Source organism: Epinephelus lanceolatus, chromosome 17, assembly GCF_041903045.1.
Source record: "Epinephelus lanceolatus isolate andai-2023 chromosome 17, ASM4190304v1, whole genome shotgun sequence".
NCBI lineage: Eukaryota > Metazoa > Chordata > Actinopteri > Perciformes > Serranidae > Epinephelus > Epinephelus lanceolatus.
The window spans coordinates 37,974,036-38,046,124 of NC_135750.1; the positions used below are offsets into that span (position 1 = coordinate 37,974,036).

Below are 72,089 nucleotides of genomic sequence, written 5' to 3' on the forward strand. Positions count from 1 at the left end.
CAAATAGCCCTTAAAACGAAGTTTTTCCCGGCCCACACTAGCAACCAAGGGGTACATGGAATTTTCCCACAATTAAGTGCAAACACCGGCAAAATGGCGCAGCCAAAGCGAGCTATAAATGTATATACGAATGTTTACACATGTTTAGGTAAGCTCGATAGCTAACATTAGCGTTGATTAGCTCGGTTAACGTTAAATAGAACAAAACGTCTATTTATAGCCAATCCATACATACCAAAAACTGGTCCATCAGCACTTGTATGCGTCAAAGATATCGTCTCCTCCTTTGATTTCTGCGACTTGTGGACAGCCGCAGAAGTAACACTAAAACCCAAGCAATGGACATTACAACGTTTGCAGACAGCATTTTGAATGTTTGTGATAAACACTTGTCGCCTCTGCTGACGTAGCAGCCAGCTAGCGACAACGTTTGATGACATAGCGGTAATCGAGCGCTGTCCCATTTCTTAGGGGAATATCTTCACCCCTAGCCCTTGGCACTCCGTTCTGAGGGGCAAGGGCTAGACAAAGGGGAAGGGATAGATGAAGGGGTAGGGGTAAAAATGAGAATTGGGATTGAGGCTTAATGTTAACAGTAAGCATGAGTAGAAAAAGGCACTACAGAACATTCTTGTAATCCTTCGTGCAGAGTTTGAGGAGCTTTGAGGTCCTGCATTGTCACTGACTTTATGTTTTCAGTTTAGACACTTAAGTGTGTCTTTTATGATTTATCATTGTAAATAAAAGCAAGAATCAAGTTGTGCCATACACACCCAACTGATACACATGATGCCCAAATGTTTAAAGGGGTGCTCCATTCTTTTTTGACATTTTCATATAATTTCTATGGCATTCCAGTCGTGTTCCTTGTGTACTAAAATTTGAAAAATTCAAATTATGTATGTATGTTTTAGCATCAAAATGCTATTTTCTCAAGCCCTTCGAAAAACTTTTTCCCTGTGACCAAATATAGGTCGTTACTACATATAAACTCGGTAAATTTGGTTCAGAGAGTCACACAATAACACAAACTTACTAAACAATCAATCAGGGTTATCTCCGATTCTGTTTGTGATATTCATGGACAGAATCTCAAGGCGCAGCTATGGGGAGGAAGGGGTCCGGTTTGGAGACCTCAGAATTGCATCTCTGCTTTTTGCAGATGATGTGGCTCTATTAGCTCTATCACACCGTGACCTCCAGCATACACTGGGGTGGTTTGCAGCCAAATGTGAAGTCGGTATGAGAGTCAGCACCTCCAAGTCTGAGGCCATGGTTCTTTGCTGGAAAACACTGGATTGCTCCCTCTGGGTTGGGAGAGAGTTACTGCCCCAAGTAAAGGAGCTTGAGTATCTTGTTCTTGGTCTTGTTCATGACTGAGTGTAAAATGGAAAGCGTGCAATGGATTGGTGGTTTGGCGTGGCATCTGCAGTGATGAGGGCACTATGCCAGACTGTCATGGTGAAGAGGGGGCTGAGCCGGGAAGGCAAAGTTTTCGATTCACTGGTCCATCTACGTCCCAACCCTCGTGATGTGACTGAAAGAATGAGATCGCACATTCAAGCAGCCAAATTGAGTTTCCCTCACAGGGTGGCTGGGCTCAGCCTTAGAGATAGGGTGAGGAGCTCAGACATCCAGAGGGAGCTCGAAGTAGAGCCACTGCTCCTTTGCGTCAAAAGGGGAGGTTCTGCGGGCACATCCAACTGGTGGGAGGCCCCAGGGTAGATCCAGAACATGCTGGTGGGATTACATTTCTCATTTGGCCTGGGAAAGCCTTGGGATCCCCCACGAAGAGCTGGAAAGCATTCCTGCATGAGGGACATTTGGAGTACTCAGCCTACTGCCCCTGCAACCCAGTCCTGGATAAGCAGATGAAAATGGATGGATGGATGGATGGATGGATGGATGACTAAAAAATAATGTCCGTGGTAGACCAGCAACAGTGATTAAAATTGCTGTTTCTGTCAATGGAGTCTGGTGGCTTTGAAGAGGGCGATGTAACAGCCTCAGTTCCCAATCGGAAAGGTAAAGTAAAACGGTAAAATTATGTTAATAAAGCGTACACTTAAACTGATATAGTTTTTTTATGTGGTCCTTTTTTTTTAGATTTTTTTTTTTGTGTGTATTTTGCCTTTAATGGACAGGACAGGTAAGCATGGAGGAGGGAGAGAGAGAGAGGGGGATGGCATGCAGCAAAGGGCAACAGGCTGGATTCGAACCCGGGCCGCTGTGGCAACAGCCTTGTACATGGGCCGCCTGCTCTACCACTAAGCCACCAACGTCCCATGTGGTCCTTTTTTTAGGTGGTTAAAATACAGTCTACTGCTGCCTCTGGTTAATTTGTTTGTGTTGCTGTGTGACTTTTGGAATCAAACAAAGTGGTGTCCACAGCAGTAAGTTGCCTAGCTTTTGTGCCTTTAACCTCCTGTCTGCTTCTCCAAACTGGCAGCGTGGCGACCATCATGTAAATGTAGGTAATGCTAAGGATTGATAAATGTGTTTCTATAATACAAATGCAGTGTTATATTAAATGTCAATGTATCTGGTTAAATAAAGGTTTAATAATAGTAAAACAGACCCATCTTCCACCTCTACGCTCAAATCTTTCAAGCTAACACTTTCCTCACTCTCCAACAGTCAGTGAACAGCGTGTCTGAGGACTGAGGGAGGGGAGGCCATCAGCGCTGTGACCTACGTCACCGCTTTTTGCTAACAGCTGAGTGGGAGCTTTCATTTGAAAAACACAAAGAAGTATGCAGATGGACCTGCCCTTTAAATAAACATACATAAATGAGAGCCTTGTATCATCAAATATTAGAAAAAGGAAGATAACACTGAAATAAATCATAACACAGACGTGTCCTGCAGTCTGCTCACAAAGTGGATGCCTGGACCCCCACAGGGCCCAGGTCCTCCTCTCTGCTCTGCTGGACTGGACTGGGCTGACTGGGCTGGGTGAGGCTGTCCATGGCCGACAGAATGGAGGAGAAAAAGTGTTCAGTGTGGGTCTCCAGAACTCCAGATTGCCTCTCAATCAGCAGCAGGGTGTCTCTTAAAACTGCAAACGCACAGAGAGAATGCCGGAAGATTTAGTGAGGAAATAATGAGATGAAGTGTGTGTTGATAATGTTGCATGATAGAGACTGACGTGGGGACATGGTCCTGATGCAGCTGAGGAGAAGCCGTCCGGTGTGCAGAACACAGGAGGTCAGGGGCTGATGGCTGCTCACTTCCCTCTGAAAACTCTGTAAACAAGAGTGTCACATTACACTGTCAGCAGAACACAGCGGGCAAGAAGGGAGTAATAACTGAGTTTTCCACCTTATTGAAGGAATACTTCATCCACAAAATGATCATTTGTAAATCAATTAGTCATGCCGTGTTATCTTCTATTTGAAAACGTTGTTTTTCGTGCATACCTCTGCTGAATGAAGAATCGAAAAACAGGAAATTCTTGATTAATTGAAGTCATAGGGGACCACATTTAACAACAGCAAAACTATATCAAAACATTTGTTTACAAACTCTCACAAAACTCATGCAGTATGATCTAGGTCTCATTGACTTTAACAGTATAATGCAAATGTCATTTATCAGTCCCTCTAGGATGTTGCAATAATGCAATCATAACAATTAACGCAAATTCAGCTAATCCCTGTGAAAGTTATTAACAGGTTTAATGGCAGAGTCTACCGGTGTCAGTTATGGTGTGAGAATAACGGTGTCGAATGTTAAGTGCTGCTGCGGGGCTTCAGCCCAAACAGCAGAATGTGACGAGTAGGGATGAAATTGTGTTGTGCTGTGTTAGCTCATGCTAAGCGGGCAGAGAGAGAAGAGGGAAAGCAGCTCATGGGGACAGTCCTTCAGCACTGTGTTAAAAAGTGTTTATTGTCAGTGATAAGCTGTTGATGGATTTGCTGAGGAAACACTTTTCTTTTCCACTGTGACGAAGATGAAACTTGACCTAAAACACAGTGGGAAACCTGTGCAGGAGGGGTGGGGACAAAATTCGATACAGCACAGTCGATATTTTGCATGGTGATATTGTATTGATATATGGGCACCAAGTATCAATCTTTTATTATATACATCATTAATTTTAATCCAACTTTTGGTACTAGAATAATAAAATCAGCTGCTTTTTTGGTCCATTAGATGATGCTGATGTTTTATTTCCTGCTGAGGTCAGCAGAGGTCTCAGTCAGCAGCATGTGGCAGAAAGTTAATCAAAACAGAATGTGCCATCGGCGTTTAAATCAAATGTGTGGACATATTTTGGATTTTTTTTCACACAAAAGAAAAGAAGGACTTGAATATTACACATGCAATTTGCAAGCAGTGTCATATGAGAATAAAATACTCTGGGAATACTACAAACGTGAGGGCTCACCTCACACTCCACCATCCAGAGATACTGTAGCGTTAGCCACTGATGGCCAAGCTAATGCTAAACCTGCTCCACCGACAAACCAACCAAAACTGGACACAATTAGCTCGACAAAACTAGCATCCAACTCTGAGAGCGAAGAAAATAGCAAAGACCATCACCTACTTAATGTGCAAAGATCTATGTCCATACAGCGTTGTTGAACACAAACGCTTTTGTTACGTGCTAAAAACACTAGAACCCAGGTTTGTGACTCTGTCCCAACGTTTTTTTACCAACACGGCCATACCCAAGCTCTACAGAGAAATTAAGCGTAAAGTTGAGGAATCTTTGAGTACAGCACTTAGGGTGGCATTAACTTGTGACGCCTGGACTTTAAGGTCAGTGGATTCATATGTGACTATAACGGCACATTATCTCACAGAGAACTGGCGACTGCTGTCTCACATTCTCCAAACTAGAGCAGTAAACGAAAGTCACACTGGAGAGGAACTCCTGCAAAATGCAGCACAAGAATGGGGGGCTCCACTTTATTTTGTTTCAGTGTGGGCTGTATCTGATTAACTAGATCATTGCATAAGTTAGTATTTATTTCTAGTTTAGTATTTAGTTGGTTTGTTTATTGTAGAATTCCAGTTGGAAAATGTATGCGTGTTTACTTATTTTCATTTTAATATCTAATAAACCACACAGTTCCTACTTTGTTCAGTGTTTCTCCACAGGGCTGCAAAGAGCAAGAACTTTATGGAGGCACACAGAACCAAAGACAACTAGTGAAAGTGAAACTGACAGATACTAGACAGATACTTCACTGTCAGGTTCACCACAGATGACAGTCGGCCTGGAGCCTATTTTATGAGTTGAAGAGTGGCCAGCGTTTCTCTCAGCAGAGCCACAGGTGGAGTCATGCTCATAAATGTGTTTCCACCTATGCAGACACCCAGTGTAGTACAAACAAATCCACTCTGGAGTATAAAATTGCTTTGAGGCTCAGTCCTCACCTGATACTCAGCCAGAGACGATCTCACACTGTCTATGTCCACAGTGGGCGGAGCCAGCAGCTCCATCTTCTCTGACACTGTATACAGCTGCTGAATGAGCTGCTCGAGGTGTGAACAGAAGACCTGAAACACACACAACATTCATGGCTTGCTTTTACCATGTGATGCTCAAGTCACAATGTGCATCTGAGATAAAAGCATGCAGATTTTACATTTCAGGTACAGTTGGACCACTATGAAGGCAGTGTTGTCTCATACTGTCATGTTTAAAAATATTACTGTCACACTCTTGTATGGAGGGTCAGATGTTGTCTCTACCTGGATGTGTTGCATCAGGGAGTCACTTTGCTCCTGTTCTTCTTGGCTGCTTGTCTGGCTACCAGGCAAGGTGAGGCCAGACAGCTGCTCCACCAAAACCTCCACCTCTCTGAGACTAGATGAACTCAGTCCCCCTCCTACAGGCTCCACCAAGACACCAGAACTTCTTCTTACTCCCTCACAGGCCCTGTGAGCCGCTGCTGATGGACAGGACACAGACATTTTTCAGTGCTGTAAGGACCAAAAACTAAGTTCCATTCACCTCCATTGTGTTGGGGAGGAGGCAGAAATCTCAGAGACAAATTTCTCCAAACCTGGACAAACTACAATTACCACATCAAGGCTGTATTTCTACACCAGCCAGTCAAGCTGCAGTTTAAATCCATGTCTGTCCAGACTCATATGTAGCCAAGACAGTAGACAAAATGGATGCTTCACACACATCTTCCCCGCTGGCAGCACAGAAGATCTATACAATCAGCCAATGGCAGACACCCAAGATTAGTGTCACCAATTCAGCATCTGACCAAACCACCACCACCGTTATGCTGAATGATTCAATGTAAATACTGTAGCACCAAAATAAAGGAGAGACACTCTTGGTAAAGATGGTAAAAAGGCCGTTATCCTTTTCTCATATTCTGAGCCAAAAACCTTAACTTCAGTGGAACAATGCTGATCCTCTATCTTGTTGTCTTTGATGGTGACAGTAATGAGATGAGGTTTATCACGCTTACACTGGGACCTGTAAATTCTGGCTTGTAATTTAAGCTTTTCATCAACCTTCTCAACAATAAAATGATGAAATTATCCCTCTAATGTGTAGTTTAGGCCCTTTTGGTTACTTCTCAATGACATCTGATCGTTATATCTCCAAAAATCATCAATTCCCTCCTGCGAAATGCCGTGTACTGTGACACCTGCCATAACGCCTGGTCACTGAATGTTGATATTTTGTCCGAGTGAGTGGAGGGGGCGTGGCTTAGCCATAGGTCAATTGGCCAGTGAAGTAGTTTTGCACAACATCATGATGTCACTATGAAGCTGACCTTGAACTTTTGAATATAAAATGTCATCACTTCATCATTTTATCCTATTAAACATTTGTGTCAGTGACCTTTGACTACCAAAATCTAATGAGTTCATCCTTGAGTCTAGGTGGATGTTTGTGGCTAATTTGAGGACATTCCCTCAAGGCATTCTTGAGACATTGTGTTTCGGAGAATGGGACAGATGGACGTACAGACATGTGTATGTATGTACGGATAACCCAAAAAGTAATCCGGCTACCTCTGGCTGCTGGCGTGGAGGTATAATAAAATCAAAACTATCTGCATGGGGAGATATTACTCAAGAGCAAGAGAGAAAATATGTTCTCTTCTAATGTGTTGAACTGACTATGGACAGGAGGTGGTTGTTTTATTTGTGGACATGTGTGTGCATGAAACTGTAAGTTGGTGCACTGTGAACATATAAACAGTACATAACTACTGCACCAACTGGTGTTGTAAATATTCAGTGCTTGTTGTTTATATGTTGGTTAGTATTTGCTCAGAGTTACCCTGCATCTGTGTTTGGCCAATAGAGGGAGGCATGAGCTAACAGCACATTTATTTATCCATCCTACAATATGTTGATGTGGAGAGGAAAGATCCTTACTGTTAATAATAATCCTTATTCCATAAAGTTGTTTATTATTTTTCCAGATTAAAGTGCACAGGTTCTGCTGGCACCGTCATTTCTGCTGTCCACCTATTAGAAGGTTGATCCCTGGCCCCTGCAGTCTGCATGCTGAAGTGCCCTTGGGCAAGATAATGAACCCCAAATTGCTCCTGATAACTGTGTCATTGCTGTGTGAGTGTGTGTGAATGGTTAATGCTCCCGATGAGTAGGTGGCACCTTGTATGGTAGCCTCGGCCTTCAGTGTATAAATGTGAATGGGTGAAACGTGCTTGTTTTGTTCAGCGCTTTGAGTGGTCACTAAGACTAGAAATGCTTCTAACGTACCCATCTGAGCAGCACTCCTCTCCTCTCTATCCATCTCATCTTTTCCTTCATCTGAGTGTTGACTGCTGCCCTCCAGCTCTTTGACCTTTGCCTCGTCCTCCTCGTCTCCAGCCTCCTGTTTCTCAAGTAGGGTGACAGAGGAGAGAATGGAGGTGATGCCTGGCTCCAGTGACTCCCAGCTGGCTGTGACAGGCCGGCTCAGCTGGGCCGTCACCTCTCTCACCTGCATACAAGGACCAAATTCTGTCTTTAGCTGAGGGAATGCAGAAACTACCGAACATTAAAGCTGAAAAACACTGACCCACTGTGTGTGTGTCTGTTCCTGCATTGTCAGGTCTAACTCCACGATGTGCACTTTTGTTTTAAGAGCTAATGATGTGTCCATATGATCCAGATTTACAGCCAATTCAGTGCTTGATAGGTTTTAGAGTTGTCATTATCATTTAGCCGACAGAATCAAGGAGGCATTTTTGTGGCTGTCCACTGTATTCTGAGCAGGATATGAATCTGCATACATCTCATAAGGAGGAATTCAAAGAGAAACATTCTTCAACTTCCTGTCCATCCAGTAAGACACACACATACACACACACACACACACACACACACACACTTGCGTGCTTGAAGAAAGAAGTCTCATTCTGAAATCTTGCTGCCTTTCCACACTGTCAAAAATCATCTAAATATTCAGCTATTATAGTGAAAATCTTTTAGATGACACTAAGCTACACTTTCTGTCCTCCAAACCAACAAACTATTCCTGGCACTCCTTTCTCCAGCTCTCACTTATGTTTCCATTATTGTTTTTATTTTTCTGCAACAAATCCCCTCAGATTTCAGAAGGAGACTTCACCTTGAGAGTAGACTCACAAGTCAGTCTTTAGACACTTTGCTTAACTAAAGACTGATGTCTTTCTCCCTGATTTTGTGTTTAGATGGGCAGATACAATTTCAGAGTTTAAAAAAACTCCCTACGTTGCAGAACCAATAGTAAATCCGTAGGGCGGTCCTTCGATGGCTCGCTGAACTCTTGTGCTCGTAAACATAGTCCGACTGCGTTAAAAGTTTTAAACAAAGTTGCTGTAAGTCCTTCATTTCCACAATCTCGTGGACTGAGCACACATTTGATAAAACAGAGTTAAATCTCTCGGCATCCATTTTCAAGCTCTCTGTGTGTTTGTTTCCTTGCGGACAAGAAAAGGGGGAGCACACATTTCCGGGAGGGAGTGTCCTTTTAAAAAATGCAAGAGGCGTTGCTTTGTTGCCAGCCGTTTTCTCCGGTGTGTTAAACACACTTTAGAAAGGAGTGTCCCCAGACTATCAGAAGGCGACCAATGAAAGGAAAGGAAAAACCTTTGTGGGTTGTTTAGCTTGGGGTATTTCAACGAGTCTCTTGTCATCTCGTCTTACTCACACACGAGACAGCAACAGCAACTGAGTTCTCTTTATGTCTCCATGGTGAGGAGAGGAGTTGAGCTGCCACAGGGGCAGAGAAAAAGAGCTCTCTATGGGAGTTGGCATGTACAAGCAAAGAGCGAGTGGGGGAAAATGCATTTAATTCTGTGGGGCGGCAAGGCTGGAAACAGGACAGTGGCGTTAAGTTCTGCAGGGTGGCGTGTCCAGGAGCGCCCGATACACATCTAGCGGCCGCTGGTGTGGGGTTGTACACTGAAAATAATAGGGGGATATACTTTGATATACTTTCACATGTATTTTAAAAGTCTGGTTTTAGTTGGACCAACACAATAAATCGGTTTTCTCTAATGTCATGTCTCATACTCAGTGAGAGTGGCTCATAAGTGATAATTAAGAGGGATTAAATCTGTATAAGTCTATACAATGTTTTTAAGCAAAATCCTGCATAGTTTATCTTTAATCCAAAATATGTTATATATATTTACTGTTGAAATCCTTTTTTAGCAACACATGTATTTGCACACACACACACACACACACACAGATCAAAGTGTATTATACAGATGCACAGTATATATATGTGCAGTGTGTTTCTTTGAGGACACTGGGCACTGTGATGAAACAGGTGTGTTTTCAGTCCATAGTAAAGTAAATGCAATCTAGAAAGAGATTCCACAGTACTGACCTGTCTGGAAAGCAGCTGCAGCTCCTCCAGCTGCTCTGGAAGAGGCCAAAACTCCTCGTCCACCTCCCCACCTACATGCCTTGACTGTGGAAAACCACTGGTGGAGCGGGTAAAAGCAATGGAGGTAGAGGAGGACAGTGCACGGTGCTCATGATGGCAACCTTCAAACTCGTAACGATTCAATCCACCTCTATTCTTAGTGCAGTCCAAACTGTCCAAGGACGAACCTACAGGATCTGTTAGGGAGAGCAAGGTACCAGAGGGCTCACCATCTGAGGATCTGGTGAACCCCTGCAAGTCTGGTGATCTTTGACCCATACTAAGAGACAAATCCAACCCTGACAGACTGGTGGAGCTACAAAGGTGGTCCAGTTCAATCCCTGAGTCCTGCAGGTTGGGGTCTGTTTGGAGGACAGGGTCTTCCTGGTGCTTGGAGCCGTCCCCCTCACAGACCAACTGTCCTGGTCTCAGAGGGTAAGTGTAGTCCAGCAGGGCCTGGTACTCCCTGTTTGGGTCCCAGTCTGCAGAGTGCCTGTCTGGTGATGGAGGCAAACCTTTAGGAATGGCACAGGCCCAGTAGTTTGCCTGACAGGGAGACACTGGATATCCTTTTGAGTGTCCTTCAGTAGAGCCTAGCTTGGTCTCTCCCCCACCTCTACCCTCCTTCCCTCCCAGCCTGTGCTGAGTCTTGCCTGACCTGGAGTACTCTGAACGAGGGCTGTAGGTTGGATACAGGACAGTGGAGGTCAGCTGCGGCCTAAGAGGTGGGTTTGGTCTCTGGACCTCAAGAATGGAACTCAAGAGGCACCGCTGAGCTGATCTGCTGCCAGGGAGAGGTGATCCAAACGTGGGCTCTTCATGGCTCCGCTTGGCCCGGAGCTCAGAGACAGTCAAGGGTGAGCCCAGGTCTCTTCTTAAGGCTGAGAGAGGTGACATGTCACTGTGAGAGAGACTGAAGCCTTCTGGGGTCAGCACCTCTCTTGCTCTGGTCAAGAAATTCACGTCAGTGTGTTGCAGATTTTCTTCTCTTCTGCTAACACCCAAATGTCTCTCCTGCAAGACAGGAAACTGACAGAATTAAAAAAGGTGAACCAGTCAAGTTGCACTTACAGTTTACATCCATGTCTGTGAAAACATGGATGCTTTACACATTTTTCTCTTAACCTTTTGGATATAAAATGTCATCACTTCATCACTTTATTCTATCAGACATTTGTGTAAAATTTTGTCATAATTAACGTATGAATTTTTGAGTTATGGCCAAAAACATGTTTTGTGAGGTCACAGTGACCTTAAAATTTGACCACCAAAATCTAATCAGTTCATGCTTGAGTCCAAGTGGACATTTGTGCCAAATTTGAGGAAATTCCCTCAAGGTCTTCTTGATATATCACATTTACAAGAATGGGACAGATAAAAGGTTGCACGGACCTTGATCTTTCACCACTAAAAAATATTCAGTTCATCATTGATGTTTGTGTCAAATTTAAGGAAATTGCTATAAGGCCTTCTTGTGATATCACATTCACAAGAATGACATGGACGCAAGGTCACAGTGATCCTGACCTTTGAACACCAAAATCTAATCAGTTCATTCTTGACTCCAAGAGGATGTCTGTGCCATATTGGAAAAAAAAATCCCCTCAGGATATTTGTGAGATACTGTGTTCACAAGAGGACAGATGGGGTCATAGAATCCTTGGCTTTTGACACACAAATCTAATCAGTTTATCGTTGAGTCTTATAAAATATTCATCTTTTTAAAAAAATGCAAACTTTTTTGCTCTCAATGTCAGTTTTTCCCTGTGGTATTGAAAATGGTATTGACTAGATATTTTTCAAGATTTGTATAAACGTTAGAAATTCAAGAATTGTAACAACAGAAGCAGACTACCCAGTACCCTATCACCCTATACAGATTTGGCCTGCAGGTCATAAGTTGAGTATAGCTGCAATAAATACTACATTTATTATATGTCACTCACCACATCACATTTACATAATAAAACACACATCTGAAGCAGTCTTTAGTCACCAGAATTCAAAACATGCAGTTTCATTTCCCCTAGAAAGAAAGGGATTCCACAGAATCAGTAGCAATAAACAAATACAATTCACTCTCTGCCCTCCTTACCTTTTCTGTGTGCTTCTGTGGATGTGTCCTCTTTAAGATAGATGTATGTTGTTCTGCAGAGAACAGAGGCCTTCTCATTACATACTGTCTGTCTGTCAGATACCTCGAGGTGGGAGCCATAGTAACACTTTTGTGTGGCCCTCCTCTGTCTCTTTCTTCCTCTGTCTTGCCTCTTTCACTGTCTTTTGTAGTCAGATTCGAGCATCTCCTGCTGTGTTTAAACTCTGGGAGATGCATCCTCCACCTCTGGCTGCATCCCTTAGCTTCCATCAGACACAGGAAATGTAGGAGGTGTCCTGTCAACTGAAATAATATAACACTTGAGTAACTTTCAGAAGAAAGGTTCCAGTATGTTGCTTTGTATCGTCAAAACATTTCATTCTTTTGGTTTCATTAATGCACCTTGAAGGAACCACAAGCTTGTGGCAGAGGTTTTTGTCCAGTGTCTTCTCAACAAACACCATGTTGCTGGGTTGAGGCACACAGGAGCACTGCAATGACACAGGCAGAGGTACAGTATATAAAGACAAGTTCACTGCATCCATTCATTTTATGGCCACTTGGGGGCAGAAAATACAAAATTGGACAAATTATAACCTTAAGGTTATTATGGCAAACAGTTGCCTCTTTACAGACTCAAGTAATCCACAGGTCTTAAATTGAGACCCACAACAGCAGTTCAAAAACTCAAGCATGATGTCAGTATGTGAGACCACGAGTGAGTGGAGAGATTCACAGGGTGCAAGTTTAGAAAGGGAGGAAGTTATATAAGGGCTGGGTGTGTTCTGTGCAAATCTCTCCTCTGAGACCATTCTGGCACCAGTAAGTTTACTTAAAGTTATTCTGCCAAATTGTTTTAGTTGACTTACTGTTTATATCCTACAATTGTCTACATGCTAAGCATCCTAATTTAATATGTATCTGACTTTTCTGACAGATTATTTCTTTTTGGAGCTGTGTAACATACTTGCCTGTGCAATCTATTCAAACCCAGTAAGTAAAGCAGATTGTTTAGATTTAGCGAAGAATGGTGTGTATCGTGGTATTCTTGAAATATCGCATTCTTGAAAACTGGATGGACGAAAAGACAGACGCAAAAAGGGATCTGTAAAACTGTTTATTAATGGTATGGGTTTTTATCTAGCCAATAGACCGTAATAAGATTTTTTAACCCCACAATATAAATATCAGTATCAGTTAGTCTATGCTACAAAGTTGCACAGAACTGCAGAGTTCTCTGTAAAATATAAAATATAAATATGTAAGTGTTGCTTTAAGCAGACAACATGCTTAATTACTAGTCTGGGATACCCAGGAGAAGTGGAGATTATAGCTTGAAATCAATAATCCAATCCTTGTAGACATTTATTACAGATAAACACACATATCTGGGTGGTGCATGCACACTTAGTTGCTTAGTGAGTGGAATGTCTCTACCTGTTGTTACGGGATCACTAAACAGCAGGCCTGACAAGCTTCCAGTTGGGTCCAGGCAGTGTAACGATATGCTCGCTCCTCACCTGACTGATCTCATTAAGACTGCATGCTCAGGCCTGCCTGTGCTCAACGGACAAACCAGGGACAGTAATGTGGGTCCACAGCAGCAGTGTAGTCAGAGCCATAGCCACATTATGTTGAGAACTCAGACATGATTAATATTTTGGAGAAAAGATGCTGGCTCAGCTGCATTTTGTGGAGATAAATATGAAAAAGAAAGATAACAATGACTGAGGGGTCTGCTGCACACTGACTGTCCAATAAAGTGCAAATATGGAACTCTTCCTGTGTGAAATTAAAGTCAATTAAGGGGACTGTTTGAAATTGATATTACTTTGATAATTGATACATTAGTTAACTAGAATAGAAACAGGAACATTTTACTAAAGAATGAATAAATCCATAAATAAATAGACTAAAAAACTAAGAATTTAACTGACATTAAATTAACTAATAACTAGAATTACCGCCCCATGGTTGTATGCCAATCAAGTATCTCTTACAGTTTACATGTCAGTGAAAAATGGATGCTTCACATGCATCCTCCCCGAGCAGCACAGAAGATCCAATCAGCACAGTTTCAAGGTGAACACTCAAAATTAGTGTCACCAATTCAATGACTGACCAAATGTCTCCCCTTCTGATCCTGAGATATGATGGTGAGTAATGGCCTGAAAAGTATTTTATGCATAATATTATGATGTCACAGTGAACCTTAACCTTTGACCTATGACCACCAATCTAACCAGTTCATCATTGAGTCCAAGGGGACTTCTGTGTCGAATTTGAAGAGATTTGAAGAGTTCTTGAGATATTGCGTTCATGAGAATGGGACAGACGAATGGACATCCTGAAAACATAATGCCTCCAGCTATGGCTATCGCTGGCGCAGAGGTACAGTTTAGGGCTGACCCAAAAAATTAGAAAATTCGAAGCTTCGTTCGATGGCACGGGATTCGATTGTGAAAAAATAAATAAATAAATCAAATATTCAGCCTTTTTTTTTCTCCTGTTTTTTTGGGGGACCTTGAACGCAACACTAACCCCATTGCCTAAAAAGTTTCACAGTAAATCAGAGAAGAGGGATATTATTATTGCCATGGGTTATTCGAAATGGACAAAGGTACTCTTTACTGGTGAGTTAAGGGAGAATAGCTATCATGTAATTAAAAAAGAAAACATCTCCGACAAGAAAATAGAAAGCCCAACATGCAATGAATGGAGACCTGTTATCCTGCTTGAACACAGACAGGTAAATTCTTTCAACAATGTGACTCAAAATAATGATAAAATAGATTTTATTGATGTAAAATAATATGCTGATGGTGACATTTTCCACCGGTCCGCTGCACTCTGAGTCTGGTGTCAGTGACACATGCTGCTCTGAGTCACACATCTGTCTGCTTGCACTGCAGTGTGCGCCGAGGGTTTTAATTTTTAGTGTTAAATCAAAAGTTAAACACTACTTATCAGCAACCAGAAGTGTTTTTTCATTTGTGAATATTTTTATCTGAATTCTAGGGTTGCAAGAAACTACCTTTTCGCCATAATTTTTAAGTTATTAACTCTGTCCTCTGTCATAGGATCACTGCCTGCCTGCCTGTCTGACCTTCTACCATACTTGTTTTACTCCCCTGCCATCAGCTTCCATCCCCTACAGTCACATTCATTATCCTAGCAATAAAACCCCATTTTTACCACTCTCTTTATGAGTCTGTGTTCTGTGTTTGGGTTCACCTTGTTGATTGTAACAATAATACATACTTCAAACCGTAGCTTTAGATGTTTCACATTCGAGCCACTTAAACTCCTGCTTCCATTCACTCCTAAAGTTTTGTTGCAATTTCGTTTTTCATAGTCCACCTGTTGTGTTTTTGGTTCTTCAGTAAGGAGGGCATTAGCAGTTTGAGTAAGATAAATAAAGCAAACTTCAGTAGGGATTTACATATCGGTAGATAGCTTGCAATGAGTACTGTTTGCTGTTTTTGTAGCATGTTGAACCAAAAGGCACAAATAACTCTGAGTGTTTCTGGTCCTGTAGTGTTGCACAGGCGAAGGCTTGATGTAAGGAATTTTTTTTAATTTAACCTATATCTATTCAGGTAACCTTACTGAGACACACAGTCTTATTTTCAAGAGAGACCTGATGAAACCTGGTGGCCACATAGGATATTTGGTGGCCACAAGTTAACTTTGTGGTCATGGTTATGTCGAACCCTGAGTATACTCAAGCTGTACCATGCAGTGGAAATTCATCAAAGAAACAGAGTTGCGAGAGATCAGGGAGGCAGTGGGAGGCTGTGATGCAGGCTTTGTGCCACACCTTGCAGTGTGGCCAGTCAGAACAGGAAGAAACACTTTGACACTTCTGCATGGACTCACTGCTGCCTTAGGATAATGTGTGCAGTGTTCTTTGTTCTCTTGGTGGTATCACTTCCCTTTTACTGTGCTTTCCATCTGTATTATGAGCTACCTGTGCAGTCCACATGGCAACAAGAGCAAAATACTTTTGAATTTCAATGCACAGTGAGTGATATCAGTGACCTGCCAACACCAAGCTTGTGTTCACCAACCCAACCAGACTAATGTTTTCTACCAAAACATATTAAAGGTCTCTTCTCTGTTGCAGCTTTATAGTTTGTTAAAACAAACAGTGCATGAGGATCTGATCGCACGAGCCTGTTTATAAAATGATACAACACTCTGTAATGAGGACAATTTGAAAATGTCAGTGATAACAGGATCACCACATATTTTTCTGTATTTTCCTGTCTTGTTATTGTCTTGATAACGGGGTTTTGGGTGAGCCCCTCACACTATCCTACATTGTGTTCGTGTGCCTGGTTTCCATGGTGATGGCCTAGAGAGGGTGGTGCTAGTCTCAAGAGGGAAGTGTCAATCAAAGGCTACAACAGAACAATAACCCCTGGTTTTTAAACTTGCTTCTCTGTTGATGTGTGTGATCTGCTGTGAATTATATGATAAACTGCAAAATACCTGCACTCAGTGGATGCTTTGATCATGTTGTTCAGCAGCAGACAGCCACGTGCAAAGCCTAAGTAATATGCAGTATTTGAAAAGAAGAAGTGATCTAAGCAACATCACTATTACAAATAATAAACTGGGTACATGAAACAGCACTGGGTTATATTCCACATACTGTTCAAGACAAGACAAACAGACTCCAGAGACAGCAGCACAACTAAAGATTTTCTACAATTTAGAGACAATTTATGTGTTTGAGAATTGTTTGGGATGGTTATTTATATACATTACAAGTTATTTGCCTTTTTAAACTTAGTCAACTAAACAAGTCTGGAGCTGCTCCATAGACAATGAATGGTGAAAGACGTTCTAGATGACACTGAGAGCCCAGTGGAATACTCTGAGTATATGGATGCAATTTTATTTTTTCAGAACTGAGAACACTATAATAGAATACACCTCATTTGGATACAAAAAAAGAAGATAAACCTTCTGTGGGTTCATGTAATTAGGCTCCCCTTAATTGTAGGGGTGGGGACCACCAGAGGCCCCATGATACAATATTATCACAATACTTAATTCTGATGACAATTTTATTGTGATTTTAAATCTTTGTCGCTATGCTGAGTATTGTGATAGCATATATTACGATTTATTACCTTTTTTCTGACTGCAAATTATGTCCCCAAAGGAAAACTTTGTCCACATAATTTTTATCCATATGACAAAGTTTTCAGTCTGTTCATCTCACTTCAGTCATTTTTATTGTAGCAAAATGTATCTGGTGGACTGAAAAAGGCAACTGATTTCATTATTCCAGTAGGCTACTAAAAGTTTAATTTGTATATGCAATATTATAAATGTATAATAAAAAAATGATACTTGGCACCACCAGTGTATCAATACAATATTGTCACACAAAATTTTGCAATACTATGCTGTATCGATTTTTTTTCTCCCACCCTTAATTCATTGTCTATGGAGCAGTTCCAGACTTTATACGTAATGACATCACAGGTTTGAAACTGTCTTCTCTGGTTTCTGGCTTATGTTCACAAATATTAATCGAACATTCCTAGACCATGGAAATAACATATTGCAATTCTTAATTTAAATGATTAATCAGAGTCAAAATTGCTGTGTATTCTGTAAATCCACATATCAGTTAACTGACAAATTGTTTTAACTCTAGACTTGTTGACAGACTCTAGGCGAGTGATTCTGAAACTTATCTCTGCCATGCCCTGCTTTGGGCGCCTTGCTAGCCTCAGAGTACTCTTGATTCAGATTCACAGGCTATTTTCACAGCAGACATTTTGACCTGTCACAACAACCTGTAACAACAGCATTGGTTATATAATTACTTAAACAAGTCAAACATTTCTGCTGTGAAAAGGTAAATTCAACTTAAGCGTTTGCTCCTTTTTCCCCTCAGTTCATATGCCTGTTCATACTTTGTATCTATTTTCCCGATAACTATGGTGTATTCCATTTGCACTGGGAAGTTGGAATTTCAGAGTTCCCAGTCGCAAATTTCAGCTGGATTGCCCCCTGATGTCAGATTTCCAACTTGGAAAGTCAAAGGAACCTCACCAACCCCAACTTCATGTTTTTACCATGAGCTGAATTATTTGCAGAGGTCTGCGATTGGAGTGGACAATATCGCGATTACAATATAATAAAAAAATGGTATCATTAGTCTTCTTGCTTGATTCAGTGTTTCCCCTACATTATATTAGGGGAGCACTGACCTGACCTGACATAGTTATTGTTATGGACAGTGTGTAAATGACCATCAACAGACTGAGCACAGTCAAACACGCTACTCACACAGCAGCGCAACAGGGCACTGTACTTACAGTGGAGCGAGCCTGTGTTGCGCCGGTTGGTCACCTGACCATACATGCTGCACACACCAGGATAGCTTGTGGGCATGATGTCAACAAACTCCACACACTACAGGAGAAGCAGTCATGTCCACAGACACACACATTATTTATTTACATTAAAACTCAGCCTTTTATGCGGTTATGTAATCGCACAGCCTGAAATCGCGATTGCACCTGCGATTAGATTAATCGTGCAGCACTAGTTTCACCTAAAAAAACAAAAAATATTGTTTTTATGGCACCACTCGTCACAAAGGGGCTTTCAACTACGGTGACCAACGTGAAAGTATGAAAATGAGGAAACGCAAATGGCCAGAACTGGAGTCAGTGTGTGGGTTGTCCGTTCTGGGCTACTGTAGAAACATGGCATTGCAACATCTATTAATGAAGACCCACTCCCTATGTAGATATGAACAGCTCATTCTAGGGTAACAAAAACATGACAATTCTTCTTTTTAAGGGGGCTATATATACTAAAGAATAAACAGAAAAATACACCCATAATTTTATTAAATTCAATTTTTGCCAATATATTCCCTTTAATTCTTCCCAGTGATGACAGTGTTGGCAGCCAGAATAGGCAAGGTCCAACATTAACGGTTGCCTGAATGCCCGGGGCAAGTAAAAATAGCCGGCAGGCCAACAGACTCTGCGCAGACATGCCCGATCGGGCAAGCAGCACCGACTCGGATTTTTTATTTTTTTTTCCCCTAATCGCAGGGCAGGAATTATACCACGGCCAAACGGCCAGTGCCGTAATCCCCCTCCTACCCATACGGCCAGTGTAGCATGTCCTGTTTTTTTTAACATTAACATGACAAACAGCAAGGCTACGGCTAACAAGTTAACGTACTGACACTCCTCAGACAGACACACATACCGGACAGCCTCTCAGTCCTTAGCCGCTAACGTTAGCTCATGTACAACACAGGTACCACACAGAAACTTTTACAAAGGGTCATAATGTGCTTCTAGTGACTGTCAAATCGCCAGCAAATGTTGTTTACACTGCCTGCTCTCATGGGACAAAGATCCTCTGAGAAGAAATACGGTTCACTCTGCTCTGCCGCCAGGAACAAACTGGGAGGCAAAGATCCTCTCTGAGGAAGAGGGCTCACTTTGCTGCAGGGTTCACCAAAACGTTTTTTTTTTTTGTTTTCTTTTAATAAATTGAACACACATTAAAGAACATACAAGATTCTGTAGAGAATTAAAACATATAATACAATACGATAAACATTGTCAAATTAAATGAAGGAAGAGGATTTTTTTAAAGGCAAATTAAATATTGGGGATTTATGTAAAAACATACATAGAGACATATAAATGTTAAAGATATGTAGGCTATGTTAGGTGAATACTCCTGTCAGTGACCCTGACCACTGGCATTGGCAAAAGAACTGGAGTTGGTCCCCGGACGCTGCACTGCGGCTGCCCACTGCTCCCAGTGTATACAGTAGGATGGGTCAAATGCAGAGGTCAAATGTATGTTATGTGCTGAGAAAGGACAATAAAGAATCTTCTTCTAATAATAATTTCTTAATAACTAGGAGATAACAAAAGAATAAAGAGATTTCAAAGACTTAAAAAATAAGGGACATGAATCAAAACAACAAGAAACGAGATATATCCCCAGTCATGCACACCCAGTTTTAATAGTACTGTTTTTAAACACATATATTGTTTTGTCTTCATTCAATGTAGTTAGCACATAGTGTTATTGCACCATTGGTTTTGGCCTTGGTGCCCCACAGTTTGGCCGTGATGCCCCAATAAATTTGTATTTATCAAAGGCTAAAGTGGGCTTGCCCTAAAAATATCTTAACTCCAGGCCTGTAATCGTGTATTTCCTCTCCTGTTTCTGTCCTCGGAGGGGCCAGCTGCAGTGTGCTGCTTTTTTATGTGCTGCTGCCTCCATTGGCTGAGCGTCTCTGCTGACGTAAGATATAAGTCATGAGCGAAAATATGCACCACACAGCCAGAAAAAAAACCCCTCTTAGGCAGGGCAAGTAAGAATTTAGATGGGGCAAGTAGATTTGAGAAGTACTTGCCCAGCAGGGACCCTGATAGGGTTTGTTTATTTGGCCTGATTCTGCTGTGTCTTTCATGCGGAGTCAGAATCAGCAACAGGATGGAGCTCAATTTATTTCTTCCGGGGTGCCAAATTTGGGCCAATGTTGGGCCATGTCATTTTTGATAATGGCCCACTGATGGCAGTGCCAGCAGCTGGAATAAGGCTAGTTTAGTGGCTCAATTCTGTGGCAACATTCACGCTGAGTCTCAGCCAACATGGGTAACTGGATGCTGCCCAAGTTATTTCTTCCAGCATCCTGATTTTGGGCCGATGCTGGGCCACGTCATTTTGGCTAACTGGGTACTAGACTTGCACTGATTAATCGGCAGCGCTCGGAATCGGGCCGGTTTTCACGTGATCGTCCATGACCTGCAGCCGGCCAGTCAGTCTAAAATATGACGATGTAAAACACCGGTCAAATTCCCGGCGCGCCACATGATTGACATCGTGTAACATCAGCAGCGCACACACACGCACATGTGCAACTCACGGCATGGGCGATGTGAGGAAGTGAAACATGGGCGGCTTCTCACCTTAATCATTCACGCACAGTTGCACACACATCAAAAGAGAGAAGGAGAAAGTTGTTAATTGTCCGTGTTAAATTTAACTGCGGAGCTCTCACTGCTGCACTGTGCCGCTTGAAACTGACGAGGCGCGTGTCCGCATGCCGAAGACGCGCGTGTCTGCGCTTACTGGCGTGTGCGTCCTGAAGACCTGTGTGAATTTTCCACAGGAGAATTATTATTCATAATAATCATTCAAGAAATTACCCACAAATGCTTTACACAAAGAACTATTATTTTATTTATCTATGTTTTTATTTATGCATGCCTTTTTTACTTATTTATTTTAATACTGTGCCTGAAGTTATATTTGAGCAAAAAGGAAAATGTTTCTTGACCTGTGTCACTGTTTTTGTTTGTTTGTTTGAGATGATTATTGAAAAGCTGGTTGTATCTTGGTTAAAATGTTCTAATAAAGGAAAGACAGAAAATACTGCAATATCTTGTGTACTGTAAAGTGGTTTGAAAAAAATGAAAACGGAATCGCCTAAAATCGGAATCGGCCGTCCAAACATTCTGCAAATTGGAAATTAGTATCGGCCCAAAAAATTGTAATCAGTGCAAGTCTACTGGGTACACACTTGACTTTTAAAAACATGCTGGTTTCACTACTGAAAAATGTCCCATTTTACCTGAAAACTTTAAAGCAACACTTAACTTTCTGGAAATTTTTGCACTTTTCTTTGTTTAGGTTAAAATGCTATTGATAAGCTGTTGGCACACTAAAATGTAAGTGAATTCCACCAGAAATACAAACTCATAATTAAACCATTCTCATATGGTTCTAAGAAAACTCCGACCAATCATTGCATTCGGACCGAATGCAATGATTGGTGAGTATTCGAATAGTGGTCTGATGTATGATAAGTAGACTTTGGTAACTGTTGAGGGTGATCTAACGTTACCTTGCCAACGCCTCCGTCTATCATAGAAGTAATGAGGACGTAATGGAGGAGGGGGAGTAGGTCTTTGGAGGGAGGCGGGAGTTGCAGGAGGAGGGAGATGGGACTTTGGAGGGAGGCGGGAGTTGTGGATGTTCAAAAGTGCTGTGTGAAATGCAAGAAAGTTAAGAGTTGCTTTAACTAGGCTACTCACTCTAAAAACTATGGGAAATTATTTCCAACAGGGTATTGTGAAAATATTGATTATAAGTCAAACTGTGAATAAAAGGTGACATTCTACAACCAACTTTGTTGTTGTTTTAGCTGAATGACAGTTCTAACCAAAAAAGAGAAAGTCAACATGCTACATGGCTCACCTGGCAGGTTAGGGAGTTTACTGAATCTTTGATCTGCCCATCACAGTTATCTCAGAACGATTAAAATGATTATTTCGTGTAAAGCACATTTGTAGTAACAATGCAATAACATGTTAGCTGACTGGCTGCTAATATTTCAAGAGCCCAAGATGTAAACCTTATTTGTCCCACATTATCTGTCTTGACCCTGAAGTGTGTCCAGTACAGGGTACAGTGGATGAAACCATGGCAACAAGCAGTGACACTAAACACAAGTGACCTACACAGAGCGGGGAGCCATTGTAGTCTACAAAGCTGACCGTGTAAGGTTGTCAGAGCTCATTTGATTCTATCAAACTGCTGACAGTTAAAATCTAAGTTACAACATTGCAGAGACTGAATCAAAGTTGAAATCAGAGCTGCAGAGAGATACAAGATGTGTAACTTAAGATTAAAGCTGCAGCGATATTGCTGCCTTTGAGATTTCACAAAGATGAAAAATGTGCGACACGTATACATGGATGTGTCCGTGCTTATCGACAGACGCACGTCGGGACCAACGGAACCCAGCTGTTAACTTCGACTTTCTCCCAGTTCATTAAGATCTCGTAAATTCGGCATCTTTAACAACCAAGCTATGCTTCCCTTTCTTAAATTGTCTCGTTTTAAGAATCTGACACTTTTATCTGGCGGAAGTCACACCACGAGACACCTATCTAATATTTAGCAACAAAGTTGAACAGCAGCAGTTACAATTCTGTCTCAGTGTCACAACAATACAAATGAGTGCTTATTCTTACCAAATGTGCCCCGTTAGTTCAGCTAGGAGTGTCCAGTCGTTGAAGCTTTGTTGCTGCTGCCGCCTTCCTGCTTCTTCGTGCTGCCTTCAGGTGCTTTTCTTCAACTCCGGTCTCCCCACAGTCCTGTACAGAGTCATTTAGCACGAGTCTATTCACCGGTGATAAGAACACGGCCCCTGTCTGCTGGGACTCAGTGTGCTCAAACACTTTGCTTATTTGTTTGTCGCTCGATCCTAATTAATAGTCTTCTGTTTAAGAAGGCTTAATTGGGCTATGTACAGCATGTATATAGCATTTGTGGGATATAAATAAATCTTAAGGACATAAAAAAAAATAATTCACATGAATCCCCGACAATTACAAAAAAAACCGCACGCCAGACGTATTACTTTAATTGATTTGCAGTGTGAAAAGTTATAGTTCCAATATTTCTTACGGCGTCTGAAGGCAACATCATATACCGGTAGTTTGACTGTAAATAGGAGGAGCAGGCTGATGTGGCTCTATTCTGCCCCTTAGTGGGAAAAATAAGAAGTGCAAGCATATCTTTAAATATTTAGTGGCGTTATAACCAGACATAATGGATCTTGCAGTAAGACCTTCCACTGCCACAGCTGCTACATTGCCTCGAGTTAATGATGATATAATTATAGAATACAGCAGTTGTGTAGTGGTAGTTGAGGGGGTGGGTGTAGCCTATTACTAGGTAGATGGGTTGGTTACAGAGGGGGAAGTGGGTATACTCTCCTATATATTCCAATGGATTTTTGGCTGATAGCTGGGTATACTGTAAATGGCCAGAAAAAGCAGGAAGGTATACCATGTATCAGTGGTGTAAGGAAGTTACGACAGGTCCCAGTGCACACTATTATGCATGTATGCTTGACACAATTATAGACTTGACATTGGACAACATCAACATACAAATAACCCAGCAATCATCACTGCATATCTGACAAAAATATTTAAGAACGTAAGAAATTAATCATTTAATCGAATAGTTTTTGTAGTTTATAGCTTATGTAGACATATAATATAATTCTAATTTAAATGTTTTTGTCACTTAGAAGATATGATGCATTAAGTCCATGTCAGCTACAATAGAGTGCTCCAGGGATGATGTTTTTTCGTAGGCTGACATGAATGTTAGCGTCGCCCTGTTCCCTCATCAAAAAGCCTATAGGATTTTTTTCCATTGGATTTTGGGTTATTGCAGAAAATAAACTCTGTAGCAAATAAATGTTTATGATACGTACACATTTTGTCCAGCAAGAAAATCTGTGCAAATGACAACTGCTCTCATTATTTTTGAAGGGCAAATGCAATCACCAGAACTAAAAAATGTTGACTTAGCATCACCACCACAAGGCTGTAAAGCCATGTTTGACAAGATGACCTTCTGTAGTCTTATTTAGCCACTTGTTAGCAACCGACACATAAAAGCTTCAAAATTTAAGAGCAGGGTACTGATGTATTCTATGTTGTATAACAAAACATGAAAGTCTCTTAAGCATGTGTTAGCCACACACCTTATTTCAGGCATGTAACCAAAGACCCATTCAAAAAAACTCATTGACTTTAAGATGAGGGAACCACAAGTGCTTAATCAATTAACGACTTAACTGATAAATGGACTTAACCCCCTAAAAGACAAAAATGACTGTCCCATTTTACCTGAACATCAGAGTCATCAGAATGTGGTTGGGGTTCTTGATGTGTTTGATTGTCTAAAGTTTTTTAAGTATTTTACTTGTCAACATATTTTCTTTATAGAAATATAGAGGAGATACATAACAATATCTAAAGGTATAACTCAAGGTAGTTTTCAGAGTGTTAGGTGGTTTTCTAGGTCTACCAAAAATCTACCAAAAAAAAGTGTCTGAATTACATGACTTTGTCCTATTGATAAAGAATTGGTTTCTTTTTCCTTGAAGCCACACAAACAGCAATCGCATATGATCCATCCAAACCAGTGTGCACCCACAGACACCAGTCTGTTTAAAAGCTGTGTTCAAACGAGGCAGCAATAGTGTTTCTAGTGTCACCTCAGTGTGATCGCATTATGATCAGATGTTAAACAAATTCAGTTATTAGTAGAAAAAACAGATCTTACTATATAATGACGAAAACGGTCTGTGTGTCTGTTCCACATTTTTCTCCTCACTGACTTGGTCAATCCATGTGAAATTTGGCACAGTGGTAGAGGGGTCATGGGAGGATGTGAATGAAGCAATATTACATCAATTGGCCAAAGGGGGGCGCTATTGCAAACTTTGAATGGGCATATCTCATGCCTCCTATGCTGTAGACACATGAAACTTTGCACAGAGATGCCTCTCCTCATGAGGAACAAATTTGCTTCAAGAACCCATAACTTCCAGTTATATAGATTTTCTGTCATTTAGAATTTTTGAAAAAGACTTAAAATCGATCTCTTCCTAGGAAGTTTGACTGATCTGCATGAAACTCAGTGAACATAATCTAGGGACCAATATCTAAAGTTCCCTCTTCGCAAAAGTTGGAAAACTTACTAAAACTGAGCTTCTATAAGGCAATGAATATTGTGGAGGGTGTGGCTCATCACATAAAGGTGTAGAACATCTCAAGGGTTTCACCGATCACCACGCAACTTTGTAGGCCTATGACCACACATAATCTGAGGGGACCCCTCCATTATTGACCCGATCAAACAAAATGGGGGTGCTAGAGAGCTAATTTCTTATCTAGGCCTAACCGCCATATCGATTTTTACTAAACTTGGTAGATATGTAGAACAGGACGCCTCAAGGTGACTGGAGAAATTTAACTCTGATTGGCAACTGGGTGGCGCTATAACAACAGAAAAATGCTTAAAAATGGCTAAAATGCAACTGATCGCAGTGGCTCCCCCTGTGGCCCAATGTTTATATTTTCTTTCTAATTTTTGGTATGACTAAGTCATGGTATGGTATGCTGTACTCAATGGGTATGGACTAGTTTAGGTTATTGTGGGAAACAAACCATATGACTGGTTCAACTTTTTGTTTTAATTGAGGCATTCATTTGGTAACCCTGTATAGTCAGACTAATTCAGGTACAGACATTCTTTAAGGTGTAATACATGCTCAAAACAAATTGACTGACACACAGCACTTGAACATAGAATCAGCTTCTCATTAATTTATCTTAACATTCATACTTGTGGACAGAACATAGTAATCTTACAGAAGCAGCACTCAGAACCATCCTCACCTGCAACCAAACACCATCACTGTGTCTCGCAGCTTTCCATATTTAAATCATTTTACATGACATTTGTTTTATGCATCACCCTTTAAACAAAATGCACAACATTTACAGGCAGGATACACATATGGTACACTTATTTAAGTTGTCCAGAACGTATGCTGAATGTTCTCCTTGTTCCCTGGAAGTATCTCTACAGTCACAGTCAGAAACACACTTTGTATCTTTACCTGATTCTCACCTTCTGATGAGAAGGTCAGACTTTTAAGTGTACAGCAACAAGCATCAACGATTTACAAAGTGCCACTGACTATAAATCTCTATATAACAGTTGTGATGTATCAGATGAATGAGCACTGAACTAGAAGTCGACACAGCGGCCTTTTCTCTCCCAGTCTCCGTAGCGGGTGGGCTCTGGACCCCGAGGACCCCCCTTCTCCTTGGTTACAGGGTTAACATCATCAGGGAACTCTGGAGGACAGAGAGGGAATGGTTCAGTTTGAGAGACGCTGCTTCAGTTGAGAAGATTTCCTCCCACAACTGCTTTACTTCAAAAACATACAGTATCCACAGTGTCAAATTTATTAGGTCCACCTAGCTTCAACTAACGCAGCCAGCACTTCCCTTTTTTTGACAACATTTTGTCACTCAAGGTCCACTTACTGGCCTTTTCCTGGGCTTACAACTGCATTCCACAGAAGGTTATTTAGCTGTTTTTGTCTGCTTTCTCTTTAAGTCAAGAATGAACTTTCACACTCATTAGATGCAGACTGAACTTCATGGTCACAGTTTGGAGGATTCAGTTTGGACTGTTGATGAATTATTGTATGTTATACTGAGTGATGTTTCTAATACTGTATACACTATAAATGGGGTGGACAAAATATAAGAAACATACAATTCGACAGAAATGCCATGCAGCCCTTTAAACAGTTTCACAAAAAACTGAACATTAGAAGCATCATAATGGATTTAATTCAGGACTGCTTTATTATACCTAGGTGTACCTAATAAACTGGCAACTGGATGTAATTACTGTAATAATGATCACTTTGTGTGAACTATATGTGTTTCTAATGAGACATTCTGATCAGATTCTTGATAAAGGTATGCAAACAAAAACATGTGACTGCATTTTTTTATAAAGTGCACTGATATGAAATTTTCAAGAACTGATCTGTCTGCTGTGGCCAGTGCTGGAAGACTAACTAACCAACAACATTATTAATAAACACAACATATGTTCTCTTAACTGCCTTTCATGATTGTACTGCTGCAATCAAGAAGAACTGTAGATTCTACTCAACATTAAAGGAATACTTAACCCCCAAAATGACCATTTGTTTATCAGTAACTCACCCCGGGTTATGTTGAATTCATGAAGAAAACTTTCTTGCATGCCCCCACAGTGAAACGAGAATACAAATACTGAGAAAATTCTTGACAAATTGAAGTCATAGGGGTCCATGTTTGACAATAGCAAAAGTATGTTAAAAATATCCATTTACAAACTCTCAAAAACTCATGCCGTATAACCTAGATCTCATTTATCCATTTATATGCTCAGTACTTCCCAGACAGCCCTGCCTGATGGGAAACTGAACTAAAAGTGAAATTTATCAATGCTCATTTTCATTTGCAGTATTATATGGTGGTATAGCTCTGTTATGGGGCTTCTCTGCCTTTCCTCGGCCAGCCAAAGGCAGAGAGAGCATACCTCTGTGCCCTTCCACACGCCTACCAGGAAAGCCTAAGGCAAGGAGAGCAGCAGCAAAGACCCCCCAGGAACAGAACAGAGCAGCATCGATGACAAACAGAAATGACATTGATAAGTCAGACACAACGTGAAAAAAGGAGGAGCTGGGGTGGAGGTGGGTTGCAAAGCAGCTTGCAGAGGAAGCAGCAACAGTAAGTAGGCCAAAGCAGTTTAGATAGGGCGCCCTGAATGAGATTTGCCAATTGGTTACATAGAAAGGAATCATGTGATCTATCTGCTGACTACCCTCCATCAATCAGCTGATTGGGCTGTTTGAGATCAGCTGATGTAGCTGGGATTTGAGCTGAGTTTGACAACATGTCTGAATTTTGGGTATTTTACTGAAGATATCTTAAACAATGGCCCTAACTGTGTACTGTCAAAACTTTTCCAATACATTTTGTGAAATCCAAACCAACCAGGCCTGGAAAACAGTTTCTCTAATTTCATAACTTTTCCAGGAATTTCATGACTGTGGGAACTCTGGCTGTTGTTAAACACAGACTCCTATGACTTCAGTTCATCAAGAAGTTTTTCCACATTTGATTTTTTCCTTCAGTCACTGCAGGCATGTCCTAACATAGGCTGAGGATTGATAAAGTATTCCTTTGTAATTTGATCTCTCAGTTTGAGTCCAAATCAAAGACAGACGGTCAGAATACTCACTTTGCAGAACATCTTGGCTCTTCTCGGAGCTGTCAAACCGACCCTGCGGAGTTTTGGCTTTCTTCAGCGGCTCTTTGTCCTTCACCGCTCCGCTGGCTGCCCGGGAACACCCTGAACAAGACACAATGGAAACCAGGATAATGTGGAGTCACTGGGCTGTCTGCAGCCAGTGTACAATGTAGGACACAGTCAGCCTCAAAAGACCTCCAGCTCTGATTTAACCCTTAGCTAACGATCAATGTCAGAGTTTAGCTCTACCATAGCCATTAGCCTACTCTGTATCATACTCTACGGTGTGTTAAACACTTCAGTATAAAAACAGCAGCTTTGTGAATGCAGTTTTAGCACACGAGAAAATCCTGGAGTTAGTTCCTTTCCTGAGGCTACATTTGCTAACAGCAGCACACACTGACCTGTATTTAAACTGTAGGACTGTAGCAGTCTGCTGGCCGAAGCACTAAACGTTAACCGCAGACTCAGAGACATGTCTGCAGCTGTTTGGAGAACAGAGAAAAGCAGAGTAACTCTGTGACTTTCTGCTGCTCGGACACTTATACAATTATGTTGTTGTTCTTGTTTTGTCGCGCTTCGTCTACGCAAATTGCATCATCATGTAGCGACGGAAAATGGCGATAAACCAGTGCAGTGTTTATCGGAGGCCAGTAGGGGGAGCAAGCACTGTACAGTAATCACAGCCACATCTGTTGCGCTGTTAATGTGTGTTAACAGCAGTGGTGGAGAAAGTATTCAGATCCTTTACTTAAAAAGTACAAGTAGCCTACTAATACCAAAAGGTAAAAAATATACTTGGTTACTAGTCCTGCATTGAAAATGTTACTTAACTAAGAGTATGTAAGTACAATCATAGAAATGTATTAAAGTTTTAAAATTAAAAGTAATCAGTGCAGACACTTGTAATTAATGTAATAAATCAAACCAATCAAAAGAAAAAGCAGCAAGATGTCATATTTGAGAAGCTGGAACCATGAAATGGTTTTTGCATTTAAAATGACTAAAACAATTACAGTTAATATTCTGATCAATTGACTAATCATTTCAGCTGTGCTGGTATATTTTCATATGATTTGTGTACAAAAATCTAAAATAATTTATAATGGACTAAAGTTATCAAATAATTGTAGTGGAGTAAAAGGTACAAAAAAGTGTAAGTAGAAAGTGGCATGAGATTAAAATACGCAAGTAAAGTAATAATATCTCAAATTTGTTCTTAAGTACAGCACTTGAGTAAATGTTCTTAGTTACATTCCAGCACTGGGCAGCACAATAACTGAAATTACAGTAATTGGGATCAATGGACCAAGTATAGTGAGATGTGTGTGGCCCACAAATTTATAATCCAATCATTGTAATTACTGTGAGACATTATCTAAATCTGATGCTGCATTTTTAATGTTCCTCAAATTTAGACATACAATTTTGTGGATTGTGATAATGTTTCTTATCTTAGTAAGATTTCTCTCGACTACTCACAACATTTTGTCTTACGAGAAGAGCAAAAATAAGATTGGTGAATCCCAGAAATCAATGTATACTAACGAAATGAGAACATATTGTGGATATGACTTCAAAAATAAGAGACCATTTGCTCACTTCCTGCATGAGACCAAGAGTGTCACAAACACCTTGGAGTGACTCTTTGTATCATCAGAAGCACCTGAAAGCGGTTGTATGTGTACAGTGAGCAACTTTGACAGCTGATCCTTGATGAAAAGCACAAGAAAAGGTTGAAAGCTCTGAAAAGAGCTTGTTAGTGGACGCTGAGAAAAATTTATATTAGGTCTACTTTTTCCAAGAGAGTAAACCTTCACACTGTCGCCAAATTGTTGGTGACCTTGAGTCATATGTGACTGTATGTGGATATACTGTATACTGTGGACATTCCATACAAACTGTATGTGTCAGTCTATCGTGTGATTCCGATACCATGTTCATGAATGTGCAGCCTTCTCTCCTCTGGTTTCAGGCTTTCTACGAGATGTGGAACCTGCTGCAGAGATGTGCTCCCCTTCAGACACAAGAGCATCAGTGAAGTCCAACTCTGATGTTGATAGTGGTTAGGTCTGGCTCGCAGTCAGAGCTCGGGTTTATCCCAGCGGTGTTGGATGGGTTTGAGGTCAGGGTCTTTGACAGCAAAGTGGGAAGTGCATTTGTTTAGGGAGCTGGCTTTGTGCGCAGGAACATAGTCACAATGAAAAAGGAAAAGGATAAACACAGTTGGAAGAATAATGTGCTGTAAAATATCACTGTATGATGGAGCATTACAATTTCTCATTACTCAGGGTGCCCAATAGCTCAGTGGTTATAGCGGGCATCCCATGTACAAAGGCATTGATTCCAGCCTGTGGCCCTTTGTTGCATGTCATCCCTCCGCTCTCCCTCCTCACACTGAAGTCTGTCCTGTCTAATAAAGCCAAAAACAAAATCTTGTAATAAGGATTTTTCTTTATTCGAAGTGAAGGGCCAAAAAGAAAGCTGGAAAACAAAACAAAAAAACAAACATTTGTGCTGTGCAGAGTGGTGTATTTTTCTCAACTGGCTTCATCTTTATCAGCTCTCTCCCCAGGGTAAAGTCGTGTGTGTGTGTGTGTGTGTGTGAGAGAGAGAGAGAGAGAGGAATGCCATCAGGTTTCAGTGGAGCTCAGCTCCATCAGCTCAGTGCAGATGTTTCTGAGTGGATGATGAAATTCTTCTTTACATTCCTCTTCAACCTTTTAGAGAGCAGTCCTGGAGAATGTCACATCACACACTATACACACACACACGCACACACGCACATACACTAACACACGCACATTGCTAAACAGCTGAATCAGCATACACTGCTGACTCTAACACACACCCAAAAATTCTTGGACAAAATTACATTTACATATTTTTTTCATCACAGAATGTTTATAGATATGCATCAAAATATACACATTTTGTGAGACGTCTATGTAAAAGAGGAACAAAGAAAACACGAGAGTGTGTTGTGTACAGTATTGAAAAAAGAATCTGAATAACCAATCTTTGTCACATTCTAAACTGAAAAATCTTCAGCAGATTTCCTTTGGGCATCCACCCTTCATGCACAATCCTCTGGAACTATATGTGAGAGCCTTCAGTGAAACGACCTGCTTCTTGACATTTTTCCCTCAAGGTTTTTCAACTTCAAAATGACACTTTTTCAGCCATCTGCACTCTGCAGAACAGTTTATGATAAATGGGACGAGATAACACTTGAAACCCCAAAGTGTGGTTTACATGATTCAAAGTGTGACCCATGATGGGGAAAGAATACTGGAGCTGTATTTGTACAAATTACCCCAAAAAACATCGTCAGTTTAGATAATAGAGATTCATCAGAGCGTGTCAAAAGTTTCCCCCCACAGTCCAAATATGTGCAGTTGGTAACTCTACCTGGCCCATAGGTATCAACTTGAGCGTGAATGTGACCTTGGATCAGCTCCAGCCCCCATACGACCCTCTAAAAGGTTAAGCAGCGATAGCTGATGAATGGATAGACATTCACTTTGGAGTTTTGTCCTGTAAAAATGATCTGCTGTTTCACCATTAAAGAGAAATTTCGGTTTATTTCAACCCATCTCCTATCGTCCTAAATTTGTTTCAAGTCACTAGTGACATAGAAATAATAGTTAGCATGTTAGCCGTTAGCCTAGATACAGCCGGGGCGCATAGTAGCGTCAGACCTGTTAAAACTTAATTGAACGGGCAACCTTCAAGTGCAAAGTTAGTCCACTAAACAAGCTTTTTCTCCACAAAGGCCGCCTCATATCGTTAGGATAAATGTCAGAGAACATATAGAAAACGACATGTAAACGTGTTGTCTTACCTTACTGGTGTGGTGCCATGTTTGTTGTTTACCATTTAGCTAAGGCTGCAACCGGTCCCATTCCTTGCAACAGAGGTATTGCTCTTCTGTGGGCATTGGGGTACAGCATTCACAGGTAACGTTACACCACTGATCTCCAGAGCTAAATCCTTCCAGCAGCCATTCCTCCTCTGTCATCCTCTAACGTTACCTTCTTGAAATTGAAGAACGGAGGAGGAGAGAGAGAGAGAGAGGCACAACAGGTAATGTTAGAGGACGACAGAGGAGGAATGGCTGCTGGAAGGATTTAGCTCTGGAGATTGGCGGTGTAACGTTACCTGTGAATGCTGTTCCCCAATGCCCACAGAAGAGGAATACCTCTGTTGCAAGGAATGGGACCGGTTGCAGCCTTAGCTAAATGGTAAACAACAAACATGGCACCACACCGGTAAGGTAAGACAACACGTTTACATGTCGTTTTCTATATGTTCTCTGACATTTATCCTAACGATATGAGGCGGTCTTTGTAGAGAAAAAGCTTGTTTAGTGGACTAACTTTGCACTTGAATGGATGCCCGATCAATTAAGTTTTAACAGGTCTGACGCTACGGCTGTGTCTAGGCTAACGGCTAACATGCTAACTATTATTTCTATGTCACTAGTGACTTGAAACAAATTTAAGATGATAGGAGACGCGTTGAAATAAACCGAAATTTCCCTTTAAGTCCGTCAATTCTCTTTTCTTTCCATTGTTCCCAGTATATGCTGGACAACCTGTTCTCATCTCAACTCATCAAATATTGCCACTTTGTCAGTGGACTTTCATATCTATATGATACACTAGGTATCCTTTTGTGTCTGTTGCTGATGTTCCGGGACTCTATGTCAATTTATGCTAGGTTCACACTGCACAAAATCAGCCTGATTATAGCCCAACGTAGTGTTGTATGCTGTCAGCTTGGATTGTGGACAACAATGAGTGTCGTACACGATAATCCATCCTGTTATCTTGTGTAGTGTGTCACAGTAGACGACAATTGACGCCATGTCTTGGACGCCTCACTAAGTCCTGACAGAAAGTCTAGCATGTTTGATTTTCTTTCTGCCATTCATGACTGCTCCCCTCACAGCCGTCACTTTGACCAATAGAAACACAGTGGTAGACAACTGTATGGCAACAACACAAAATGATGGCACCTCAGCAACCTGGTGAATACTGCCATTAGCTTCAGGCTAGGAAAGAATGTTATTTCTTCATAATGGAGGACGTATAGGAATACATTTAAAAATAGTGGCAGGGCTTTTACTCACCACAACTGCTGAGGGCACCAGCTTCATTTAAAACAGACTACATAAGAGATGGGCCTTTACTTATTATTCCCTCTGTAATTTTCTATTTTACTTCTAATCTGTTCCCATTTGCCTTGTTAGAGTTAATGCATCACGCCGTCATTTCAAACTCAACACTTCCTGTATCTGTTTCAAATTAAAAGCCCCTTATAACTTCGGTTGAGAGAATCCCTCCATTTTCGAAACATGCTTTTATTGTGAAGCATTTGCAGGTGTGAGCCCAGCATTATGTTTGTTACATACATTGTGTCTTTTCAAAATACACTTCCATCTTCACAGGGATGAGAACCAGCTGTGCTGGAATAATACCAAGCTCCAGGTTGGCTGCTTGCTCATCACAATTTACATATTTGAACTGTTATATGTTATATGTTACATATGTCAATAAAGTGTTATAAAAGATTTATTGCAGGTTTCAGGGCTCTGGTCTTATCAGTCAATATTGTGTTTTACTCTGTCTGAGGAAGGGCCTTGCGCCCGAAACATCACCCATCCTATGAAGTGATTAAATTTTATTTGCATTGGAGCTTTTTCGGTGTGTGGACTTCTTTTCCTCTATTTTACATGATTCTACAGTAGCCCAGAACAGACAAACCAAACACCGGCTCTAGATAGGGACAGTCGCGTTTTTGCATTTTGGTGTCGACCACCTCCAGTTTGCAGCACCTCTGTGACAAGAACATCATAAAAAACTGATCTTTTTAATGTGACACTGCTTTATTCAGTGGTTTACTGATTTAAATCACCTGGTCTTTGTGTTTTGGAGAAGAAGAGACCTCTGTTGATAATTTGGCTTTAAGGAAAAACCTCCTTAACGATGAACACTCATCTGCAATCCACACTGCTAGATGCCATTAACTCCCCCTAAATCTTACACTGAATCTTTATTGCTACATATTCCCATATTTCCATATGAAGTTGTCAGATATGAGTATATGCAGTAGGGCAGCCTTGGTTTTATTTTTATTGGTTGTTATCACATATGGCTGTTATTCTGTATATATGAATGCGTGGCTGCCATGTGTTGTAACTGAGGGTCTTCCAGACTGGATACATGTTGCCTATTGTCATTATTTTAACACATGTATAACGTCTCATGTTTATAATTATGTTTTGTGCCTGATAGTGATTTAGGACTGATCAAGACACTGCACAACATCAGTGATTCAAAAATAACTGTGGGAACAAGAAACTAGTTTCTGCCTTTAAATTTACTCAAAGTGACAAAATCTATATTGTCTATACGTGACATGAAAATGAACATGAATAAAAAATGTATTTACACTGAGCAAAATAAAAGTTACTGAAGATATTCATACTAAATAGATTTTGAATTTACTTGTATTCTCATCTCTGCAGAAAGAAAAATGAATTTCAGTGTCCAAAATATATTATAGTCATCAGTATGAATAAAATATTTAGGCTGTTTTAGAGCTTTTACACGCACGCGCGCACGCACACACACACACACACACACACACACCTGACCTGCTTCCACACTTCAGCACAGTGGTGAGAGAGAAATAAGAAAATACAGTAAAATGTTTATACAAAAATAAGAGTCCAGGGAAATATGAAATGTGGTCATACTGTGACCAATAAATGTGATTTTTTAAAATCTGAAGCTTTGGTGACCTTTAGGGCTATTTCTCTCAAAATCATAAAATGGTAAATGTTGCCTTAAATCATCACATGGAGTCTTTTTCATTTTGTCACATTATGAGTTCATAGAAAGGTGCTAAAACAAGTGCTCTGTTACTTTGCAGTTGTGTAAACAGTCCATAAATTGCCAGAGAAACACGTATACAGAAACAGACAGACAGTGATGGCAGAGATGTACACACAAATATGAAAATATGCTGTTTATGAAACATCAAATCCCTTATAGGTAAACTATAATACAACAACTCACTGATACCAGTCTGCTCTGGTCCTCTCATCGACATCTTGCACTTAAAGTAGCACAATGTTCATCGTGATGACTCCGAAGTATTTCCAAAATGTCCATCTGCTCTCTGCAGGGCTGAAACAGGCATTCAGTCCAGACCTCTGCAGGATCCGGATCAGACCCCCATTAGATGAGAGCCGTGCAGAGGGACCCCATCTATTGTAAGCTGCAGCACCACAGTCTGTCTGACAGAAGGTGGATGATAATAAGAGCAGAGAGATGACCTGATCTCCCCTGCTCGGACCACCTCAGCGGCCTACAGCCCGTGTCTCTGCCTTCCAGCAGTCAGTCGGTATCGGTGCAACACCGGCGCAGATCCCCAGCTGGAGGCCGTGTGTTGGCTCTACTCGCAGGCCGACACGCTGCTGATCTTGGCGGTGTTCTCGGTCCATGGCTGTAGGTTTTGCAGGGCGAACAGAGAGCTGTTCTGCAGGCATAACGGGTCCGGAGTCACCGGCTGGTTGATGGTTTTCTGGAAGGCCTCCTGTTGCAGCTGCATGAGGATCCGGTTGGCCTGCTGCCGCTCCGCCTCCCGCTCCTCCGCCGTCTGCCGCCTGCAACGGCAACAACAAAACACCGCGGTGACGTTCTTAATCCAACCAAAACGCATACAATAATCCTAATTTCATAACCTAATATAGCACTCTGTGTTTCTGTCCTCCATTGTTTTATCAACTAACAACAATAGTTGATTTAAAAGGTGGATTTCCTGGGTTGAACTATCGGACGACACGGCATCCAGTTATTATACCATTGAGGATTTATTCTACTACTACTACTAATTATTATTATGATGATACTAATGTCTTTACAGTAGGTAAATTATTACAAAATCTAATCATTATCCTAAAAAATAAGGTAAAGAAGCCGTGGCATTATAAAACATGCATTTCGAAATCATTGTTAAAATTGTAGTAGGCTATTAAAAATATTCAAATAGCCTAACTAGAAAGACCTATTAATTCAGGAGAATAGTATAGGCTATATATATATATATATATATATATATATATATATATATATATATGTATATGTATATATTTACACGAAATTAGCCGCTCAGATCCTTTTAAAAAAAGTAAAATAAGTTTGTTTGTCAATAACATTTTCTTTCCTCTTATGTAAACAAGGATTATTTTTGAATAACGCAGACGCAGAGACAATATTTCAAAGACTGTTTTTGAGTTTCTGCCTTGTCCACTTAAGCGTTAAAATGTTTTTCAAAATAACATTGTACTCTTTATATTACTGACGAAAATGTTATTCGATACTGCGAGACAGATTTATGATGAATCCGTTTATGGTTTTAAATGAATTTGTATGACACATCCAAGAAGGTTTTTCATTTTTCATCTAGGCTTTATAAAAATGTTGGCCGCCCTTTTACCTTATTTCTTTTTGATAAATAATTTGCCGAAAATGCCGTTAAAGTGAACGAATACGGGTTTTTTCCTTAAAAAAAAAACAAACAGCCACAATGTTTTATTTCTGCCTCACTTTATTCTGACTGAAGGCTGACACTGTAAAGGAAGCTTTCTATGTCTCCTGATGCAAATGGGGGCAGGGGTCGCTTCATATCAAGTCAGCAAATGAGACCGCAGTCAGTGTTTATCTCACTGTAAACCCAAAACCATCCATAACACAAAAAGTCTACACAAATGCCCCATATTGTCAGAATGACATAATGTTCTCTTGACACAAAACATCATCCATTGTGAGCTTGACATAATCGTTTATGGTAAGTTTACAATTTTAGAGTTTTGAGTTAATTTGACAACAGTTTATAAAGCCTATTCAGCCTAACTAAATCAAGCCCAATTACCAACAATATCACTGTGCACTTACAATATATTTAAATAGTTCGATTGAATAAAAAAAGGTTGTTAAAATGTGAACTAATGTTTTTATATTCATATATATGTATATATATATATATATATATATATATATATATATATATATATATATATATATATATACAATTCATTATAGAATTCAATACTCCAACAACAATAAATATTTTGTCCACCCAGTTTAAATTAGTATGGGTAAACTAAAAAGCAGAGCCCTCTCAGTATAACCCTAATACATTTAACAGAACCACAAACTGCAGCGAACACAGTGAGCAGAAAGTTGAATCAGCTGCTCTCTAAACAGTTTCAACACACACTGAACATTAGAACCACCATGAAGGAGGATTTATGCAGGACTGTTGCATTAGACCATATTAGTTTCAGCTGTACCTTATAACTGGCTCATTTTTTTTGTTAGGGATTGTTTTTTGTTTTTTTTTTTTGTTTTTTTTTTTACCCTCCCCGAAGCTACAAATAATTTTCCTTGAGCCTTCCTGAATGACTGGTGGAAAATGCATGACCCTCCCTGCGCCATAAAGTAGTTTTAGTAGTAGATTTCTAAAACTTGCGCTTTGAGGTTTGAATGTTAAAAGTTGAAGATAAAATCCTGGAGTTAAAAAAAAGCCTCTGTTTTTCCACTCTTGTCATGCATGCTGGTTAGTTTGTGCAGCAGGTTTATTTTTGGCCAAATTTTAAATGAGGCATTAATGAAGTGATTTTGTTGATATCACCATTTTAAGATCAGATTTTTTTTGTTAGTTTGTTTGCATTTGTTGCACATGATGTGTCCACGGATTGTCGGAAATTTGAAAATCCAAGGATAATTTCTGTTTTTATGGTTTCTGGTTGTAATAAATGATGTCATATTGGCTTTTTTTTAAAACAAAATTAGCAGTAAAATAAACCATTTAAGTTTTTATGCCCCTTTCCTAAGCCAAAATAAAAACACAAATCCCTCCTGAGTCCTTCAATTTTTGTTTTGACATCCCTCCCTTCTTTTTTTTTTTTGCACCTTGCCCCTCATGAATAATGAACAGTCCCTTATGACTTGGTGTAAACGTGCACTGAACTTTCAGGTAAGGCACAAAAGAACAAGATAGCCCAAGTAGTGGGAGTGAGGCTTATGATGGAAACAGCCATGTCTTTTAAGTATAAAATCTTTACATAATGACATAGCATGGACCAGAGGGACCAGCTGGAGCTCTTTAATAGCCACTGGAGGACACCAGGCAACCCCTTAGAAGCCAAACAGGCCTCCAAAAAGAATGCTGAGGATCTGGTGGGGTTGGTGGCTCTTAAGTATTCAAAAAAACAGTGCACTGGTAAAGGCTCTTGCCATATGAAGCATGACTCACCTCCATTTGGTGCGTCTGTTTTGGAACCAGGTTTTGACCTGAGCATCGGTCATCTTCAGGGCTTTGGCGAGGGCGGCCCGCTCAGCAGACGCCAGGTACTTCTGCCGGTGGAAGCGCTTTTCCAGCTCACAGATCTGCAGCCGTGTGAAGGACGTCCGAGGCTTCTTCTTCTTGGGAGGCGTCCTGTTCTGGTAGGGATGACCTACACGACGTGTTACAGTGAGGGGTGAGAGGGACACTGGACAGGACAGAAGGGCAAGATGAAAGGAAAGGAAAAGTCAGGACAGGAGGACAAGACGAGAAAGGAAAAGACAAGCGAAATCAGGACAGAAGAGACAGGCCAGGAAAGGATGGTAAGTTGGGAGAGTACAAGTCAGGACAGAACAGCACAGGACAAGACAGGACAGGACAGGATAGGAAAGGAAAGGGAAGGAAAGGAGAGGACAGTATAAGTCAGGAAAGGACAGGAGAGGACAGGACAGGGCAAGTCAGGACAGAAAAGGAGAGGATAGCAAAAGGGATAGTACAAGTCAGGTTAGGGGAGGACAGGAGGGCAGGACGACAGGACAGTACAAGACAGGACAGTACAGGACACAGCAGAGTAGCGCAGTAGAGGACAGGACAGAACAGGACAGAACAGGACAGAAACAGAGGCGTCTGTATTTGATGTTAAAGGGTTAAACATGGTGTTCATACTGTCTTTTGTTATTGTCTTTGTCTTGGCCTTTAATTTGAAAACGCATAGTTCACTGTTTTCAGTCTGTGTGTGTGTAGGTGTGTATGTGTGTGCTATTTATTTACACATTCGTTTCTTACACGATATAAGCAAAGAACCTTTTGGAGAACTTGATTTTTCGATGTATCCAATTATGAAATTATGTATGTAAAATGTATATCTTCATATTTGGATTTTTGTTAATTGAACTCATAACCAAAAACATTTTCTGGGCTTTTCTTTATAGACTATGTAATTATAACATATTTATATTTTTCTTACAGTAACATGGTTTAATTGGGTTTTAGATGCTCATTGTATCATATTGAACTCCCATCATTATTCATCAATTCTGAACATATACCAACTTCAGTAAAGCATAGGCTACAGCAAGGTATTTGCTGCTGCTCTGTTTCTGTGTATTGTAAAAAGCTGATACTTGTTTGTATTGAAAATGGTTAGCTATTTAAAGCTAAACTCCTGTATTTTTTTCCATTTCTACTTCGTTAGTGTTAGTTTTTTTTAAATATATTTTAAACGATATTTTTTTTAAAGGTGACTGGGCTGTCTTAGTTCTCATTTGATCAGGCATCTTGGCTGGCCACTAATAATTACTGACTGAATAATCGCCAGTAATTAATCACTGGTTCACTCGTTAAGCAGGCAAATTAAATTCTTTAGGCTTTATATATATTATATCACTTATATCTGCTGAAGTGAAATAACATAGGCTACAACGAACAGTTGATGGCTCAATTGTAGTATCTAATTTTTTGTGTCTTTTAAAAATACACTAGTGTATACTGTTTCCTTATGCCCAATCTATTCTGTTCTATTCTATTCTATTCTATTCTATTGTTATTTTATTCTATTCTATTATATAATAATCTATCCTATTCAATTTTATTATGTTATGTTCTATTCTTCTCTTTTCAATTCTATTACCTTATTGTATTGTATTGTATTGTATTGTATTGTGTTATAGGCCTACCTGTGAACCTGTCTTTGGTGTAGCGTCGGTTGCTCTCCATCCAGGGGAACGTCAGGGCGGTCAGGTTGTTGATGTTCCCGCTCACCGGCGGCACGGAGGAGTTCCCGCAGCTCAGAGGCCGGTGCGCGGGGACACGGATGACCCCGGCGGAACTCACGTTAGTCCCATTGGCATTCACGCCCATGTTCATGTGATAAGCCCCGCCGAGGGAAGCCATTCCACACGAGCTGCTGGTGCTGTTATATCCGCTGTTACCGTACGTATAGCCGCCACCGTTCATGCCGCTGCTCGCGACGCTGTTGTAGGCCCCGTGTCCGTAGTCCGGCTCGTGCATCCGCGCGCCCAGCATGCAGCTCTGCTCCACGTTACTGAGGATCTGATCGATGCCGAAGCTGATGGGCTCCACGTGCGTGTGCTGCTGCAGATGCGCACCCAGAATCCCTATGTGATCCATGGCCTCCGCGCGGGCCCCCAGCTCCGGCGCGAGGAACAGAGGTTGCTCCACGCGCCGCTCCCCTGGATTCTTTACGTCTGGGCTTCTTCTGCTCGAGCTCCAGTCGTTATCTAGTGCGTCTGGCTGTGTGTGCATGCAGGAGAGCGAGGCTGGACTGTTTGTCCCCCCCACCCATCCTCTTTGCCGCGCGAGGACATCAATCAAACTGCCAAATAGACAGCGAGAGATTAAGACCCAATTTTAGGCCTGGAAACTCGATTGGCTAAAGACCGTGGGAGCACTATGGAGGCTTTATGGCACACTTCATAAAACACCGATTAACAGCTGGACAAGATCAATAACACAACTATGCAAGATTTATCTGCTTCACACTCTTCATGTGGGCGAGCGCGCGCACGCACACCGGCGCGCTAATGTTCACAGGATTTTATTTTAGTCTAAAGCGGTATAGCACCAAAAGTAAACGTGCGTTTCCGTCCGTTCCGCTGATGCGTTTCACTTTTCTCCTGTCACTGCTTGTTCTTCTTAATAAATTTCGTGATTTCTAGTACTGACAGATAATTTGTTTATCACTGTGCTCTTCATTAGCCTATTGCAGCTTACAATTTGCTTAACCGATTCTATTGCGAATTACTTTTGTTGGGAAAAAGAATTACTAATCAGAGTATCTACGCATTAGACGTCATAGGGCTTATAGTCAAAGATACAACTACTCGGTGTCTTGTGATCGAACATTTATTTTTCTTCTATTTTGAGTCGTTTTTTCCTGCATCTGCATATCATTCATGATTTCCTCTAATATGTTGTACAGTTATTATAGCTGTGTTAGTTACATTATAGTGTTTTGTGGCTCTGATAAGACAGGGAGCTTTGGAGTTATGCACAACGAGGAGCCCGTTTCCGTCTATATGGAAAGCTTCTAAACGTCACACAGAGGTGGCGTTATTGAGATTATTCACCTGAAGCAAACACAGACCATTGATTCAATAAAACCTTCACAACACTCGTCTGTTTATCCTTAAAAAGCAAAAATAAAAACATGCAACCATGTCTGTTTTGACCCATTCTGCAGATTTTTTGGGATCCTTAATAAACTAACCTAATGGGCTCAAATTCTACAGTAGTATAAATCACTAAAAAAATGATTGATATTTAATGCAGGCCACTCATTTATTGTTATGAAGCTGGCGCCATTATTAATTCATGTTCAGAGTGATGACATTGCTACAAACACGGATGCATTTGTTCTGTGGGAACAAAACGGAGCTGCATGTGCTGCTGCAATATTTTTTCATGCCATCTCTCCAGGACTAAAAGCAGCCGAAACCCCAAAGTGACATTTTAATAATACAAATAAACGATAGGCCATTATTTGGCATTAGGCTACATTCATTAAAAATTATTAATGAATCCGGAATGATCTCTGAATATGCAACGGGTTTAAATTAGAGGGATATTCATTGCGCCATAATAAATGGTTGTAACTTGGTTTAATCGTAGATCATAAATAACGAGCGGCGTTTACAGCGCTTTTCCTATTAACGATATGGTGCCGGTGCTGTTCCACGCACAATCATACCAACTCCGCAACAATTAAATGAAAAATGTAACCATGTGGCTCATCGATTTTCTCTCTTTCTAAAAACCACTGGGACTTAATTACTTAACACAGGGCATTAAGGTATTAATATTTGATACGTTTTGAGCAGCTCTCATTGGCCAATTGACCGTCATCAAATTTTAATGCACGCGGTTTTCCTTTAAATGTGGACCAATAATGAACATTAGGGACTGGACAAAGCGGCTAAATTACTGAGATGAAATCTATAATAGTAGACTAATGCAGCTGCTGTTTACCTGGTAACAGAGTTTACCTGGTAACAGAGTTTACATGGAACATAAAAACTCACTGAATCTGTGCGCCATAGATAAAACAGCATATGCTGTTTTATCTATGGCGCACAGATTCAGTGAGTTTTTCTCAAAACAAATATTTTGAAAAAAGGAAGTGTGTTAGTGGAGTGATACTCTAAAGATCCGATTCAGTATTTTCGTCCAAACAAACCAAAGGACATAACTGATATTGCTATTATTTAATGCCCAAATATTTGTTAGAATTAACGTTTTTATTCAGATTTGCACGTGAAAGTCTGCGACAGCGTTGGCATGGATGTGTGATGTATTCACAGGCTGTGGCGGGCCCAGTGCGCCTGACAATAACTGTGGCATCTTTTCAAACTCAATTATCGAGCGGTCATTTTCATCTAAGCGGATCAAATGTCCTTGTGGGGTTTGGAAAAAATCTCACTTCAAAAGGAGACACGTATTGATCTTTCCTCTCTTCAAACAGCGCACACTCCACAGGCCGGAGAATCCCGGTGGCTGAAACTGCCACGGTCCATCAGAGACTCAGTCTAAACTCTGGTGCCATGCCACTGGAGCCTTTTAATTATTATATTTATTAATCTGAAGGCAGTTTAACATGTCTGCCTCACGTTTGAATAAACCCCTGGTAACATCCTCCACAGTGTGCTATCATCATGCTCACATTTACAGGTTCTTCCAGGTTCAACATATTAAAGTGGGATCTGTTCAGTTTTTTTGTACTTCTTGCTTCCTGAATCTCTCTTCAGGGTGGTGTATTCCTTTTTTTATTGCTGCTGACAACAAATGACTGACTTATACATGGATGGACTCAGGGGCATAGCACAAAATTCTGGACCCTATACAGGGGCGTAAATATAGACAGGCAGGATGGTCGCACTGGGGCCCATGGGTTGAAGGGGCCCAAAGAGATAGAGTGGGTCCTCCAACTACATATTGGGAAGAAAACAGGCCCTTGTGAGTAATTTATATTGCTACTTGAGAAATATGCCTGTGCTCAAAGAAAAACTCCATTTGGCATTTGCTGTATGTGCCTTTGAAAAAACAAATCCATCCACATCATGATCTTATGCTCTTGTTAAATAGCAGTAGCAATCCATAATAAAATATGTTATAAAACGTATGCCTACTCTCCAGAAACTATAAAAAAAACACTTAAATGAACTATCCCTTATTTTTGTCATATATGTGATGATGGTGTCATCCAGTGTCCAGTCCCTATTTGATCATGTGATGATATTATATAATAGCTTTAGGCCCATAGTTAGTTACTAGTTGTCTATTGTGCACTGGGGCCCCTTGAAACCATCTTGCACCACTGACCTTGTACATAGGCATTCTCAATGGATGCCTCCTCACAGCATCCACAGATATTCATTTTAGTATTTTGTGGTCCCTCCTCACATGACAGCCCTGTATACTCAGTCCCCCTTTTCCCCCCAGACCTACACCTCTGGATGGATTATTGAACAGGCCCACAGGAACAGACCCAGGGGCCCAAAGTGTCAGGGGGCCCTGGCCTTCACTTGCAAAATGTATCACAAATTAACACGTTCTTACCAGGAAGAGATTCAAAAAGACCACAAAGATGCAATAGAACTGCTAAGAGACACTAAATAAGTACAAAAATTGGCAAATCATCCACAAAGACACAAAATGACTACCAAGTGACACAGAATGACCAAAAGAGACACAATTACCTCAAAGAGAAACAAAATTACCTTAATGAGACACAATGACAAAAGGCACACAATTACCTCAAAGAGGTGTTATGACCCAGACCTAAGGGAACCTGGGCCACACACAATTCAGTTCCCCATCTTTTCCCACTCCCAAGAAGGTCAGCAGTGTCAAAGTTCAAAGTAGCAGTTTTATTTTTGTCTTCGGAGGAGAACAATGCCAAAATAACAAACAAAACAACTAAACCAAGATCCCTACCTTACCTGCAAGGAAGTAAATGTGGAAACAAAAGACATTAAAGCTAACCTAACTCCTAACTGAAAAACAGGAGAAAAAGGGATGGTCAACTAAAATGGCTTCTCCCTCCTACTTCTAGTGCTGCTACTGGATTAAGCGGGCTATTTACAATATTTACAAATGTTATAATCAACTAAGCTCACTTTCTTAATCCAAGTTGCAATTAACCTTTACACAAGAACCAAAGTTGCTAATAGCTTCTACACAAAGATGTCCTAGTTCACAGAATGCTATTGTAACACACAAAAGATCACTATCACAGAATACATTACACACAGGCCGCAGACAGGTTGGGAATGGGAGAGTGAGAGGGGTGAAGGTTGGCATCAGGTGGAGTTTAAAACTCAGCAGCCAGCTAATCAGCCTGCAGCAACCCGGTCACATGGTCTGTTGCACACACACCTGCAACTCATCTCACACACACACACACAGACTCTGATTGCCACTGCAGAGGAGGGGAGGAGAGAGAGCTGTCAGTACAGAAAACAAACATAAATGACCACAGTCATAACAGAGGCCAAAAGGAGACAAAAAAGAGAAGCAAAAACTATAAAAAAAAGACACAAAACTACAAAAAGACACAAAACTACCTTAATGAGACACAAAAAGGACTAAAAAAGACACAAAACTGCAAGGAGACATCAAATAACAACAAAGTACCAAAAAGGACACAAAATTACTCCAAAGAGACACAAAATTACCTCAGCGAGAAAAAAATGACCTCAAAGAGGTCCACAGCACTACAGGAGGAGACACAAAATAACAACAAACACAAAGAAAACTACCAAAAAAGACACAAAATTACCTCAGTGTGACACAAAATTGCCTCAACAAACTACTATTACCTCAATTAACCACAAAGATGCACAAAACAACAAAAAAAGACACAAAACTACCTCAGTAAAAAAAACAACACAAAATCCCCTGAAAGAGACCCAAAGGACTACACAAAAGACACAAAACCATAAGGAGACACAAAATGACTGCAAAGAGACAACAAACTACCAAACAGACACAAAACTACCCCAGTGAAAAATAAAATGACCCCAAAAGAGCCCATAGGACAACTAAATAGACAAGAACAATAGATAGAAATAGACAAGAAGAAAATACACAAATAGACCACAGAGAGACACAAAATGACAGAAATAGACACAAAATAACCTCAAAGAGGCCCAAGAGACTACAAAAAGATACAAACAACCACAATAACATACAAAACAGCTACAAAGAGACACAAAATTGGACCTGCACTTGTATAGCGCTTTTCTAGTCATCCGACCACTCAAAGCGCTTTTTATGCTACAAGGCACATTCACCCATTGAAACACTGGTGGCTGAGATTATCATGCAGGATGCCACCTACTATTCAGTTTTTAACACACTAACAAACTGGTGGAACAGCCATCAGGAGCCATTTGGAGCAACATCTTGCTCAAGGATGCTTCTACATGCAGACTGGTGGAGCCAGGGATTGAACAAACGATTGTCTGATTGGTGGACGACCTGCTCTACCTAAGAGCCACAGCCGCCCCAAAACTTCTCTGCTCCAGGTGAGGCTTGAACAAACAGAGCCACAGCCACCCAAAAACTTATATTCTCCAGGTGAGGCGTGAACTCACAACCTCGGCATCACTCCTGCTGGCTACTGTTTGAAATTTTATTGCACCACTGGAGCCTCTACCAAAAAAGGCACAAAATTACCTCCGTGGGAAACAAAATTACCTCAAAGAGGCCAAAAGGACTACAAAAAGACACAAACAACCACAATGAAACACAAAATGACAACAAAGAGGCACAGCATGACCAAACAGACAAACAATTACTTCAGAGACATAAAATTGCCTCAATGAGGCACAAACTTAATATTTTCTGATCTGACCTTACTGCCCTATGATGACACCCTTTGTCAGGCCTTTTAAACTAATGTATTAGTTACAAAAATGTTTAATATGAGCATTTTCTGATCTGTCACTGCTGTGATTACAGGGTTTGCTCAGGCAAGGTGTTGGGGAGTGGAAATGGATTGCAGCCTCATATCTCAAAGTCACACACTTTTCAAACTATGCTGTCATTTCAGTGGGAAGAATTATTGCAGGGGAGTTGTATTTGACTGTGTTTCTTTGACTCAGGCGTATGCAACAAGCTGGCAATGTAGATGTCAAGAAATTACAGCATCTACATTCAAGTTGAAACCAGATGAAATTCCCTCCAAACATGAACAGCAAACTGAGTCAAAATTATGAACCCACATACAGTAGTCATTTATAAAGAAATGCACTTAAGAGGCAGAGGCAAAGCAGCCATAATACATTTATTACGCATTGACAGAAAGACATTGTGAGAAGCAAGAAAGTACAAGCGAAGGTTTGATAGACAACACTTTAACACTTCAACATTATCGGATAGATAGAATAGTGTACAATGACAACACATTCTCACTTTGACCTCATCACATATCAGCGTTTGGTCATGGACTAGGTACCGTGGGTGTGTTCGTTGTTGACGCCCCACCTTAGGGCTCATTTATGCTCAACGTTAAATACGGATCCTGATACGGACAGAGCCTTCTGTCCGTGCTCTGCGTTCATTTCGTTCGTATTTCTGCACGTTTCCATAAAGCTTATGGATACGGGCCAAACGGAGCAGTACCACCGGGAACCGTGGGGGCAGTGTTGCTGTCACTACCCGATACGTAGCTCTAGTGAGACACGAAGAAATAAATAAATAAATTTTGAGTTTTTTGTTGTCATAAACTTTTGACTCTGGACTGCCTCTTGGTGGATATATTGGTTAACATCCATGCCAACATAAAGGGCGCATGGAAGTATGTGGGCAGTGACGGTAACATTGTTTGAAACGGACGTATACATTTTCGTACATAAAGGGAGCATAAATGAGCCCTTACTCGGACTTCTGCCATCTTAACTTGTGTTGTTGTCCAGCCGCATTTCCCCGACGCTGTCAGGTGCCATTACACAATAACAGCAATGGGCTGCATATCAATGTGAAAGGACCTCTTTTTTCCATTGGTGTCTGACGCTGGAAGTCAAAAGTTGGGAAAAGGCGAAGAGATCTTTGGTTCTTTTGTTATATTTCTTCTACCATACCTTTTTTAGTTATGCCATACACAAAAAAAACATATTGCTAAGTTGGTGCTCGTGTTAGCTGTTTAAATTGTTGTTAGTAGCTAGCACAAGAGTCTAAAAACACTAGACAAAAACAAGACAACAACTCTCTAATTGAATAAAACCCACTGTGAAGTCACTGAGTAAATGTTTACTGCATGAACTGCATGAACTTTAACCCCTGGGCATATTTTGAATGAGCAAACATCAACTATTTACATCAACTATTTTGGATCCATTAATTTTTTTATGGAGGCTGAATTTTGGGAAAATGCACTCCTTGTACATTGTGCCTTTTGGGTTACGCTATAAAAAGTACAACAAGACACCTGTATCTGTTCAGTCTGTGTGCAATAGAAGGTTGTGTCATGTTGATACACCAGTGTCCCAACCAACCCTGCTTTCCCCGATAGCAGCTATCTGAATTGTGTGTATGGGCATATTGACTCGTGTACAATATTCTCCCTGCTGTATGTGTTGCAGCTTCTGTTTTGTCTTTTTTTTGAAGGAAGGAGTCGTGTGTGTGTGTGTGTGTGTGTGTGTGTGTGTGTGTGTGTGTTTGTGCATGTGTGCCTGTGTGTGTGTGTGTGTGTGTGTGGGTGGGGCAGTGTGGTGTCTACCTGAGTCCTTGACCCTTGACCTCAACTTCTCTGGCGCCAGCTCCATTAGTTTTTCCTCTCAATGCAAGATGAGCTTTCCCTAACCTCTGGCCATATCAGGGTCTGGGGACTTGGTGGAGAGGTCTGATGTCACAGTCATTCATTAGACAAGAATAAATGTTTTAATCATGACTGTACACTTGCCTACTACAGTTAGTTTGCAATGATTTGTAGTGATGACCAATTTTTACTGTCCAGCAGTCTCGCATGATAAACACGCAGCTTCAGAAGAGGAAGGCTTTTGTCTGCTTCAGCTGATTTGGATAATTGCAGATTTCTTTTCAATCTGCATTTGATGTCAACAGACCTGAGTAACGAAGTTAGCACATAAACTGTTATTATAACTGAATGGAGTGAAGGATAAAACGATAAACATAAAATCCAGATTGTGAGAAAGAAAAAATAAACTTTTAAAAATTACACTGTGCCTTTGGTCAAGCCGTAGGACTTCTTTAAAGTTGTGATGTCACAGCTATATAGAGGTAGAAACTGCATCTGTAGTGCTGTTACAGTCATTGAGAGCACAGTTGAGGAGGACTCTGAAACACTGACCAATCAGTGCAGACAGGGAGGGCGGCTTTTTCAGCAGGCCGGCTCAAAGAGACAGGCGCTAAAATGGAGTGTTTCAGACATATGGTGATTACAGGTCTACTCAGGCAGACAGAAAAATAATGCGTTCTTTGAACATTTTACCATGTAAACATGTTGTAGTAGAAATCCAAAGACAAGTACAAACCAGAAAATTGGCATGACATGGGACCATTAAAATATCTGGAAATCGACAGTATGCACAGTATGTGTTAAACTTAAGCAAAAATATGTCGATGTGGTGATTAATAGCTGTTAACTTATCCAGATACAGTAATCTATAATAGTGAAACATCATGCTCACATTAACACACAGACTGGCCACACAGAAGTGCTTAGCAACAGCTGAACGGAGCACTGAGATCTTGGGTAAGAAACATTCACTGTGATAAATGATTAGGAAGGTTTTGCCTGATGTCCACTTGGCTGCTGCAGTCATATACTACACCTGCCCAGATGCTGTGATGTGGCAATGTAGCCTCACTTTCAGTTCGTCACTCACAATGGGTGTCTCAGTAAGACAGAGATCCATCCATCCATCCATCTTTAACCACTTATCTGAGGCCGGGTCCTCTTGGGGGATTCCAAGGCGTTCCTGGGCCAGACAAGATATATAATCCCTCCAGTGTGTTCCCGGTCTACACTGAGGCCTCCCACCAATTGGATGTGCCCAGAACACCTCTAACCACCTCAAATGACCCCTCTCGACGCGAAGGAGCAGTGGCTCTACTCTGAACTCTCTCCAGATGTCCAAGCTCCTTACCCTGTCTCTAAGGCAGAGCCCAGCCACCCTCCAGAGGAAACTCATTTTGGCCACTTGTATCCGCAATCTCATTCGTTCTGTCACTACCCAAAGCTCATGACCAAAGGTATGAGTTGAGATGTAGATGGACCAGTAAATTGAGAGCCCTCCTGCAGCCCTGCAAGGGTGAAGAGCTGGTCCACTGTTCCAAGGTCAGGACAGAATCTGCATTGCTCCTCCTGAATCAGAGGCTCAACAATCAGTCAGAGCCTCCTATCCAGACAGATAGAGATGTGAGGAAGAGATGCAAGGGTAGAAGAATTATATTCACCAAATGAGGTGCCCTTGGTCACTCCAGCAGAATTTTGTGGGAATGGCAACTGCTGGACCTGACTCCAGCTCAAATTGGACAAGAGGTGGGTTATACATCTATTAACCTGCATGTCTTTGAACTGTAGAAAAAAAACTAGAGAACCCAAAGAAAACCCATAAGAAAACCCATAAGAAAACCCAAAACCTAACACAGGGACAACATTCAAGCTCAACACAGAAGGGCCCCAGCAGGCCAGTGGACTCAAACCCTGAACCCTCTTTCTGTGAGGCGGCAGTGATTCCCACCGTGACCACTGATGTTGTACGTACAGTTTACATCCATGCTTTTGAAAACATGAATGCTTCACACACATCTTCCCCCAAGCAGCACAGAAGATCTATACAATCAGCACAGTTTACATTAGTTTGTAAAGCTGAAGTCAACTGTATGAGAGCTGGTATGTCCCATCTTCCCCACTGACATAAACACAGCATAATCCTGACTGGTGTGTACCTTTGTAGAGTACCTCTTAGCTCATGGCATGGAATGGAATGGTAACCTGGAGCTCAAAGTACAGTTGAGACTGACAGAAGTTAATAAAGACTTTCTCTGTCAGGTCTGAAATAACAGTTTGAGGTACTGAGACGCAGAGATAAGTGACTGATCATCCTGTTTGTTTAGTAACACAGGAAAAAGGCAACCATTGAAGGGAACCTGCGCTGCGTGCCCCACAGCAGGAAGAAACACACACACACACACACACACACTGTCATTTTGTAGACACAGGCGTAAACGTTGTCAGGGAAACAGTCTGTTTTGGTTGTCTGCTGCAGGGCATCAGTGTGCAGTCACTGGACTTCATCCTTCTTTGGTATCACATCGGTGAGAAATGTGAAGAGCTAAATCCTCCTTATTTTGTCTCAAACACTTTGAAATATTTTGGGAGCACATGCTCTTGAGAGCTTTGGAATTGATTTCCTGGTCACCAAAGTGTGAAACAATCCTTGACAAAGTAATACTCTCTAAAACCTGAAGCAACCAGTCTTGCTCAATGTATTCTCATAGATCGGTTTGTGTAATATCCTACAAAATTGCAGCTCATGAATGACGTTACGTCCTTAATGTACAGTTATGTAAATAAAGTAAAGTTATGGAAGTTAGGAATAGGCAATAAAAGTTACTGTGGTTAGGTTTAGGAAAAGAAACATGATGAGGAGGCACCTTAAAATGACTCAAAGTTCACTCAAAATTCACATGGATCCAAACACGCAACTCCAGGGGAAAGTAACATTTTTTTTGCTCAGTGTATTCTCATAGAACAGTTTGTATGATATTCTACAAAAATGCATGCACAATAGCTTGTGTGATGTCCTACAAATTTGCACCCCATGAATGGTGTTATGTCCTTAACATACAGTTATTAAGTTAACATAAAGTTATGGAGGTTAGGTTTAGGCAAAAAAATGTTACTAAGGTTTGGTTTAAGAAAAGAAACATGGTGAGGATGTATCCTAAAATGACTCAAAGTTCACACAGATCCGAACACGTGACTCCAGGGGAAAGTCCTGCTCCAAAGTCCGCAGCATTTCAAAATATGTGGGACGTGTATGAATTTGGGTGCATTGCTTTTCGTTGGAAAACATACAGAAAATCTGTGAGAATAGCCTGATCTTGCTACATCCAGTTTACAAATGCTTTATCATTTCCTGTTGTTTATCCTGGTGAAAAGTAGGTGATGTACCTTAGAAGTCTGGATTGAGGGTAAACAAAACAAGACCTGAGTAACACAGAGGGTCAACAGAGGGTCACCTCTTAAAACTTAAAACACATGAACAGAATCTAAGAGAAAAAAGGCTGCAGACACATTTTGACAGAGTGACAAGCAACATCTGTGTAGTAAAATTCCACAATACCATTGACTGCATTCACATACAAAGGAGTATTCTTAGGGAAGTACTAACAAGCAAGTTTGACAGAACCAGGCTCTCTGTGCCTTATCTGGCTTAACAAACTTTAAAGCCACAGTGTGTAGGAATTTCTCCCATCTAGCGTTGAAATTGTATATTGCATTCAAACGGATAGCGCACTCACTTCAAACGCGTATTGCAACTACGGTAGCTGCTATGTACCAAAAAGCTATGATAACATTGATGAAACCATGTCATCCGATAATTCATGGAGTATTCATTCAGGCTTCAGCTCTAAAACTTTTTTTTCTTTGGTGAGGGCAGGTTTGGGGGAAGGGAGGGAGAAACAACCGCATAAGTGATGATGATTGGCTCAGGGAGAGTAAAATTTCATCATAAACCAATCAGAGGCAGAGTAGGACAGGTATTCACAAGCTTAATAGCCGTGACTGTGGGCTTGTTTTTTTGTAAAGTCGCTTACAAATATTGGTAGTTGCGGGTTGCGTTTTTTTGGGCTTGTTTCTAACGGGGGGTTGCTTATTTGGGCTTGTTCTCTAAACATCGCCTTTCTCTATATATCTGTCTAATAAGTTATTTAAACGCATGATGACTACAGGATGTTTCCACAGCTCCGCTCTCTCCGCCCCTCTCCTTCTACACATACACACAGGTGACGGTCAGTCAATCAGACTTTTCACATTTAAATTGTGCGATTAATGGAGGAGTGTATGTTCTCATCAGGCTATTTATTTATTTATTCATTAAATTTTTCATTGGTTTATTGAGAGTAAGTCATATGGTTAAACTGTTTATTTTTTTGATGAAGAAAATACCTGAGGTAGGCTACAGTATGTCGTTTGTGAAGTTGAGTGACAGTTTGATATTTTTAATTTGCACTACAAAGATTATTATTATTATTATTTTTATTTGTACATTGCTTGAGAAGTATAGCTTTAATTTAGACATTTTTTGGCCAGTTGTGGCCTGTGCAATAAATGTCACAAGTTCTAAACCATCTATTGTGTTCTGTTGTTTCACTGTATAATACTGAATTTGTCTGTGTCTGTTACGTTGTCCCACACGATGCAGTGTAGACTAGATAAGTGTAGCCTACAATGTTTCATAATAATGATTTATTCTATTAAGTGTCAATTTCATTCATTTAACTTATTCAGTGCAGAGTTTCATTAGATACAGTTGAGCTTCATTACATACAGTTCCATTAAGGGGGGTGTCCAAGCAATTTGACATATTTGAGCATTTTACAAAAAAGTAACGCTACAGTTACTTTTCCAGGTAATTAGCTACCTTTATAGTGCAGTAACTCAGTTACTAACTCAGTTACTTTTTGGGGAAAGTAACGAGTAACTATAACTAATTACTTTTGTGAAGTAACGTTCCCAACACTGCTGAATAGTAACAATAGCAAACAAGAGCACAATGAACTGAAAAATAACACCAGAAAACTAGAAGGAGCACAATGAACTGAAAAGTAATACCGTTACAGAAAACTACTTGAACTACTAGAAAAGAACTCAAGGGGGTGCTGTACCGGGATACAAGAGTTTTATTTTTATTTTAAAGGTTTATTTTTTTCATGCTTTGTTATATATTAACTGAAGGGGGTGCTGTACTGAGACATAAGAGACTGAGTTTTATTAAAACGTTTATTTTTGCATTCTTTGCTATATATTAACAGAAGGAATTTTACTGTTCACTTTACATATTTTGCTTTATTGCACAATCTTGTTTCTATACAAAATTTCTCAATTAATTTGATGGCCTGAACTGTACCTGTAATTAACTGAACCTTTAATTACAGTAAAAGTAACTTTAAAAAGGTGTCTGTGAAATTTCTGTCATGACAACTTTGTATTTAAAACGCCTCTAGGTTGTAGTTTTATACATATTTTGAACTTCACATTGCTTTGAGGTGTAGGGCATTAATTCAAGCTTTATTTTAACTCGAAATTACACTGAGGGACACCCTTTATTTCCAGTATCGTTAAGTAATATCAGGGCACTGTTTAAGCAATAGGTGACCAGACAGATGAGTTTACTGTGGGACTGTAGCTTCTGATGTCCCTCATATAGCTTTTACATCTCTATCTGAGCTCACATTAAAAAAAGGGAAAATGTTCTCACACCTTTGCAGGCTCCACTCCTGGCAGCAGAGGGTTTTTAAGGAAAAGGAGGGCAGCCAATTATGATTCCAAAAATAAATGGTCATCTCTCTGTTTGGCTTACTACTTTATAATTTAACGCAACTTGTGGAAACCTCTTGTACTGTGATAGTCTTCTTTTCTGAGCCAAAGGGCTGCTGTTTTCCTTCCTGCTGTGTGACTGACAGCTCCCTATCAGGGCACTTATCATCTGAATGTCAAGGACTTCCAGAAAATCCCATTTTTAGGTGATTGATGGAAGCCAGTCAGCAAATGAAGACATAGAGAGAGTGAAAGAGAAAGAGTGAGTCAAAGAGAAAGCAAAAGCAGACAAACCTCACCAATACATCTGGAATCAGTGAAGTACTGATTTGGTGAAAGTGGTTTAAAACTGAACAAAACTTGGTGTGTATATATATATATATATATATATATATATATATATATATATATATATATATAGGGGAACCAGACATTTTGACACATTTAAATACTGAAAACTGTAGCAGTATTGTTATGTAAACTTGTTCACATATTTTTTTTTAAATGTGAAATGTAGAACTTAATCTGTATGATACCATCCAATGCAATAAAATCATGACAAATACATAAAGATTTATTTGAGATCATATTTCTCCTGTTTTAGCTTCTCTGCACTGGCTCCCTGTATAATTGAATTTAAAAATCCTACTGCTAACTTACAAAGCTCTAAATGGTCAAGCTCCGTCATATCTTAGAGAGCTCATAGTGCCATATTATCCCATCAGAACACTGTGCTCTGAGAATGCAGGGTTACTCGTGGTCCCTAAAGTCTCCAAAAGTAGATCAGAAGCCAGAGCCTTCAGCTATCAGGCTCCTCTCCTGTGGAATCATCTTCCTGTTACGGTCCGGGAGGCAGACACCGTCTCCACATTTAAAACTAGACTTAAGACTTTCCTCTTTGATAAAGCTTATAGTTAGGGCCGGCTCAGGCTTGCCTTGTACCAGCCCCTAGTTAGGCTGACTTAGGCCTAGTCTGCCAGGGGACCTCCTATAATACACTAAGCACCTTCTCTCCTTCTCTCTCTCTCTCTCTCATGTCCTGTTACTGCATCTTGCTAACTTGGCCATACTGCATGTCACTAACTCGGCTTCTTCTCCGGAGCCTTTGTGCTTCACTGTCTCGCAGGTTAACTTATATCGCAGCGGTGCCTGGATAGTGTGACGTGTGTGGTTGTGCTGCTGCTGTGGTCCTGCCAGATGCCTCCTGCGGCTGCTGTTATCATTAGTCATACTTCTACTGTTATTATACGCATATGATTATTGTCACATATGTATACTATCAGATATTAAGATATACTTTCAACATATTGTACCACAGTAGCCAGAATCATAATTATAATATTATTACTTTCATTAATGTTGTTGTAAGCTATTACCATTACCATCTGTCCTGCATCCTTCTCTGTCTCTGTCTCTGTCTCTGTCTCTGTCTCTCTCTCTGTCTCTCTTTCTGTATCACTGTGTCATACGGATTACTGTTAATTTATTATGTTGATCTGTTCTGTACGACATCTATTGCACGTCTGTCCATCCTGGAAGAGGGATCCCTCCTCAGTTGCTCTTCCTGAGGTTTCTACCGTTATTTTCCCCTGTTAAAGGTTTTTTTTTGGTGGGAGTTTGTCCTAAGGACAGAGGGATGTCATATGCTGTAAAGCTCTGTGAGGCAAATTGGGATTTGTGATATTGGGCTTTATAAATAAAACTGATTGAATTGATTGATTGAAATATTAAACTTGAAAATTAAATGACATGAATAAAGGAAGGCATGAGTCACAACTAGTCAGATGCAGCAATGCTAAAATGAACATGATAATCTTGACTTAAGGCCAAAACACACCGGCGCCGTATGACGCGTGTCAAAACAGCGCCCCCATTATTTTCCATTTAGAAACCCACACCAGCGGCGGCTTGACGTGCGCCGACGTGCCGCGCCGCGGCACTTTACGCTATTGTCCTATTTTTCCAGCGTCGCTGCCCTTGAACAAGCGCTATTTTGTACTTCCCAGCTTCCCGGACTGGAGTGTGCAATAGAAATCCGGTTGACGCCCTGCAGTGCGACGCTTTCTGTGTGTTGGGGGCGGCACTTGACTCGCGGCACTTGACTCACGTCAATGACGCCGCTGGTGTGCTTTGGCCTTAAGTGGATATATTTACTGAGAAAGTTCCATCTCTACAAATTATTAAAAAAGTAGAGGTGTTATGTTACAGGCAATGGATACTGTGAATAGTGGACAGCAGTGTGGACAGTCCAGCCCACACAAGCTACATTTTCCTATCATTTCTGAAGCTAAAGTGCAGCTGAGCTCCTAGGGTCTGAAATAAAACAGCTAACTGATGCAACTGCCATGCACCGACATGTACATGTAGCTAACAGAAGCACTTCCATATGATGCTGACATCAGGTTACAGTCCTTGTATGTCTCTGCTTCATGAACAGACACACAAGTTTGAGTTTACATGATGAAAATATAGCAGAGGGTGAGGATGGAGACTCATTGCTCCTGAGCAAGATGCTGTGGCCATACCTAACAAAATACAGTACATGAGTTTAATTGAAACAAAAGAAAAAAATCACAAACAAAAGAAAGGTGATCTCATCTCTACTTGTCATATTTTGATGCTTGGGCAGAAGCTGCAGTGTCATGATAATGACACCGGTTAGGTTTAGGCAATAAAACTACTTGATTAGGGTTAGGAAAAGACCATGACTGAGGACTGATGTGACAAAACTCAGTGCTGACTTTTTCTTTCACACAGGAGAAGAACACCGGCCTCCTGGGTCAAAGTCCTGTGCTTGTTGGACCTGTCCACTTACATTCCCAGCCACCCTAAGTGGACTTTCAAGCATTTTATATCTTTTACATCTGTTGCTCTGAACATTTAATAATGTTGCAGATGAGTTGACACTGGGAGCACTGTCCTCCAGCATCCTTATAGTAACACTGGGGGCACTGCCCGAGCCGTGTATTTTGATGCCCTGGGAGACCAGGCCTAAAAAACAACAACAAATGACTAAAGAAAATGAAATAAAAACTGTTCCATAAAAGAAAGGACTGGTGAGCACTGACTGATTTGATGTCAGCACCACCACGTTGTCCATTCATCCATCCATCCATTTTCATCCACTTTCCTAGGGCCAGGTTGCAGGGGCAGTGGGCCAGTGTCGCTGGGAAGAGGGACATCTAGCGGGCTAGATGTCCCTCTTCCCAGCGACACTTTGCAGCTCCTCCTGGGGAACCCAAGGAGTTCCCAGGTCAGATGATATATATAATCCCTCAAGCATGTCCTGGGTCTTCCCTAGACCCTCCTACCAGTTGGACAACCCCGGAACACCTTTGATCAGATGCCCGAACCACCTCAACCAACCCCTTTCGACGTGAAAGAGCAGCGGCTCTACTCTGAGCTCCTTCCGGATGTCTGTGCTCCTCGCCCTATCTCTAAGGCTGAGCTCCGCCACCCTGTGGAGGAAACTCATTTCAGCCACTTGTATCCACAATCTCATTCTTTTGGTCACTACCCAGAGCTCATGACCATAGGTGATGGCTAGGACATCGATGGACCAGTTACTTACTTACTTACTAACAAAACAAAAAAACAGTCTCTATAAGTCTCTATGCCGGTGTTTCTGTGACAGTGTCTCTGTACTGCTCTGGTGAATTCTGCTAGCCTGCTTTCTCACCTCAGTTGCTTTAACGTCTACTTCAAGTCATAACCCACACTGGTTCTGTTTAAGCACTTATAGCTCTCCTTCTTTCTACGACTTTCTCGCTAATCTCTTAGCTGTTGTTTGCACGCTCTTAGCCTTGTTAGCTACTTTAGCTTAGCCATGGCTTCTCCTTCTCCTGCTCTTTCTTGCCCGGTGTGCCAAATGTTCAGTTATGCCTCTGCCTCCTTTAGCGACAGTGGTAATTGTAATAAGTGTAGCTTATTTGCTGCGTTGGAGGCGAGGCTTAGTGAATTAGAAGCGCGGCTCCGCACCATGGAAAACCATTCAAAAGCTGCGGTAGTTAGCCAGCCCCCTGTAGCCGGTGCGGAGCCACATAGCATAGCCTTAGCCTCTGCTAACTGTCCTCCGGTAACTCCCGTTCAGCCGGGAGGTTGGGTTACGGTTCGCCAGAAGCACAGCTCCAAGCAGAAGCCCACGGTTCACCACCAGCCTGTTCACGTTTCCAACCGCTTTTCCCCACTCAGCGACACACCCGCTGAGGATAAAACTCTGGTTATTGGCAGCTCTATTCTGAGGAACGTGAAGTTAGCAACACCAGCGGCCATAGTCAAATGTATCCCTGGGGCCAGAGCGGGCGACATTGAATCAAATTTAAAACTGCTGGCTAAAGCTAAACGTAGATTCAGTAAGATTGTTATTCACGTCGGCGGCAATGACACCCGGTTACGCCAATCGGAGGTCACTAAAATTAATATTGCCTCGGTGTGTGAATATGCAAAAACGATGTCGGACTCCGTAGTTTTCTCTGGACCCCTCCCAAATCTGACCAGTGATGACATGTTTAGCCGCATGTCATCATTTAACCGCTGGCTGTCCAGGTGGTGTCCAGCAAACGATGTGGGTTTTGTTAATAATTGGCAAACTTTCTGGGGAAAACCTGGTCTTATTAGGAGAGACGGCATTCACCCCACTTTGGATGGAGCTGCTCTCATTTCTAGGAACCTGGCAAATTTTATTAGTAATTTAAATCCCTGACAACCCAGAGTTGAGACCAGGACAGAGAGTTGCAGTCCTAAACGCCTCTCTGAGCTTCTAGTTCAGTTACCCAGCCATAGTTTTCATAGTTTTATACAAACGGTGTCTGTCCCCCGACCACCTAAATTATTTAAATCTAAAATTAAACAAAGAGGAGTTGTGCATAACAACCTCATAAAAATTAAAACCTCTTCTGTGACAGAAAGACAAAACAGGAGAATTAAATGCGGACTGTTAAATATCAGGTCTCTATCGTCTAAAGCAGTGTTAGTAAACGAATTAATATCAGATAATCATATTGATTTACTCAGTCTCACTGAAACCTGGCTGTGTCAAGATGAATATGTTAGTCTAAATGAGTCCACTCCTCCCAGTCATAATAATACCCACATTCCTCGAGGCAGCGGCCGAGGAGGGGGAGTTGCAGCCATTTTTAACTCTAGTCTGTTAATCAGCCCTAAACCTAAACTAGATTATAATTCATTTGAAAGCCTCGTTCTTAGTGTTTTACATCCGACCTGGAAAACCTCGCAGCCACTTTTATTTGTTATAGTGTACCGTGCTCCTGGCCCGTATTCTGAATTTGTATCTGAATTCTCAGAGTTTTTATCCAGTTTAGTTCTTAAATCAGATAAAGTTATTATTGTAGGCGATTTTAACATTCATGTCGACGTTGATAATGACTCCCTGGCTACCGCGTTTATCTCATTAATAGACTCCATTGGCTTCAGTCAGGGTGTACATGAACCCACTCACTGTTTTAACCATACCCTCGATCTAGTTCTGACGTATGGAATTGAAATTGATAACCTAAAAGTCTTTCCACAGAATCCCTTGCTATCAGATCATTATCTGATTACTTTTGATTTCTTTTTACTCGATTACACGCCACTTAGCAACAGTTACTATACTAGATGTTTATCAGATAGTGCTGTCACAAAATTTAAGGAAAAGATTACTTCGTCGTTAAATTCAATACCAATACCTTCAGTAACAGAGGTTTCCCGTGCCGACTTTAACCTCTCCCAAATTGATCATTTTGTTGATAGCGCCGTAGGCTCGCTGCGAACAACGCTCGACTCTGTAGCTCCTCTTAAAAAGAAGTTAACAAAGCAAAGAAAGTTTGCTCCTTGGTATAACTCTCAAACCCGTAGGTTAAAACAAATATCGCGAAAATTTGAAAGGAATTGGCGATTAACCAAACTGGAAGAATCTCGTTTAATCTGGACAGACAGTCTCAAAACTTATAAGAGGGGCCTCCGCAATGCCAGAGCAAACTATTACTCAGCATTAATAGAAGAAAACAAGAACAACCCCAGGTTTCTTTTCAGCACTGTAGCCAGGCTGACTGAGAGTCAAAGCTCTATTGAGCCTTGTATTCCTTTAGCCCTTAGCAGTAATGATTTTATGAGCTTTTTTAATGACAAAATTCTAACTATTAGAGGCAAAATTCATGACCTCCTGCCCTCGGATGGTAGGCCTACCTATCTAACCTCAAACACAGCTGTAGAATCTAATATATATTTAGATTGCTTCTCCCCAATTTCTCTTCAAGAATTGACCGCAGTGATTTCTTCATCTAAATCATCAACGTGTCTCTTAGACCCCATCCCAACTAGGCTACTTAAGGAGGTCTTTCCTTTAGTTAACACTCATATATTAGATATGATCAATATATCCCTATTAACAGGCTATGTACCACAGTCTTTTAAGGTAGCTGTAATTAAACCTCTCCTAAAAAAGCCCACCCTGGATCCAGAGGTGTTAGCCAACTATAGACCAATATCTAATCTTCCCTTTATGTCAAAGATCCTTGAGAAAGTAGTCGCAGACCAGCTGTGTGATTTTCTCCAGGATAATAATTTATTTGAGGAATTTCAGTCAGGATTTAGAGTGCATCATAGCACTGAGACAGCTCTAGTTAAAATTACAAATGACCTTCTGATTGCTTCAGACAAAGGACTCGTCTCTGTTCTTGCTTTATTAGATCTTAGTGCGGCGTTTGACACAATTGACCATCAAATTCTACTGCAGAGACTGGATCACTTAATTGGCCTAAAAGGTTCAGCACTAAGCTGGTTTAAATCTTATTTATTTGATCGTTTTCAATTTGTTGACGTTCGTAATGAATCATCCTTACGTACCAAAGTTTGTTTTGGAGTTCCGCAAGGTTCTGTGCTCGGACCAATCCTATTTACTCTATATATGCTTCCTTTAGGTAACATCATTAGAAATCACTCTATAAATTTCCATTGTTATGCGGATGATACACAGTTGTATTTATCGATGAAGCCAGAAGAAAGTAATCAATTAACTAAACTCCATAACTGCCTTAAAGACATAAAAAATTGGATGAGCACCAATTTCCTGATGTTAAATTCAGACAAAACTGAAGTTATTGTTCTTGGCCCCAAACAACTCAGAGACTCTTTATCTGATGACATAGTTTCTCCAGATGGCATTGCTCTGGCCTCTAGCACTACTGTAAGAAACCTCGGAGTAATATTTGATCAAGATTTGTCTTTTAATTCTCATTTAAAGCAAACCTCACGGACTGCATTTTTTCATCTGCGTAATATTGCGAAAATTAGGCCTATCCTGACCCGAAAAGATGCAGAAAAATTGGTCCACGCTTTTGTTACCTCAAGGCTGGATTACTGTAACTCTCTATTATCAGGTAGCTCTAGTAAGTCCTTAAAAACTCTCCAGCTAATTCAGAATGCAGCAGCACGTGTACTAACAGGAACTAAGAAACGAGATCATATTTCTCCTGTTTTAGCTTCTCTGCACTGGCTCCCTGTAAAATCCAGAATTGAATTTAAAATCCTACTGTTAACTTATAAAGCTCTAAATGGTCAAGCTCCGTCATATCTTAGAGAGCTCATAGTGCCATATTATCCCACCAGAACACTGCGCTCTGAGAACGCAGGGTTACTCGTGGTCCCTAAAGTCTCCAAAAGCAGATCAGGAGCCAGAGCCTTCAGCTATCAGGCTCCTCTCCTGTGGAATCATCTTCCTGTTACGGTCCGGGAGGCAGACACCGTCTCCACATTTAAGACTAGACTTAAGACTTTCCTCTTTGATAAAGCTTATAGTTAGGGCTGGCTCAGGCTTGCCCTGTACCAGCCCCTAGTTAGGCTGACTTAGGCCTAGTCTGCCGGAGGACCCCCTATAATACACCGGGCTCTCTCTCTCTCTCTCTCTCTCTCTCTCTCTCTCTCTCTCTCTCTCACTCTCATCCTATTACTGCATCTTGCTAACTCGGCCATTCTGGATGTCACTAACTCGGCTTCTTCTCCGGAGTCTTTGTGCTCCACTGTCTCTCAGAATAACTCATACCGCAGCGGTGCCTGGACAGCGTGACGTGTGTGGTTGTGCTGCTGCCGTGGTCCTGCCAGATGCCTCCTGCTGCTGCTGCCATCATTAGTCATCAGTCATACTTCTACTGTTATTATACACATATGACTATTGTCACACAAGTATACTGTCTGATATTAATACATACTTTCAACATATTGTACCACAGTAGCCAGAACTATAACTATAATATTATTACTTTCATTAATGTTGTTGTAAGCTACTGTCATTACCTGCATCTCTCTCTCTCTCTCTCTCTCTCTCTCTCTCTGTCTCATTGTGTCATATGGATTACTGTTAATTTATTATGCTGATCTGTTCTGTACGACATCTATTGCACGTCTGTCCGTCCTGGAAGAGGGATCCCTCCTCAGTTGCTCTTCCTGAGGTTTCTACCGTTTTTTTTTTTCCCCGTTAAAGGGTTTTTTTTTTGGGGAGTTTTTCCTTATCCGCTGTGAGGGTCTTAAGGACAGAGGGATGTCGTATGCTGTAAAGCCCTGTGAGGCAAATTGTGATTTGTGATATTGGGCTTTATAAATAAAATTGAATTGAATTGAAATTGAAAATTGAATATAAAACCAAAGTCAATTTGAAATTGATATGTATGTAGAGATGGATAGATAGATAGATAGATAGATAGATAGATAGATAGATAGATAGATAGATAGACAGGTAGATAGATAGATAGATAGATAGATAGATAGATTCATTTTTTGCCTACCTGTCTGTTTGACTGACAGTTTCATTGATCACTAAGAAAGCCTTGACTTGGAAAGAAGTTGGTTCAGTGTGAAAAAAATAGCTTTGATGTAGTTATGCTACTTTTGTCATGTGTAGCCTGTGTAACCAAGGTCCCATGTTAAGGAACCAGCAATGCTGCGGTTACATGCACACTTGGTTTTCTTGGGGATAACATGTTATAGCAACACTCTCCATGTTGCACAGATACAGCAAAATAGAACCCAACGTAGGACTCACAGTAGTAGACCCACTGAACCACAACGTACCATAGTTTTCCCATATAAGGTCCCCTGTCCGTCAGGTTCAGAGTTGTTGACCTCTTGAAGATAATAGATTGAGAGGTTGATGGGAGGAATGGGGAGGAAACTGGGAATGCTTGATGCTTGGCCCGAACTTTCAGAACGGAAGATGAAACTTTTGATGAAGAAATCTCTTGTCCCTGTGATCTCTAATGTGGGATTACAGATGGTTGCTCTCTGAATTTTCACAGAGGAGGATCCATGTTGGCATCGATCAATCAAATCGACTGAATTCTAAATGTGGATGCCCTACCATATGCCTTGGGAGAGTTCACAGAAACCTAAAAGGGGAGCCATGGTGCTCCTCTGGCGTGTCCCCACATGACATGAACAGCCATTGTTCTTCAGCAAGTTCCATAAAAATACTCTAAATTCTGAAATACATAATCTGTTTTATCTGCTTCATAGAGAGACATTTATTTTATTTAAGACAGGTTTATATAAGAGACATGCCTGTATTCATCATTTACCTGCTTTATTCTAACAAAAACATGTACTCCATATTTAGCTGTTGTCTTGATGAATTCAGTATAGCATTCACTTTACAGCACAAATTCCATCTGTACAATGCTCACCACTCAGCTGCTCTCATTTTTATTTCTCTGACAAAAGTCTGTTTTCATTCACCAAATTATTCTACTCCTTTCACTTTTCTGGTCTCATATCGATGTTAAGCTACTAGAAATACTCTTCAATATTGTTCACAGAACATAACAAAGCCCAAAGTCATTGATCCACATCCCCTTTACTGAATGCTTCACACGTCAACCCAGCAGCACAGATTTATACAATCAGTAGTTTCAAGGTGGGCACCCAAAGTGAGTGTCACCAATTCAGTATTTGACCCCTTTTGTTCCTGAGATATGGCACTGAAATATGGCCAGAAAAGGTTTTTACAGAAGTTTATGATGGCTTAGTGAAGTTGACCTTTGACAATTTGGATATAAAATGTCATCAGTATATCATTTTATCCTATCCTAAATGTTTATGTGTGAAACTGTGTCATAATTAGCATATGGATTCCTAAGTAATTGCTGAAAACATGTTTTGTCAGGTCACAGTGACCTTGACCTTCGACCACCAAATTCTAATCCGTTCATTCTTAAGTCCAAGTAGATGTTTGTGCCAAATTTGAGGAAATTCCCTCAAGGTCTTTATAAGATACAGAGTTAATGATATTGAGATGGACACAAGGTCACCAGGACCTTGACCTTTGACCACCAAATTCCAATCAGTTCATTGTTGAGTCCAAGTGAATGTTTGTCTAAATTTTTAAGAAATTCCCTCAAGGTGTTCTTGAGATATCACATTCATGAAAAGTGAGGGACACAAGGTCACAATGACCCTGACCTTTGACCAACAAATTCTAATCAGTTCATTCTTGAGCCCAAGTAAATTTTTGTGCCACATTTTAAGAAATTCTGTCAAGGTGTTCTTGAGATACTGTGTTCTCAAGAATGCAACAGACGAGATCACAGTGACCTTGACGTTTGTCCACCAAAATCTCATCAGTTCATTGTTAAGTCCAAGTGGGCATTTGTGCCAAATTTGAAGAAATGTTACTGGCATCTTTTGGAGCTCGTTAGTTAGTGTATACGTCTGCACTGCTGTAACCACTTGGTTGATTGACACTGACCTGAGCACAAACATGGGTATTCTGATATGCTTCATTTAGTGTCAATGAAATGTCCTTGAATCTCTGTTAATTGGATTGCTTTTGTTTATTTCTCTGCATACAATATATAGACATATAGTATAGTTTGTAACTGTAGGGTTATGCAAGGTGTGAAATCAATCAATCATTCAATCAATTTTATTTATAAAGCCCAATATCACAAATCACAATTTGCCTCACAGGGCTTTACAGCATACGACATCCCTCTGTCCTTAAGACCCTCACAGCGGATAAGGAAAAACTCCCCCAAAAAAACCCCTTTAACGGGGAAAAAAAACGGTAGAAACCTCAGGAAGAGCAACTGAGGAGGGATCCCTCTTCCAGGACAGACAGACGTGCAATAGATGTCGTACAGAACAGATCAGCATAATAAATTAACAGTAATCCGTATGACACAATGAGACAGAGAGAGAGAGAGAGAGAGAGAGAGAGAGAGAGAGATATGCAGGTAATGACAGTAGCTTACAACAACATTAATGAAAGTAATAATATTATAGTTATAGTTCTGGCTACTGTGGTACAATATGTTGAAAGTATGTATTAATATCTGACAGTATACTTGTGTGACAATAGTCATATGTGTATAATAACAGTAGAAGTATGACTAATGACTAATGATGGCAGCAGCAGCAGGAGGCATCTGGCAGGACCACGGCAGCAGCACAACCACACACGTCACGCTGTCCAGGCACCGCTGCGATATGATTTAATCTGAGAGACAGTGGAGCACAAAGGCTCCGGAGAAGAAGCCGAGTTAGTGACATCCAGAATGGCCGAGTTAGCAAGATGCAGTAATAGGATACGAGAGAGAGAGAGAGAGAGAGAGAGAGAGAGAGAGAGAGAGAGAGAGAGAAGGAGAGAAGGTGCCCGGTGTATTATAGGGGGTCCTCCGGCAGACTAGGCCTAAGTCAGCCTAACTAGGGGCTGGTACAGGGCAAGCCTGAGCCAGCCCTAACTATAAGCTTTATCAAAGAGGAAAGTCTTAAGTCTAGTCTTAAATGTGGAGACGGTGTCTGCCTTCCGGACCGTAACAGGAAGATGATTCCACAGGAGAGGAGCCTGATAGCTGAAGGCTCTGGCTCCTGATCTACTTTTGGAGACTTTAGGGACCACGAGTAACCCTGCGTTCTCAGAGCGCAGTGTTCTGGTGGGATAATATGGCACTATGAGCTCTCTAAGATATGACGGAGCTTGACCATTTAGAGCTTTATAAGTTAACAGTAGGATTTTAAATTCAATTCTGGATTTTACAGGGAGCCAGTGCAGAGAAGCTAAAACAGGAGAAATATGATCTCGTTTCTTAGTTCCTGTTAGTACACGTGCTGCTGCATTCTGAATTAGCTGGAGAGTTTTTAAGGACTTACTAGAGCTACCTGATAATAGAGAGTTACAGTAATCCAGCCTAGAGGCAACAAAAGCGTGGACCAATTTTTCTGCATCTTTTCGGGTCAGGATAGGCCTAATTTTCGCAATATTACGCAGATGAAAAAATGCAGTCTGTGAGGTTTGCTTTAAATGAGAATTAAAAGACAAATCTTGATCAAATATTACTCCGAGGTTTCTTACGGTAGTGGTAGAGGCCAGAGCAATGCCATCTAGAGAAACTATGTCATCAGATAAAGAGTCTCTGAGTTGTTTGGGGCCAAGAACAATAACTTCAGTTTTGTCTGAATTTAACATCAGGAAATTGGTGCTCATCCAATTTTTTATGTCTTTAAGGCAGTTATGGAGTTTAGTTAATTGATTACTTTCTTCTGGCTTTATCAATAAATACAACTGTGTATCATCCGCATAACAATGGAAATTTATAGAGTGATTTCTAATGATGTTACCTAAAGGAAGCATATATAGAGTAAATAGGATTGGTCCGAGCACAGAACCTTGCGGAACTCCAAAACAAACTTTGGTACGTAAGGATGATTCATTACGAACGTCAACAAATTGAAAACGATCAGATAAATAAAATTTAAACCAGCTTAGTGCTGAACCTTTTAGGCCAATTAAGTGATCCAGTCTCTGCAGTAGAATTTGATGGTCAATTGTGTCAAACGCCGCACTAAGATCTAATAAAACAAGAACAGAGAGATGCGGTAGTCTGAAGCAATCAGAAGGTCATTTGTAATTTTAACTAGAGCTGTCTCAGTGCTATGATGCACTCTAAATCCTGACTGAAATTCCTCAAATAAATTATTATCCTGGAGGAAATCACACAGCTGGTCTGCGACTACTTTCTCAAGGATCTTTGACATAAAGGGAAGATTAGATATTGGTCTATAGTTGGCTAACACCTCTGGATCCAGGGTGGGCTTTTTTAGGAGAGGTTTAATTACAGCTACCTTAAAAGACTGTGGTACATAGCCTGTTAATAAGGATATATTGATCATATCTAATATATGAGTGTTAACTAAAGGAAAGACCTCCTTAAGTAGCCTAGTTGGGATGGGGTCTAAGAGACACGTTGATGATTTAGATGAAGAAATCACTGCGGTCAATTCTTGAAGAGAAATTGGGGAGAAGCAATCTAAATATATATTAGGTTCTACAGCTGTGTTTGAGGTTAGATAGGTAGGCCTACCATCTGAGGGCAGGAGGTCATGAATTTTGCCTCTAATAGTTAGAATTTTGTCATTAAAAAAGCTCATAAAATCATTACTGCTAAGGGCTAAAGGAATACAAGGCTCAATAGAGCTTTGACTCTCAGTCAGCCTGGCTACAGTGCTGAAAAGAAACCTGGGGTTGTTCTTGTTTTCTTCTATTAATGCTGAGTAATAGTTTGCTCTGGCATTGCGGAGGCCCCTCTTATAAGTTTTGAGACTGTCTGTCCAGATTAAACGAGATTCTTCCAGTTTGGTTAATCGCCAATTCCTTTCAAATTTTCGCGATATTTGTTTTAACCTACGGGTTTGAGAGTTATACCAAGGAGCAAACTTTCTTTGCTTTGTTAACTTCTTTTTAAGAGGAGCTACAGAGTCGAGCGTTGTTCGCAGCGAGCCTACGGCGCTATCAACAAAATGATCAATTTGGGAGAGGTTAAAGTCGGCACGGGAAACCTCTGTTACTGAAGGTATTGGTATTGAATTTAACGACGAAGTAATCTTTTCCTTAAATTTTGCGACAGCACTATCTGATAAACATCTAGTATAGTAACTGTTGCTGAGTGGCGTGTAATCGAGTAAAAAGAAATCAAAAGTAATCAGATAATGATCCGATAGCGAGGGATTCTGTGGAAAGACTTTTAGGTTATCAATTTCAATTCCATACGTCAGAACTAGATCGAGGGTGTGGTTAAAACAGTGAGTGGGTTCATGTACACCCTGACTGAAGCCAATGGAGTCTATTAATGAGATAAACGCGGTAGCCAGGGAGTCATTATCAATGTCAACATGAATGTTAAAATTGCCTACAATAATAACTTTATCTGATTTAAGAACTAAACTGGATAAAAACTCTGAGAATTCAGATACAAATTCAGAATACGGGCCAGGAGCATGGTACACTATAACAAATAAAAGTGGCTGCGAGGTTTTCCAGGTCGGATGTAAAAGACTAAGAACGAGGCTTTCAAATGAATTCTAATCTAGTTTAGGTTTGTAATGTATTATATTATTATTATATTATTATTATACACATGCACATGCACACGCACCCACACACACACACACACACACACACACACACACACTGACTTAATAATTATGACTGGATGGACACTTCATCCAACTTAAAAATGATGGAAGTTATTCCCTTAGCAAAGTCACCAGTTGAAATAAATAAACATATAGAGCATTATTAGACATTAGATGGCACTAACCTGTAGAAAAAAAATCTCTTTTATTAATGCACAGAGTATAAAACGGGTGCATGAACTACTTTTATGTCAACAACCCTATAATCACTCCAGCTGGATTGGTTATGGTGAGGATTAAATGCATATAAATCCATTAGAAATGGTAAAATATTCCAAAATTAGCAGTTTCAATTATACAATATTATCATCAACACTCAATCTATCAGCCCTGTTCACAGTTGGCTCTGTGGTAACAAATCAGAGCAACATGTGTCATCAGAGCTGAAGTCATAGACACAACAACAGAGCTGTGATACTGCAGCCCTCACTGGAGCCGATGTGAAACGTCCCCTCTTAGACCAAACAAAATCTATCACAGAGCCATCAGTCTAATGTGACTGTGTGCAAATGCCACCATGATTATTACAACAACGTTTAAACAGGATGAACTGCAAGCCAACTTGGCTGCCACAAGTGTTTTCGTATATCATGTGGAGGATAAAGTGTTCTCACTAATGGTTTGTTTTTGATTGTGTTGTCACCATGTCCCCATAGCAGAACACCGACAGCAGACATGTGGTGGTAAATGTTTGCTTTGTTATCTGGAGCAGACAGTAATAACATCATTTGAATCTTTCTTGTCTAATTGTCTGGTTAAAGTCATATCATCATAGTGACCATCACAGTACTGACAGGTTTTAATAGTGTTTCAGATACAGCCACTATCACATCTCACTACCTCAAGTGCTTCTCTTGCAGTGATTGTATGATTTGTTATGAAAAGTAATACATCAAAATTTGTACATATCCCACATGACAATGAGCCAATGAATAACCCACGTACTTTAGAAGGCTGCAATCACATGACCAATGCGCTGAGGGGAGTAAAAACGAAACCGTCCCAAGCAGTCTTTAAGATGAGTCACATTTCCCTAGGGACTTTCCCACAGGGCTTTCCCCAGGAGACCAGTGTTAAGAACCATGAACTTTGAGTCATTTTAAGGTACATTGTCACCATGTTTCTCTTCTTAAACCTAACCACGTTAACTTTACTTGCCTAAGCCTAACCTACATAACTTTACATTAATTATGTGATGTCATTTGTGGGGCAGTATTTATAAGGATATGACGACCTCTTCACAGTCCTGCTGTTACTCAGTTTTACATTTTTCTTAATGTCAACAAATCTCATATAAAGACCCACACTTTTCTGACTTCCCAACCCTGTCTATAGCTACATCTGCGCTAATATGTATTATTTTTAAACACATAGCTATTGCTACGTTTACACCTAGTGTCCACACTACTCTGGTGTTTTGGAATCCCTAAAATGGAGACCTTTGAAAATGCTGCTGAACCATTTTAGTTTGAAAACTCTGGGTTGTTTGTAAGTGTGGATGGTTGCAAATGGAGACTTCTGAAAAGACAAAGACAGTTCGTATGATATCCTATGTATTAGTGTCCAACAAATGCCATTACATCCTTAACATAAAGTTGCATAATTAATGTAAATTTACAGACAACATATTCTCACTCTGACCTTGTCACATATTGACATTTGGTCAGGGACTTTCCGTGCTGAGATACGACGTGCAAGGCACCCTGGGTGCGTTGTTTTTTGATGTTGTGGGACACCGTGTCAAAGTCTGCCTGTTACATGCATTGTCTATTTACAAAATACACTTCCATTATCACAGGAAATATAGTGTTTGCATACAGTCCCTTTCAAAATATATGCACTACATCAGTACAACATCACAAATTGACTTTCTTCCCCTCAACAACAAACGCACATGGTTACATTTAGCCAACACATAGTTGGGTGGTTGGGTGTAGGCAACAAAAGCATGTGGTTGGGTTTAGAAAAAAAAAGAACAGTGTTTGGCTTAACAATCTTTCAGGAAGTGAACACCAGTGTCCCATGTCAAAGTTGGTGGTTGATGGACCCATCCACCACCCCCACCATACACCCTACTTGGACTTTTGCCCCCTTGACTTATGTTGTTGTCCCATCGTGTTTCCCCCAGACAACTCCAGGCGTTGTTGGGCCATACACATGCTGCGTCTTTAACTGCCTAGAAAACACAAGGTTGGGTGCTGGGTGCTTCTCATGTGCCTTTTCTGTGCCAGCTTTCAAGAGTGTGGTGGCAGGTTGTGTTTGAGGTTGCTAAGCAACTTCAACAAGCACTCATTCATAGCCCGATTTCCTTAAATGCTGAGTGCAGAGCTGATCTTCCAGGTGCTGTTTTGTGTGTAGGGCTATTGTCTGTGGGACAGACTTAAAACTCTAGCAGCCCTGCCCTAACTTGAACAACTTCTTCTCCATATTTACCACAGACTGATATTTAAGGTAGAAGGGAAAAATATCTGCTGGCTATGACTGGTTGGTCCTCATCAGATGACATGTGGTGTGCGCTGCTACATTCCAAAAGTTGAACTGCCCAGTGTACATGAGCGGTCAATTGATATGCATTTTTAGGAAAGGCACTATAGACGGAGATTAATTCTGAAATGGTGCTAAAAAGGTCTTGGGTATGGAGATTGTTTTATTCCTTTGGATGTGTCCTGTTACTCTCAGCTTCAAGCCCATTGGTTACTGCTGAAGAATAAAAGACACACAAACCACAAATGCAGTTTCTAAAAAAGGGTCAGTCATTTCCAAAAAAAAAAAGCTGGTCACTGTAGTTTCTTTCAAAGTTACACAAACAAGAGGAAACAGCAAATTTGTTGGGGACTGTTTTCAGCCACCCTGGTCCCACTCCCAAGTCTGTAATGTCGCCAGCAGCGTCAGGAGGTAACACAGCCAGAAAACAATGCAAGTTAAGGGGTTGAAAGTCCAAGTGGGGCAGGCAGGAGGGGTGGTGGATGGGACCAACAACCACCGACTTTAACCTGGGAGGCCAGTGTTCGCTTCTCATATGAATGTAAAGCCAAAACCTGTTCTTATTTCCTAAACCCAACCATGTGTGTGCTGGCTAAACATAA

General features: G+C 40.8%; 3 protein-coding genes across 5 annotated transcripts; all 3 read right to left on the bottom strand.

The window, feature by feature from the left end:
* Positions 1-1,890: 1,890 nt before the first annotated feature.
* Positions 1,891-23,122, bottom strand: cep68 (centrosomal protein 68). 2 transcript variants are annotated; one of them, XM_033612859.2, is made up of 9 exons: positions 22,997-23,122; positions 12,351-12,439; positions 11,949-12,251; positions 9,815-10,867; positions 7,714-7,936; positions 5,707-5,906; positions 5,389-5,511; positions 3,149-3,245; positions 1,891-3,058 (listed from the first exon to the last, which is right to left on the bottom strand). In XM_033612859.2, exons 3-9 carry the CDS (start codon positions 12,216-12,218, stop codon positions 2,874-2,876), a joined length of 2,151 nt encoding a protein of 716 aa, XP_033468750.2. In that variant the 5' UTR covers positions 12,219-12,251; positions 12,351-12,439; positions 22,997-23,122; the 3' UTR covers positions 1,891-2,873. The 2 variants fall into 2 exon arrangements, with proteins under 2 accessions (XP_033468750.2, XP_033468751.2); XM_033612860.2 differs by having other exon boundaries at positions 2,081-3,058; positions 5,707-5,903.
* A 2,880-nt stretch (positions 23,123-26,002) lies between these two features.
* Positions 26,003-29,251, bottom strand: sdhaf4 (succinate dehydrogenase complex assembly factor 4). The gene is made up of 3 exons (XM_033616825.2): positions 29,057-29,251; positions 28,644-28,754; positions 26,003-26,692 (listed from the first exon to the last, which is right to left on the bottom strand). The coding sequence occupies exons 1-3, from the start codon at positions 29,127-29,129 to the stop codon at positions 26,583-26,585; spliced, it is 294 nt and encodes a 97-aa protein (XP_033472716.1). The 5' UTR covers positions 29,130-29,251; the 3' UTR covers positions 26,003-26,582.
* A 4,340-nt stretch (positions 29,252-33,591) lies between these two features.
* Positions 33,592-41,291, bottom strand: tlx1 (T cell leukemia homeobox 1). 2 transcript variants are annotated; one of them, XM_078160639.1, is made up of 3 exons: positions 40,688-41,291; positions 38,982-39,183; positions 33,592-36,327 (listed from the first exon to the last, which is right to left on the bottom strand). In XM_078160639.1, exons 1-3 carry the CDS (start codon positions 41,274-41,276, stop codon positions 36,117-36,119), a joined length of 1,002 nt encoding a protein of 333 aa, XP_078016765.1. In that variant the 5' UTR covers positions 41,277-41,291; the 3' UTR covers positions 33,592-36,116. The 2 variants fall into 2 exon arrangements, with proteins under 2 accessions (XP_078016765.1, XP_033468579.2); XM_033612688.2 differs by having other exon boundaries at positions 38,982-39,219.
* Positions 41,292-72,089: the final 30,798 nt, after the last annotated feature.

Bases quoted from the DNA above. Each gene is read 5' to 3' on its own strand.
- sdhaf4 (XM_033616825.2), bottom strand. From the start codon at position 29,129: ATGTCTCTGAGTCTGCGGTTAACGTTTAGTGCTTCGGCCAGCAGACTG. The intron at 28,755-29,056 runs GTCAGTGTGTGC...TGTCTTGTTCAG, and splicing joins GTCCTACAGTTTAAATACAG to GGTGTTCCCGGGCAGCCAGC. The intron at 26,693-28,643 runs GTGAGTATTCTG...TCTGTCCTCCAG, and splicing joins GAGCCAAGATGTTCTGCAAA to AGTTCCCTGATGATGTTAAC.
- tlx1 (XM_033612688.2), bottom strand. From the start codon at position 41,276: ATGCACACACAGCCAGACGCACTAGATAACGACTGGAGCTCGAGCAGA. The intron at 39,220-40,687 runs GTAGGCCTATAA...TGTCCTGTCCAG, and splicing joins CACCAAAGACAGGTTCACAG to TGTCCCTCTCACCCCTCACT. The intron at 36,328-38,981 runs GTGAGTCATGCT...TTGCCGTTGCAG, and splicing joins AACAGACGCACCAAATGGAG to GCGGCAGACGGCGGAGGAGC.
- cep68 (XM_033612859.2), bottom strand. From the start codon at position 12,218: ATGGAAGCTAAGGGATGCAGCCAGAGGTGGAGGATGCATCTCCCAGAG. The intron at 7,937-9,814 runs GTCAGTACTGTG...CCTTGTATGCAG, and splicing joins TGCAGCTGCTTTCCAGACAG to GTGAGAGAGGTGACGGCCCA. The intron at 5,907-7,713 runs GTACGTTAGAAG...CCTGTCCATCAG, and splicing joins GAGGAGTGCTGCTCAGATGG to CAGCGGCTCACAGGGCCTGT.